This window comes from Salvelinus namaycush, unplaced genomic scaffold (genome assembly GCF_016432855.1).
Source record: "Salvelinus namaycush isolate Seneca unplaced genomic scaffold, SaNama_1.0 Scaffold368, whole genome shotgun sequence".
Lineage (NCBI taxonomy): Eukaryota > Metazoa > Chordata > Actinopteri > Salmoniformes > Salmonidae > Salvelinus > Salvelinus namaycush.
In genome coordinates this window covers 51,504-110,991 of record NW_024060652.1, presented here as the reverse complement: position 1 = coordinate 110,991, position 59,488 = coordinate 51,504, and the positions used below count along the sequence as shown (strand labels likewise).

The 59,488-nt window shown below is 43.2% G+C and overlaps 1 protein-coding gene across 1 annotated transcript; it reads left to right on the top strand.

The window, feature by feature from the left end:
• Positions 1-18,135: 18,135 nt before the first annotated feature.
• Positions 18,136-55,288, top strand: LOC120040609 (cytochrome P450 2K1-like). The gene is made up of 8 exons (XM_038985695.1): positions 18,136-18,406; positions 24,779-24,941; positions 25,120-25,269; positions 25,369-25,529; positions 25,686-25,865; positions 39,399-39,540; positions 54,155-54,481; positions 54,679-55,288. Exons 1-8 carry the CDS (start codon positions 18,203-18,205, stop codon positions 54,864-54,866), a joined length of 1,515 nt encoding a protein of 504 aa, XP_038841623.1. The 5' UTR covers positions 18,136-18,202; the 3' UTR covers positions 54,867-55,288.
• The last annotated feature ends 4,200 nt before the right edge of the window (positions 55,289-59,488 follow it).

The following is a 59,488-nucleotide window of genomic DNA, read 5'->3' as shown; positions in this document are numbered from 1 at the left end:
TGACACAAGGATAAGTGAGTAATTCAAGATTCTTCCAGTAGACCAGGAGGAACCATTCAAGTACGATGGATAACGCCCTACTACAACAATTGATCACGGCACAGCATACAACCATAGAACTCCTGCAACAACAGCTGAGCCGGCGAGAAGAACCTAGAGTTAAGCCAAGAGCGGCTGCTCACGCCATCTTACCTCGTCTCTCCAAGGAGGATGATATTGAGGCCTTCCTCATGACCTTCGAAAGGACGGCCACCTTGGAAGAGTGGCCGCCCACAGAATGGGCGAGCGCATTAGCCCCTCTTTTGACCGGGGTGGCTCAGGAAGCCTATTTTGACCTGGATGCCCGCGAAGCTGCAGACTATGGGCGACTAAAAACCGAGATCCTATCCCGGTACCAGCTGACTGCCAGAGATAGGGCCGTAAAGTTCCATCAATGGACCTACACAGCTGACAAACCCGTCCGTGCCCAGATTTTTGCATTAATACGACTGACGAAACAGTGGCTAGAACCTGAAAAGGGAGTAGGACAGGTGATAGAGACTCTTGTAGTGGACAAGATATTGAGGGAATTACCCAGTGACTTAAAAAGGGTTGTGGGGCAAGCCAACCCGTTGTCAGCCGACGACATAGCACAGGCGGTGGAAACATATCGGTCTACAGGGGAGTTGTTAAAAAGTGACAAGGAGGAACGGAAGGATTCTTCCAATCCCGTACCACGACTCACCCCGGCGCGTCCGCCACCGAAACGTCCAAACCCCCTCCGGAGGTGGGAGAAGTCATCCCCCACACAGCAGGGTCGGTGTTATAAATGTCAGTCTCCCAACCATTATGCCCCACAATGTCCTAGCAAGGACGAGCCCATGGTCACAGAGTCATCACTGCCCACCTCCACACATCTCGGTTTGAGGGGGCAGGATCAACACTGTTGGTTAGCAGAAATAGCTCCAGCCCCAGAGATTCCAGTTCGAGTCGAAGGACAAGATGTGGTAGCCATTCTCGACTCGGGAAGTATGGTTACGTTAGTAGAGGAGCGGCTGGTGACCTCCGCAACACTGCTACCAGACAAAGTAGCCGTATCCTGTATCCATGGAGACACCCACTATTACCCCACTGTGAATCTGCCGATTCTCACTCCAAAAGGAAGGTGTACAGTTAGGGCAGGGAAAGTGCCCCAGCTGAAGGTACCATTATTGATCGGGAGAGACTGTCCCCTATATAAGGATCTTCGGCAGATGACGTTATGCATGGAAAGAAGGGGGACAGGAAAGAAGAGAAAATCCAAGCCCGAGGTAGTAGTCCTACAAGGAGACGTAGCTACGTCCTCGTCCTCTGCAGCAGAGGAAGAAATAGCAATCCAACCTTTACGACAGATATTCCAGGAAACCACCGATGAAGACACCTGTGAAGGGTTATACACTACACAGGAAGGAAGGAGCAACCAGGCGCTAAGGGATATATTTGAAGCTCCATCCGAGGAGGGAACCTGGAAGGGGTTCTCATCGGTCACCCCTGAGGGGGATGGGGAACATCCTCCACATCCCTCTACCGAGGTTGATCTGCCCCAGGAATTAAAGGGACAGTTCGGCACCTCGCAGCATAGAGACCCAGACCTAAGGGAGGCCATGAGGAAGGTGAAGGTGATCGACGGGAGGAACGTCGACGGATCAGGTGAGCCCCCTCTTCCTTACTATGCAATCAGGCGGGGTCTCTTATACTGGGTCGTACGACGAAGGGGGGGAAACCAGGAATTACTAATGGTGCCTAGACCATACAGGGATACAGTTCTACAGTTAGCCCATTCCCACGTCCTAGGAGGACACCTGGCACGAGACAAGACTATTGACAGAATCATGCAGAGATTCACCCGGGATGTGGCCAGGTATTGTAGGACGTGTGATCAATGTCAACGTACAGCTCCACGGCCACACCTGCGTAACCCTTTGATTCCTCTCCCCATCATAGAGACTCCCTTTGAACGCATAGCTATGGACCTCGTAGGACCCCTCCCAAAATCCGCCAGAGGACACGAGTACATCCTAGTGGTCATAGATTACGCTACCAAGTTCCCGGAGGCCATACCCCTGCGTAACACGTCGTCAAAGGGAATTGCCAAGGAATTATTCATGATGTTCTCTCGGGTGGGCCTCCCCAAGACGATCTTAACTGATCAGGGAACCCCATTCATGTCGCGGTTGATGAAGGACTTGTGTCGGTTGTATCAGGTTCAACAGATACGTACAAGCATATTCCACCCTCAAACAGACGGGTTGTGTGAACGCTTGAACAAAACGATTAAAAGCATGTTGAGAAGAGTGGTGTCCCGAGACGGGAAAAACTGGGACATGCTTTTCCCACACTTAATGTTTGCCCTGCGAGAAGTACCCCAAGCATCCACTGGATTCTCTCCGTTTGAATTGCTCTATGGCAGACCCTGTCGAGGGATCCTCGACTTAGCCAAGGAGACCTGGGAGACCCAACCATGCCCCTTTCGATCCACAATAGAACATATTACCCTGATGAGAGACCGCCTGTCAGCAGTGTGGCCCATAGTCAAGGAGCATATGGAGAAGGCACAAAGGACCCAAGGCCGGGCCTATGATAAGTCCGCGACCCCCCGTGAGTTCACCGTGGGAGAGAAAGTGATGGTGCTCGTGCCCACGGCCGAACATCGCTTGCTGGCACAGTGGAGGGGACCCTACGAGGTAATGAAAAGGGTCTCACCGGTCAATTACCTCATCAAGCAACCTGATAGAAGGAAGAAGGTCCAACTCTATCACATAAACCTGTTGAAGCCGTACCATGGAAGAGAGGAGGAGGTGGCTTTGATGGCCCTGGAGGGAAAAGGAAAAGAGGAGGCTCTACCACCGGTGCGCCGTGGTCAAACTCTCCTGCCGGAGCAGTCAAGACAGCTAGACAAGCTGATTATGAACTTCGGTCGAATATTCTCTCCATTCCCAGGACAAACAGATGTCCTGTTCCACCATATCCACACTGAACCTGGCAAGAAGGTGCATATCCGCCCTTACAGGATTCCTGAGGCTCGCCGAGTCATCGCTAAGAACGAGGTAAGGGAGATGTTGAGAATGGGTGTGATCGAGCCATCGACGAGTGAGTGGTCCAGTCCCATAGTCCTGGTCCCCAAATCCGATGGTAGTATGAGACTCTGCAACGATTTTAGGGCCGTGAATGCCATCTCTACATTCGATGCGTATCCCATGCCCCGCGTGGATGAACTCTTGGAGCGCTTAGGAAAGGCCAAGTTCATCACCACCCTGGATTTGACGAAGGGATATTGGCAAGTGCCGGTGGCTCCGGAGGATCGCCCAAAGACTGCCTTCGCCACACCAGAGGGGCTTTTCCAGTATGTGAGGATGCCCTTCGGACTGCATGGTGCCGCTGCAACTTTCCAACGCCTCAAGGATGCCATTCTACGGCCCCATCAAGAGTATGCAGCGGCGTACATAGACGATGTGGTTATCCACAGCGAGGACTGGGATAGTCACCTCCTGCGATTACGGACGGTGCTCGTGAGTTTGGAAGCCACAGGGTTGACGGCCAATCCAAATAAATGCTGCCTGGGTCTGTCCGAAGCGGAATACCTGGGGTACACCGTGGGGAATGGGAAAATACTTCCACAGGCAGAGAAGACCAGGGCAATTCGGGACTGGCCGCGACCCCGGACCAAGCGGGACGTTCGGGCCTTCTTAGGGATAACGGGATATTATCGCCGTTTTATCCCGGGATATGCAACCATTGCCAATCCCCTCACAAACCTCATCAAGAAAAACTTGCCAAACCAGGTATAGTGGAAAGACGAGACGGAAGAGGCCTTTCAATCGCTAAAAGATGGCCTGTGTTCTGATCCCGTCCTACAGGCTCCGGACTTCTCACAAGAGTTCATTGTGCAGGTCGACGCCTCGGATACGGGGCTCGGGGCCGTACTAGCTCAGGGTAAAGGCGAAGCAGAGAAGCCGATTCTCTTCATAAGTAGGAAGCTCAGCGATCGGGAACAGAGGTATGCTACCGTAGAGAAAGAGGCCTTAGCCATTAAGTGGGCCCTCGATTATCTCCGGTACTACCTACTGGGTCGGAGGTTTGCTTTAGTTACGGACCATGCGCCCCTCACGTGGATGGCTGGTAAGAGAAACAATAACAACAGAATAGCCAGATGGTTTTTGTCTTTACAACCGTTCTCTTTCCATGTCATCCACAGGGCCGGATCGAGGAACGGGAATGCAGACGCGCTGTCCCGACGCGACCAAGACGGTGCGTCTGGCGCCCGACCCTCCGGTTCGGTCCTGAGGGGGAAGGTATGTGGAAGGACCACCAGAGGGCAGGCTGGGCTCACGGATGGTAGCCCAACAAGGCATGGGAGACAAGGTAACCAGAGGCAATTAAGCACAGCTGACACTACTAATGAGATATTCTCCTTCCCCTATAAGAGAGAGTATGGAACCAGCAGAAGGAGGAACTAGCTCTGGAAGATGGCCACCGAGACAGAGGAGCTATCTAGGAAGAACCATTAAGACGGTGACAATGCCGTGACTTTTTGTTGTAGTTTAAAGACAATCGTATTGTGTTCCTGTTTTGCTCTGGAGAAGAAGATATATGTTTTTTTTCCTTTGGAGAGTTTCATTGATTATTTTGGAGTGTTTGTGTTGACCAAATGCCCTCAATATAGAACTTTGTTCAATCAAGAAAACCTACTCCTGACTCGTTTGTTCCACCTTCCCGCTTTAGAGTGACGCCCAATTACTTGGTCCGCTCACAATACACTGACTGTATTTACAGGCATGGCGGTTAGGGCCAATGAGACTTCACTCCTTACAGGCTGCGCATCAATTCAGTCCACTCTGTTTTTACTCTACTTTCTCAGTAGAGAATGACAGTCTTGGTGCAATCAATACCACTAGGAAATAAAACACTAGTTAGACTGAGATGTTTCTAACCAAAACATCAAGCTCCATTTGGAAAATACATGAGTCAACCATAGAGTTGGATAGAGGGCTCTTTGCCATAATGGCTTGCCACAAAGCCTGTTTTAGCATGGGCAATGACATTGAGGACATTCACCCTTTTGAAGTAGTCATGTGGGTGGGACTTGCTATGGGTTAGGAGGGACCACAGAATTCTATCCAGATCAGCAGGAGGGATCAGCCAACTAATTATACTACTGAGCAAACATTCCATAACTGCAGGTAGCAGTAAATCACCAACCTTGGCTTTATGCCTGTTCAGACACACTCCAGATGGCAGTATTTAAAAATAAAAAAATGTGAACCTTTATTTTACTAGGCAAGTCAGTTAAGAACACATTCTTATTTACAATGTCGGCCTATAGGGGAACAGTGGGTTAACTGCCTTGTTCAGGAGCAGAATGACATTTTTACCTGGTCAGCTCGGGCATTCGTTCCAACAACCATTCATTTACTGGCCCAATGCTCTAACCACTAGGCTACCTGCTGCCCCTTACAGTTTCTTACTGACTGTCAATAAACGTTTTAATTAAAATGACTACTTTAAAATAGTAAATCCTCAATGGCACTGCCCATGCTAAAACAGGTTTTGTAGCATGTGAGCCGTCTATCAAGTCTATGGAGCCAACTGAATCAGAGTACAACTTCCTGTTTCTTTTGCAAGTACCATTTTCTTGGTCCTAGAGTCATGAAATGTTCAGAGTACATCAAGGGGAGTTACTGTTTTCAATAAATGTACAACAATTTGGCAAAACTTGTTAAGAGATTTATCAGGCATGATAATATTCTATATTTCCATGTAGTAATAGTTATATACATGCAATAATAGTATACAGTGCCCTCCATAATTATTAGGACAGTGAAGCATGTTTTCCTTCTTTTGGCTCTATTCTTTTGGCTCAAAAGTTTGGATTTTAAATCAATTACTATGAGGTTAAAGTGCAGACTTAGGGTATTTTTATTAATATCAGGTGAACCATTTAGAAATTACAGCACTTTTTGTACCCATTTTAGGGGACCAAAAGTATTGCGAGAAATTCACTTGTGTAGTTAAAAAGTCAAATATTTGGTCCCATATTCATAGCACACAATGACTACATCAAACTTGTGACTAAATACTTGTTGGCTGCATTTGCTGTTTGTTTTGGTTGTTTCAGATTATGGTGTGCCCAATAGTGAATAATGTATTATGTCACTTTTATTGTAAATAAGAATAGAATATGTTTCTCAACACTTCTACATTAATTGTGGATGCTACCATGATAACGGATAGTCCTGGAGTATAGAGCCATAAGAAGAAAAAATGCTTCATTGTCCCAATAATTACAGAGGGCGCTGTACAAGAAATGTATACAAGCAGATGTTTGCATAAAGTGTTCTGCATATTCTATATGTGTATATCCTGATAGATGTACAACATATTCCCCTGGCTGGGTCCATGGATTAAGGACCGGACACGTCTGAAGAAGAATTATGCCGATATTAAAGTGGATGTTAGAGCTAGCGAGAGGCTTGAAAGGGGACCCTGAATCCTCAGATGTGTAGAGGCTACAGGAAGGTTACAGGAAGTCGTCAGCCCTTGGTAGAGGACAAGAAGAACCTGCCCAACACTGATGCAGTGATCCATGAGACCCAGAGCCTGGCTAACATTGTACCCATGGCCATCCCTCACCACCAGCCGGGATGTCACCTTCCAGGAATACTTAATCAAAAAGGTCAGATACCTGGCTGTCCAAATCAGATTTTTTAAATAATTTTGCCTGAAATGATTGCAATCCACTCCTTTTTGAGTGTGCACTTCATTTATTAAACAAAGTTTCATTACTTTTACTCTGAATATAAGTGTCCTATGCTTCACTCTCACTGCAGGGGACGTCTGTGATTCCTTTATTGATGTCCATCCTACAGGACAATAGCGAATGGGAGAGCCCTCACTCCTTTAACCCCCCCCCCCCCCACTTTCTGGATGAGCAGTGACGATTCGTCAACAGGGATGCCTTCATGGCCCTTTCTGCAGGTATATCAACTTCATCATTTAGCAAATAATTTCATTTCAAGTAGTAGAGAGATTGTGGTAGCTTCTTGGACAGACTTCATGCTATTTCCTATTTCCTTGGTCTCTCTCGCATGTCGGGGAGGGTCTGGGCAGGATGGAGCTCTTCCTCTTCACCTCCCTCCTGCCTTAGTTTCTCTCCTCCTCCTGGAGTAACAGAGGATGATCTGGACCTCACACCATTACTGGGGTTCACCCTCAATCCTTCACCTCACCAGCTGTGTGCTGTGAGCCGGGTCTGAGATGAGTCTGGACCAATGTACAGTATATTACACACTGCTTAGAACAACTTCTCTACTTTAGCCAAACAAAGGGCTATGCTGAATTTAAAAACAAAATGGTGTTGTGAATGATCTGTAAGTCACTGGAAAAAAGCATCTGCTAAATGACATTATTGTATACTGAAGAAATACCTTGCTAGGTACAGTAAATGTGTTTGTACTTTTTTCATCGCAACACCGGCGAGGAAGACGAATCAGATGTTTAAGTCAATTATAGAGAACAAAACATTTCCTACTAATATTTTTTAAATCCTAACAAATAAAATGTGAGTATCTTAAAGCGTGTATATTTGTGATAGTGGATTTTCCAGTAGTGATATCAGTGTAACAGGTTTGTCCAGTTAGGGTAAGGAGGACCAATAGAAGCACTCAACCTTTATTTATGTAGGGACCTTTAGACTGCATAAAACACATCCAAGACCTTTTACACAGAGACACAGAGACTGGTGTTATCAGCTGTAAATGTTGTCAAAGGGCCAACCTGAAGCACAGGTTATTGAACCAAGCTAAAGATCATTCTCTCTCTTCCTGTGTTTGGTTTAGATGTGTTTGTTAACAATTAATGAATTAAAATAAAATGTATCTAGTATTGAACTGAACTGGTGCAACTGAATTCCTGGAAAAGCAAACTGAGCCAAGACTTAACACTAACAAAAACAAAATAGGAATGAAAAAAGATTACAATGGAATTTAAAATAAATAAAGTGGTTAAAATTTGCCTGGGCATCAGAGGCCCATGTTGTCCAACGGTGGGGAGATGATAACTAATGTTTGGAAACTGTTGTCTGCCTCTGAGTAACTTGCCTGTCCAACCCAAATCTAAGAGCCTGTGTGTAGTTTGAATCAGAGCTATCTGTTGTCTTTGGTACACACTTATAGGGTGGTGTAGGAGGAACCCTGTGACATCAGAAACAAACATATCCTAGCTATTGCATAATCCCCCCCATCAGTTTGTTCCTCATTTGTATTTATTATGGATCCCCACTACTCTTCTAGGGGTCCAGCAAAATTAAGGCAGCAATTCTATTCTTATTTTAAAAGTTAGGTTTAAATAAAGAGTGCATCATCTCTCCAGATAATAGGTATTGAAAAAGAGCGCCACCATGTGGTGGTTTCCGAAAGGGGTGCCGGTTTTGATTATAGGTACAACTGTCCCGGTTAGAGAACGCTAATGACCAGTAGGAGACAGGGATACAATCCACACTTTATTACCACACTGAACAGACAGGGGCACACACACACAGCGACAGGAAGAGGACTGATGGAATGGTGAACTGTGGTTTTATGGTATTCAGCCACAAACACCACAATGATGTTAGAGAAAGTCCAGAGTGAAGAATAGTGTCCATGGGTGAGGTCCATAGGTGAGGCCCTCTGTTGATGCAACCAGAAGGTTTATAAACCAGCTGTTGACTCCTGAAGCTGCAGAAAGAGACTGAGGAGCTCATAGACAGTGTTGGGGGTTCTCCTAGCGCAGGTGTGCACCTAATTGGATGACCCCAGTCCTTTGACTTGTTCATGAGAGTTAGACAAGGCAACCATAGCAACCTGTCCTAGAAACAGAGTTGTGAACGGATGGTTTACAACCAATAGGGGGAACGGAGCGTACTGCAGCAGGTAGAGAATCCCAAAGTTTGTCTCTTGTCCCAGGACCAGAGATGGTTTGAGTTATTATACATGATTTTACAGGTATAGTGATCATCATAAACCAATGGTCCCCGTTATCAGACCATACTATAATTTAGTCAAAGATCTGCAGGACATGTGCTGTTTAGGCTTGGCAATATTATTCTGTTTTTCAGACTGCCTAGCTCCTCCCCTGAGGCTGTCCACTTATCTATACAAGGTGAGGCTTCATGGACAGGCAGATGGACGAGCAGGAAGTTCTTACAGAGTTATTGTTTTGTGTGAACACAACTCGTCTCTCTTTTTAGCCCAGTGTAAGGTATAAGAGTTGAGTTTGAAGATGTCTCTTATAGAAGATCTTCTCCAGACATCGAGCATGGGGACTGCTGGGGGTTCTACTGTTTCTACTGGTCCTCTACCTCTTCTTCTCTGCTTCCATCTCTGAGGCCTGCTTGGTAACATGCTCCAGCTGAATCTCAAGTGGCTCTACCAGACTCTCTGTGGGGTGAGATCAATAAATCAAATGTTTGCTTGCTTGAACTGTTCAATTTCAAGTACCTCCTTTCTAGGTATTGACAGATTTACAGTATGTACACTCAGTCATTCATTTCTGGGAGGTAACACAATAAATCAAGTACTAAACTTGCCTGTCAAACATTGACCTCAGATGTTCATCCAGTCATATTTGATGAGGCATTTGGCTCTGAAATGAAAGGATTGTATCTGTCTCAATAAAGCTGTCCCTTCACATCATTTCATGTTCTACAGCTGTCCAAGAAATATGTCTCAGTGTTCACAGTTCCCCTTGGACCCAGAAAAGTGGTTGTTCTGGCCGGATATAAGCCGGTCAAGCAGGCACTGGTAAACTATGCAGAGCCGTTTGGGGACAGGGACATCACTCCTGTGCTCGGTGAACTAAACAAAGAGCACAGTAATGGCAGATAACTGGTGCACAAACCAACTACGTTGCACTTGACAATGGACCGTTAAACAGGCATAATTGGTGCTATACTGTGAACACCACCCTGAATATCTGACAAATATGTTATTCTCTCCTGACTAGGGTTGCAAAGCTACCTGTAAATTACCAAAGTTACCAGAATCTTCAGTAATTTTGGTAATAAACAAGTAATCTATGGCAATCTATGGTAACTTTGGCAATTTATACTTAAATATATATATATTTTATATATTAATATAGAATATTATTTTTTCACATCTGTGTCCATATGGTACACAGATATGAAACATGAATCCCCAAGTTTCTACTGGATAGTGTAACGTCTACTTCCAACTCACACCCTCAAACACCTAGATCCCCCGAACGCAGCTCACTCTCCAGATCCCAATCACCTGTTCACACACCTGTATGTCATTATCACACTATTTAGTTCAGTTCTTTACATCCCATCACTGTGAGGTATTGTTTGTTTTGTGACACATGTTGTGTGCAGTGTGTCCTGTAAATTACTCCTCCCATGTATGATAGATTTTGCCTGCCTCACTAACGATACTTTTTTGCCTATTCCCTGCCTGTACTTTAGCCGATCGGATTTCCTGTTATCTACCTATTGCCTGATCTCCCGGACTATGTTACTAGCCTTTTCCCTGCCTGTGTTGTTGCACTTTTGGACCCCCTGTGTATGACCTTCTGCCTGCCCCTGGACCCAGCTACCTGCCTCATCCTGTGATCCTTTGATATAAACACCTGCGGTGCCCTGCGCTTGAAACCAGCTCTCTGTCTCCCCTCGTGTTCATTACAGATAGGCTTTTAATTAAGCTTTTCTAGTCTATTTAATGAAAAAAGCATCTCATTGGCATTATTTTCAATTATTTCTGCAACTCTTCCAACTATTGAGTTTTTTACAACTGCCACCAGTTTGGTGCCATAACATTTGACATAGTAAAATAAATAAAAGTGTGTAAAAATAAATCTAAAGTATATTTCATACTGAAACCCTCATAGTGAATAACATTAGTATTTAATAAGTTGATGGTCACAGGTAAAACATTTGACACAACCAAGCCAATGTATGGCAGCCGGTTTGAATACTCTGATCTGAGGCATGATGGATTGAGCCAATGAGACCATCCAACTTGGATGCTCTTTTCCAATACAGGTATTCTACTGTGCTTATGATGATGATTACTTTGAGAACAATGACAGGCTGGTCACACTATGCTAAATTTACGTAGAAATGCTTGCTTACGAGCCCTTTTCATTGATGCAGAGTTTAATAAGAATAGAACAGTAACACAAGAATGGATCTACAGTATTTCCTCCATAGAGATCCTGTTAGTATTCTAATTCTTTGAACACCTCCTGGCGTTTTGCCCACTATCACATTCTAACTATAGAATTAGAACAGGTATTATATGTCCATGATTCCAACAGTTCAACCAAGTGTTTTGATCTAAATCGCAAGGCAAATCACTATTGCAATATTTTGTAAAAATAAGGCCTAGATTTTTCACCTATATAGTGCAGCACTATGTGGCAGTGTGGGAATGATCTCAAATGAGATCAACTTCTGGTTGAAGTTTAATTGAACAGTATAAAATAATCCAAATGGAAAAGCCCCACTGAAATCAATGTGAATGTATGTGGCCACAACTTATACAGCAAATGTAGAACTTTTAATATAATAATAAATTATAGTATATATTTTGGCCATATCGCCCAGCCCTAGGTTGTTGATATGATCTATAAGATTGTTTTATCTGGCTAATGTTTTCAGGTTTCTAACATTCAGTAAGTAAAATTATAGAATGGACTTCAGCACACTATGCCTGCTTTTAGCTGGCTAATGTTTTCTTTCCAAAGGACTTCATGACTCAAGCATTGCATTTGTTAATAAATGTTGAAGTTGCAAATACATAGTGTTCCATTTGCTACAGTTTTACAAATAAATGTTTGTTGACAGAAGAGACCTCTGACACATTTTATCCACTAACATGACTTGTGTTCTTCTACCTAAAAGTAAACTGACTTCAGGTTGTCTTTATCAGTATCTATAGACACTGGCGTAACATAGTGTCTGTGGACCACACTCCCAAGGTCGGAGTTCGCCCCCCCCCCCCCCACCTCCCTTAGATAAAAATAATAGAATGTGTCAGCCAGACAGCTGACATGTCCGAATACCCATACTTGCATTCTAAATATACTGAACAAAAATATCAACGCAACATGTAAAGTGTTGGTCCCATGTTTCATGAGCTGAAATAAAAGATGCTGGAAATGTTCCATATGCAGAAAAAGCTTATTTTTCTCAATCTGTTTAAATCCCTGTTGGTGAGGATTTCTCTTTTGCCAAGATAATCCATCCACCTGACAGGTGTGGCATATCAAGAAGCTGATTAAACAGCTTGATCATTACACAGGTGCACCTTCTGCTGGGGACAATAAAAGACCACTCTAAAATGTGCAGTTTTTGTTACACAACACAATGCACAGATGCCTGAGGCTTCTGCGATGGTGTTCAAATGTAGGCTAAGTAGTTTTTCTCCTTAAAATGATCACACGTATTGCAGCGTAGTCTACATCTTTGAAAACAGAAGTCTTTGGGGCCAAAGTGGATTTTTGTTTTCCACTGAAACTGTTTCTTGTTCTCTTGGTCTTTGTTAGAGCTTTAAACTAAATAGTAAACCATCTTCTGATTCCTGAATGTGTTGGCACCGGGGACTCTGGATGTGGCTGCGTTATTGATGTCATGTTAATCAGGCCTTTGAATCTGAACGGATTGTTTTAGTTTTGTAGTCAAGGCTACCTATTTAATTCATGTATCAAGCCTTAGCACTCATTCTGATCTTGTTCCCAATCTTCAGTTTATTATCTTGCTGTCCAGCGGTACTGCATTTGAGATGCACACGACTGTCCACGTTTTTCTGTGCAATAGCCTTTTTGATTTGAAAAGTTTTAGTGTGTGTGTACTAAGCTATGTGATTTAATGAACAGTATATACACTATATATACTAAAATATGTGGACACCTCTTCAAATTAGTGGATTCGGCTATTTCAATCACACCCGTTGCTTACAGGGGTATAAAATCGAGAACACAGCCATGCAATCTCCATAGACAACCATTGGCAGTAGAATGGCTGAAGAGCTCAGTGACTGTAAACGTGGCACCGTCATAGGATGCCATCTTTACAACAAGTCAGTTCGTTCAATTTCTGCCCTGCCAGACCTGCCCTGGTCAACGTTAAGTGCTGTTATTGTGAAGGGGAAACGCCTAGGAGCAACAACGTCTCAGCCGCAAAGTGGTAGGCCACACAAGCTCACAGAATGGGACCGCTGAGTGCTGAAGCGCATAGCGTATAAAAAGTCTCTGTCCTCAGTTGCAACACTCACTACCGAGTTCCACACTGCCTCTGGAAGCAACGTCAGCACAACAACTGGAGCTTCATGAAATGGGTTTCCATGACCGAGCAGCCTAAGATCACAATGCGCAATGCCAAGGGTAGAGAGGTGTAAAGTTCGCCGCCATTGGACCGGAGCAGTGGAAACGCGTTATCTGGATTGATGAATCACGTTTCACCCTCTGGCAGTCCGACGGATGAATCTGGGTATGGCGGATGCCAGGAAAACACTACCTATCCCAATGCATAGTGCCAACTGTAAAGCTTGGTGGAGGAGGAATAATGGTCTGGGGCTGTTTTTGATGGTTCAGTCTAGGCTCCTCAGTTCCAGTGAAGGCAAATCTTAACACTACAGCATTCTAGACAATTATGTGCTTCCAACTTTGTGGCAAAAGTTGGGGAAGGCTCTGTCATGTTTCAGCATGACAATTCCCCCGTGTCTTCAGTCCTTTTTAGATGGACTATATTGTCTACTACGGTATAGGTCGAATGTGATAGCCTGTCTATAACCAGCCTGCGTAGGCCTTTAACTCCATTCCTATTCCATTCAAAGTTTTTAAAGAAATGAATCAACTTGGAAATTAGTTATCAGGCTGGTTAATGCGATTCATGTCTGTTGAAAATGGAAAAATCCTCCGGCATTCGGCCCCACCCCACCTACTCAGCCAATTAGGAGCCACTACTGCGTTGCGGCCGTGCAATACTTTTTACTAAACAGTACGTGATAAAAAGTATGCGACGATGAGTAAATAGTATGCCGTTTAAGTATGTAGTACGCTAGTATGGGTATTCGGACACCGCCAGCCACTCAAAGTATATAATAATACCTATCACTGTCCATGGTTCTGAAATTGCGATATGTCTATAAATGCTATCAAAAAATGTTTCTCAAGCAATCCAAGTTGGGGCAGTTGGACATTTGAAAGTTGGTTTCGTTTTATTATCTTAAATCGTTTAAACTCAAACTGGCTCGATGGCTACGTGTGCAGCCAGATGTAAGTTTCAGCACAAACATTGATAGCTAGTCTACATTTCCTCAACCAAGATCAACCCCTCACAACACAAACTGTAGATAATAAAACTCGTCTTGCTAAGAAACAGTTGGCCATGTCGAAACCCAGCCAATGCACATGCAAGTAGCGCATTAGCTGTGCATTGCAGTGAGTGTACACATGCTAGCTACCGAGTTATCTAAAACAACACAGGAGGCAGACACGTTGCTGCTTGATCATCCAGAACAAATTCCAGCCCTATCTTTATGATGCATTAATTCAGTACACACTCTTCAGTCAATGCAATTTCCCTCATGCCATTTTAATCCAAATTTGCGCTGACTGATCAACAGTCTCATGTTACTTTTCAGTGTTTCCCCAGAAATCTGAACCCAGGAAGCAGCAATTGTTCAAAAAATTTATATTCCAGACATTGACGTTGGGTTCATTTTACGTTCTGAAAGATGAAAAATATGTATTTTCCAGACTGTAAAAAAGTAATCTTTTGATACTGTTTGAATCCTGAGTAACCTGCAAACATTGTTTGAATTACAATAGACATAGAGACTGAAGTGGGTCAACTGTTGGCTGGAAAACGTTGGTAGAGCATGGGTGGAGTAGGTATTTTGGTGATTGTGAATTTCCTTTTTGGGCTTCAAACCAATGCCTACTTCTCACTTAAAACATGTTTGTTTTTAATATAGTATATAAATATAGTACTCAATCTAACCCACTATAACCACTCCACACCTCTACACCACCCCAAAATAGGTAGTTACAGGTTTTGGTTTTTCCATTTATGTTTTGAGGTTGGACTTCAGCATGTAGGGCGCACCAATTGGTGTCACCTCGTTAGTCAGTATGTGTTACACCTGTGTTGGTTGCTATGCTCTTAGTAGGAAGGTATTTCACCTGTGCGGCCAAGGTGCAATTTAAGACTGGTTGTTATTTAAGAGTGCTCCAGTTGTCTTGAGAGATGTGGAGGGTTAACACCTTTAGTTGACATTCCGTAGTTGATTTCTAGAAAAACATTATTTTTGTCTGATTTCCCTGACTTTTCTGGTTTGCTTCCTGTCCTTAAGCGTAACCAGAGGCAAGGAGTTAAAACTATGGAGTATCCACAGATGTGGGAGGGGTCTTATATTGTCATATTTCCCAGCATGCTTTGTTGCAGGTAGATAAAAAAAAAAAAGTTTGTTTCATTGTCTGTGCTTTCGCATGTTTGTACCAGTCTAAAGTTTGGACACCTACTCATTCCAGGGTTTTTCTTTATTTGTACTGTTTTCTACATTGTAGAATAATACTGATGACATCAAAACTATGAAATAACACATGGAATCATGTAGTAACCAAAAAAGTGTTAAACAAATCAAAATATATTTTATATTCTTCAAAGAAGCCACACTTTGCCTTGATAACAACAGATTTGCACACTCTTGGCAGTCTCTCAACCAGCCTTAGAATTTCAATTAACAGGTGTGACATGTTAAGGAAAGAATTTAAACAAAATTACTTTTAATGCATTTTATCAGTTGTGTTGTGACAAGGTAGGGGTGGTATACAGAAGATAGCCCTATTTGGTAAAAGAACAAGTCCATAGGAAAGCAAGACCCAGTTACCTCTGTTGCAGACGATAAGTTAATTAGTTACCAGCCTAAGAAATTGCAGCCCAAATAAATGCTTCACAGAGTTCAAGTAACAGACACATCACAACATCAACTGTTCAGAGGAGACTGTGTGAATCAGGCCTTCATGGCTGAATTGCTGCAAAGAAACCACTACTAAAGGACACCAATAATAAGAAGAGACTTTATTCGTCCAAGAAATACAAGCAAAGGAAAATCAGCCAACAAGTGCTCAGCATCTGTGGGAACTCCTTCAAGACAGTTGGAAAAGCATTCCAGGTGAAGCTGTTTGAGAGAATGCCAAGAGTGTGCAAAGCTGTCATCAAGGCAAAGGGTGGCTACTATGAAGAATCTAAAATCTAAAATATATTTTGATTTGTATAACACTTTTTTGGTTACGACACAATTCCATGTGTTTTTTCATAGTTTTGATAGGTGTCCAAACTTTTGACTGGTACTGTACATTGATTGTTTTTTATCGTATGCTACACAATGATATGTAACATACATTTTCCTAAATTAACCTAATCTGTAAGTGGTTGGATTTATTGCAACCTTTACTGAGAAGGCTGACATGCATTCGGAATGTAAATTGTGGGAAATGTAAAAATGCTGGAAATGATTTCTCTTAAATGGATACCAATAGAGATTGGATTTCACAACCAAGCCACCATAATACGACACATTAAGAAATATGTAAATTAGATTTTACAACTGAAATGGTACCATATAAACCCTAAAATAGTGTTGTTTGACTAAATATAAGTTGAATTAACTGTTGTGATTATACTGTGAGTAAACATTACTCTAAATAATAAACTTTAGAATACTGAACAACAAAGTAACAGAGATATTTTCAATTAATAGTGTACAGAGTGAAATACAATGACGCAGAGTTAAATATCAACAATAAATTGAGCATATACAGTTGAAGTCGGAAGTTTACATACACCTTAGCCAAATACATTTAAACTCAGTTTTTCACAATTCCTGACATTAAATCCTTGTAAATATTTCCTGTCTTCGGTTAGTTAGGATCACCACTTTATTTTAAGAATGTGAAATGTCAGAATTATAGTAGAGAGCATGATTTATTTCAGCTTTTATTTCTTTCATCACATTCCCAGTGGGTCAGAAGTTTACATACACTCAATTAGTTTTTGGTAGCATTGCCTTTAAATTGTTTAACTTGGGTCAAACGTTTCGGGTAGCCTTCCACAAGCTTCCCACAATAAGTTGGGTGAATTATGGCCCATTCCTCCTGACAGAGCTGGTGTAACTGAGTCAGGTTTATTTTGCCCACAAATTTTCTATAGGATTGAGGTCAGGGCTTTGTGATGGCCACTCCAATACCTTGACTTTGTTGTCCTTAAGCCATTTTGACAACTTTGGAAGTATGCTTGGGGTCATTGTCCATTTGGAAGACCCATTTGCGACCAAGCTTTAAATTCCTGACTGATGTCTTGAGATGTTGCTTCAATATATCCACAATATTCTTTCCTCATGATGCCATCTATTTTGTGAAGTGTACCAGTCCCTCCTGCAGCAAAGCACCCCCACAACATGATGCTGCCACCCCCGTGCTTCACGTTTGGGATGGTGTTCTTCGGCTTGCAAGCCTCCCCCTTTTTCCTCCAAACATTACGATGGTCATTATGGCCAAACAGTTCTATTTTTGTTTCATCAGACCAGAGGACTTTTCTCCAAAAAGTACAATCTTTGTCCCCATGTGCAGTTGCAAACCGTAGTCTGGCTTTTAAGTGGTGGTTTTGGAGCAGTGGCTTCTTTCTTGCTGAGCGGTCGATCAGGTTATGTCTATGTCGGCACAGCACTGTGATCTATCAATCCACTGGGCACACACACTGGTTGAATCAACGTTGTTCCCACGTCATTTATATGTATACACCCCACTAAAGTGTCAAATGTGAAAGTCCCCAAAATGTGTGCATTTGAGAAAAAAGATTGGAAATATGTATCTAATAGTTGCTAAATGACATTCAAAAGATAGTGGTTAACACAGTCAAACCTCAAAGGTCTGTAAATGTTTCTTTTTACACTTGCCTTCAATTGTATCTAGTGGTGATCAAGGTCTAATAAAAACTATGGGAAATCCTCATAGGACGAGTAACCTTCGCATAGATAAGAGCACATTTTTTCCCAGAATGTTTAGCCCCTCCCCTGAGGCTGTTCCATGCTCTATAAAAGGTGAGCCTCCATTGGCAGGCAGATCAATGAGCTGGAAGTAGTCACTATTTTTAACCCTGTGTAGGTATAAGAGCTGTTTGAAAATGTCTCTTATAGAAGTTCTTCTCCAGACATCAAGTACGGTGACACTGCTGGGGGCTCTGCTGTTTCTGCTGGCTCTTTACTGCCTCTCCTCTGATTCCAACTCTGAGGAACAGGGGAAGGCGCCTCCAGGACCCAGGCCTCTGCCCCTGCTTGGTAACATGCTCCAGCTGGATCTCAAGAGGCCCTACCGCACCCTCTGTAAGGTGAGAGCAAGTCCTGACATTAAACTATGTTATGGTTGTTGATATGATCTGTGACATTGTTTTACCTGCTTAAATATTTTCAAAATGTTTATTTTAGCAGGTTTAAAACTTCCAGTTAGTTTCAATAGGCATGTATTTTCAAAGCAACATATTAATATATGTTGAATACATAGTGTTTCAACCAGTTAGCAATAGTTTGTCAACACAGGAGCCCTCTAAAAAAATATATATTTTGATGTGGCCATACTTACCACACTCGCTCTGAGTTTATGAATGTTTTCAGAGAATGTTCCTCCGTTAATGTTCCATTTCAGTTTTTTTAAATGCCAAGTGTTATCAAATAATACAGGTGAAATGACCAATGTGTATTCACTCACATAATAGAGGCATTTGACTTGAAAATCGTATCGGTCATAAATGCTTAAAGGGATAGTTTTTGTGAGGGGTAAAAACACAATCTTAATAGTTTTCTTGTCACAGACCAAACAACTCACCAAAATAGCTCACACATACTTCAATCCAACTTATATTGCAAGGATATCACTCCAGAAGATGTGTCAACATAGAATTATACTTTATTTGTTACAGAACTGCTTCCAACAACCTGTAGTTCAAGTTTTTATATTTACATTTCATGCATTGTTTACTTCACAGGGCTTTTCGTAGCAACTGCATTTTTTAAAGTCACACACTGATCTCCACAGTCTGTGTTTGGTTAATTTATTTTGAATAACTTCTAGATACTTTGAGAGCTTAGTTAAAGGCACAATCTGCAGTTCAGCTGTAGAACCTTTTGTGGAGCTGGGTACCCATGTCAAATATTTTCAGTATCCTGAGAGGGAAAAGGTGTTGTCATGTTCTCTTCACTAAAATCTGCGTCCAGTTCGAGGTGAGTAATCGCTGTTCTGATATACTGAAGCTCCTTTCGGTCATAAAGAGACAGTAGCAGGAACATTATGTACAAAATTACCAACAATGCGAAAAAACAAACATTGTCTCTAATGAAAGTATCTGGGGCAGGCACTCTCGAAAATCCCATCTGCCGCTTGTAAAAACAAATATTTTGTCTGTGTCGCCACACAGCCACACTTAATTCTGTCTAGGCAAGTCAGTTGAATACCTACCAGTATTTAAGAACACATTCTTATTTACAATGACGGCCTGCACTGGACAAACCCGGACGACATTGGACCAATTGTGCGCTGCCCTATGGGACTCCCAATCACAGATGGTTGTGATACAGCCTGGATACATCAATAAATAATGGAGACGCTGGGAAACGACTCGGAGGGGATTTAAACTGCATTCTAATGTTGACTGCTTAGAGAAAACAATATCAAGTGAAGTGCTTTATGCATGCTCAGTTCTTGGGTCTCGGCTGCCCAAGTGGAAATTAAATGGAAGTTTTGGAACTCCCTCGCGTGGTTCTTTTTAATGGAAATCCTCAATGAAACTGACATTAAATATGGAGAATGATACATTTGCCTCTGTTGGCCATCAAGTAGCCTATTCATGTATATGCCATTGTAGGCTACCATTTTGATACAATAAATATGTGGAAATGACGATATCACTGGGGTCATTACAAATCAATGTGTGCCACTTGTGAAGCCTATCTGGTCATGGAAAACCATTTTCATAGAAAAATTGCCCGTAGGCGTGTGACGATGGTGACAGGTGTGAGGGATAATGAGCAGCCTGATGACCTAGAGGCCAGAGAGGGAGCACACTTGACACTGCATCTTGTCTAGGCTACTGTAGACTATCGGAAATGATGTAGGCCCATCATAGGCTACCTGCCTTTATCTAAGCAAACCATGGCAAAATTGAATTACAACCATAAACCCAGATTTTAGTCTGTAGCCTATGCCTACTGAAATGACAAGTCAATCTCGCAAATGGGTCGTTTAGCGGTTTGTAGTCTTAACATTTGGCACATAGTAACAGCACAATGGCCAGAAAATAGCCTAACATTTTTTTAATGTTAATCCAAGTATTTCTTGCTTAGAGATTTCAAGATCCTCTGGCCAACTTTCATCACTCAAACTCTCCTGTCAGATTTATCCATAGTTATGCACATGCGCAAAGGGGATTTATTTCCAATTCTAAACCTGGTTCGAGCCTTGACTACTGATTGGCTGAACGCTGTGGTATATCAGACCATGTAGCACGGGTATGACAATATTACTTTTTACTGTTCTAATTACGTTGGTAACCAGTTTATAATAGCAATAAGGCACCCTGGGGGTTTGTGGTATATGGCCAATATACCATGGCTAACGGCTGTATCCAGGCACTCCGCATGCATAAGAGCAGGGAGACAAATCCAGCTTTGGCCTCCTACTTGTCAGGCCTCTCACACTGGGCAGATAGGGGTCCTGGGATGGACAGCTCGCACAAATTCCAAACATACGGCGCTGGATCAAGGGTGGATCAAGTGTGACCTCGTTGAAGAGGAGATCCAGGAGCCAATCTATGTAGCCTGTAATGTTCTTTTTGTGAACAACTTTTTATTGAGTTTATTTATTTTTCAGAGGGTTACAGATAAAAAATAAATGCATATAAAGATGGTCACCCCCCCCCCCCCCCCCCCCCCCCCCTAATATTAAGCACATTGCTTATCTTTACAACAGGAGTACAGACTACCTGGCTGGCATTCATGGGAAAAGCGCTCTCAGTGCATAGATGAAATGTATTTATTCTGCTGCCCCTTGTTTTGGAGACAGGTGTATGATAATGGTCCATTCTAAATCAAAACAAATTTCTCACATATTATTTAGTATATCTAAAGACAATATTAAATCAAGAATAGTCTGATAGGTGACAATATTAGCCTATCACTTGTGAGTTATGTATTATCACTTGTGAATGATGCCCAGCATAAGAAACAGCTTTTTTGTGCGACTTTTTCAAATCATAGTTGTACACCTCATGTAGCCGAGCCCATAGGCCTATATGTTTTGTATCACATAAATTTTAAGCACATTAATCCTCTTTACAATGGGTGTAGAGCCTAACTGGCATACATAAGCAGCGCGTAAGTTTGGGGAAGATCATTTTCTCAAAATAAATGCTAATTTATAGTAAAAGCATTACATGCATAATCGCATTTGCGGTCACTTTTGATAATGTTGTGTTCCCGCTAATGGAACATTTCCGCTTATAGCCTGCTGCCATGTGCGCATTTTTTATTTCACTTTTATTTAACCAGGTAGGCCAGTTGAGAACAGGTTCTCATTTACAACTGCGACCTGGCCAAGATAAAGCAAAGCAGTGCGACAAAAAAACAACAGAGTTACACATCGGATAAAAAAAGTACAGTCAATAATACAATAGAAAAATCTATATACAGTGTGTGCAAATGGAGTAAGGAGGTAAGGCAATAAATAGGCCATAGTAGCGAAGCAATTACAATTTAGCAAATTAACACTGAAGTGATAGATATGCAGATGATGATGTGCAAGTAGAACAGTTACTGGTGTGCAAAAAAGTAAATTAAAATAATGTGGAGATGAGGTAGGTAGTTGGGTGGGCTATTTACAGATGGGCTATGTACAGCTGCAGCGATCGGTAAGCTGCTCAGATAGCTGATGTTTAAAGTTAGTGAGGGAGATAAGTCCCCAACTTCAGCGATAATTATTATTATTTTAAAAAATATATATATTTTTTGCAATTCGTTCCAGTCATTGGAAGCAGAGAACTAGAAGGAAAGGCGACCAAAGTGGGTGTTGGCTTTGGGGATGACCAGTGAGATATACCTGCTGGCACGTGTTACGGGTGGGTGTTGTTATGGTGACCAGTGAGCTGAGATAAGGCAGAGCTTTACCTAGCAAAGACTTATAGATGACCTGGAGCCAGTGGGTCTGGCGACAAATATGTAGCGAGTGCCAGCGACGAGAGCATACAGGTCGCAGTGGTGGGTGCTATATGGGGCTTTGGTGACAAAACGGATGGCACTGTGATAGACTGCATCCAGTTTGCTGAGTAGAGTGTTGGAGGCTATTTTGTAAATGACATCTCCGAAGTCAAGGATCGGTAGAATAGTCAGTTTTATGTTTGGCAGCGTGAGTGAAGGAGGAACAGCAGTGCTGTGCTTATAATGTGAAGAAATAGCCTAATGGTTTAACATTTCAAGGTAAACGTTCTGATCTGTTGCGTCAGCCACATTGCTTAAAAAAAATGTTTTGTTAGTGGTTGTATTAATTTGGGATCTATTGCATCCCACAACTGTCCAGAATATATATTTCTCGCATAGAATAGGTTGACTTTTGTACTATGGGGGAGAGTAGATTGACATAGGCTAGTACTTTTGCCATTCCTTAGGCCTACTTATCTTGTTGGCTGACGAAAAGTAAATGTGGACAGTTCTTCCAACATCTAGCCTGTGAGAAAGACCCGATCACGTGATGGAGAGCATGTAGCACTCAGAAGGGCTCAACAAAGGCATGGATTTTTTAGGTGCATTACGGCCACAAAGGGGATGCTGCTGTGAAATTCAAGGCATTATCAAGTGCTTGTCAAATTGTGAATGAGAGCCTAATGAAGTGTGTACAAAGCAGAGCTCATGCCTTTCAAGCACCTTTTTTCAAATCATCAATCTCATCATGCAGCCTTAGTGTATTAAACATCAAAACCTATTGCCCAACGTTTTGTAGAACAACTAAAGAACATCTAAATTAAGCATATAGGAGTACCTATTTCTTTGTTAACCGCTCAACACAGAATATCCACGTGTGTGCACTACCTCAAATCGTTTGGAGAAAATATTTATATTCAGCTTTGTTCAGTTATATTCTTCATACTATAACATATTATAAAATAATGCCTTGGAATTCTAAGCAAATCTTGTCTGCTAAATGAACTAGCGCAGCCCACAGCCATATGGCATAGCCATAACAGGGCCTAACATAAGGACGACTCAGAGTATGCTATTCTGTTCTTCTGAAATAGACTACATTTCCTTCATATCATGCTTCTTTAGACCTGTCTAATGGATTTATTGTGAAGGTGTAGGCTATATTACATGGATTTATTAGACTTTTTAAAATGTAGATGTTCCAAAGTTCTGCATCAGTGGCTTATAGGTTGTGTGGAAGCCAGGAGATGTTAAATGTGTTTATGTAAATTAACGGTCCATTACCATGAGACCTACATTTACTTGTGTGACAATCACCGGCTGTAGCCTACTCTATATAATTGATACCACATGCGCACCTGATCTCGCAGTATTGGCTACTGAACTGAAGCAGCAACAATGACAGTGACACTTGCTACGTTTTGCATAGTCCTATAGGTTAGTCTACCTTTTTAGGAGAACAATTTGCAGGCAGAGACAAATGGGTAATGATACTTATTGAAAATTAAAAGGCGCAACGCTCGCTCACCATAGTAGCCTAATCTATGGTCACCATAGTAGCCTAACCTATGGTCACCATAGTAACCTAACCTATGTGCACATTGTGCCTTTTCAATGACATTGTTTTTAAATGTTGTGTCCCCCTCACTACTTAAACCAAAGTTGCACTCCTGACTATGCTCCTTTTGTGGACATTATTTCTTCATGTCAGCTGTATGTTGGCAGTTCTCAGTCTCAATGCAGGGGGCTTAGTCTATATGGTTTTTGTTCTTCCATCCCTATCAGGTGTGTTACAGAAAATATACAGTTCACAAGTCAAGAGTTACAGCAACCGCATCAGACTACATTATGGACAGCACTTGAAAGATCCACTGTCAATGATGGTACAGCATCTGTCTTCAGGAGTAGCATCCTGACAAGACCATTGAATGTTCTCCCCAATTGATAAAGCAACTTCGCTCGAAATGTGCACTGCACTCCTGTGACATGATTGTAACTTTCGGTGCAGCCAATGCTGTTGGATGTCTTCATCATTTGGAAATCAGTGTAGTTAAATGAACACTGACATGTGGAATTCTGGTAAGTAGCTTGCTAGCTAAAAGCCACAACGCAGGTGAAAAGGGGTTAGTTACCAGTTTAGTTCTGCCAAGTTCCGCTTAAGTTATGTTACGGTTTGTAAACAAAACCGTATGATGCGTACATGTGATGATGGTTTTAAGGTGTTACATATTTAAATTACTTAAGATTATAAGACTCTACCATTGGTGTATAACATCTCCGGCTTTACGTGACATGGCATAAAGCCAGAAGTAATGCCTGCCTCATGAATCCAAGTGTTTGACATGGGGGGAAGGGACTAGTAGCTTTATGACCAACTTTGTCAATGTACCAGCTACAGGTCAACCTACTATGAACTAGTTACATCCAAATATCATCCAATTTGACCAACCACATGATTTTCACTGTCCGGGACCTTTAATAAACCATGCATTTAAGTCTTATTTTATGTTTTACAGCTGTCCAAGAAATATGGGTCTGTTTTCACGGTTCACTTTGGACCCACAAAAGTGGTGATCCTGGCAGGGTACAAGACGGTCAAGCAGGCGCTGGTCAACCATGCAGAGGAGTTTGGGGACAGGGGCATGCTTCCTGTGTTCTATGACTTCACCAATGGACATGGTAATGTAGGATATGTGAAACATGTAATCCGATTAACTGTTGCATTCTAGACAATATTCTGCCAAGCAAGCATATTTGGTGCTGTAACAACAGACCCACATATTTGACAAATTTGTTATTTTCTCCTTACATGATTAATTCCTGACACCTGAACAATATTACTTTTCAATACTGGTAGGTATTCTGTTTGGCAATGGCGAATCATGGAAAGAGATGAGGCGCTTTGCCTTGGCGAACCTTAGAGACTTTGGGATGGGCAAGAAAGTGATTGAAGAGAAAATCTTAGAGGAATCTCTCTACCTGATTGAAGTGTTTGAAAATCACAAGGGTAAGAATTTGTAGTTCTGATTTGAAAACCAAAAAACAGGTTACATAACTTTTTCCCCCTTAGGTTTGCTAATTCAATTTCTGATGTCCTTTGTAACAGGTAAAGCATTTGACACAACCCAGCCATTGAATTATGCTGTCTCCAACATAATCTCCAACATTGTGTACGGCAGCAGGTTTGAATACTCTGACCCCAAGTTCAAAGCCACTGTAAAACGAGCCAATGAGAACCTCCGAATAGGTGGCTTTGTTTCAATACAGGTACATTATGTTTAATTTGTTTCTCACTCAGAGAATAATGGCAAACTGGTCACACTTGACTAAACCAGGAAAATTGATTAATTATTCAAATGTGTACTGGGCTACTGGAATAATAGAGGGTAATTCATGCTTAACTTTTTGTTTACTGGGAGATAGTTGTACAACATGTTCCCCTGGCTGGGCCCTTGGCTGAAAAGCAGGAAGCTTTTGTTGAAGAATATTGAGAACAACAAGAAGGAGATGAGGGAGCTGGTGAGGGGGCTGAAGGAGACTCTCAACCCTCAGATGTGTAGAGGCTTTGTGGACTCGTTCCTTGTCCGAAAGCAGACCCTGGAGGTATGAAATCTCACTACAGTTAAAAATCATCTCAATTAAAAACAAGATAACTCATGTAAAATATACTGTGTTGGTAAAATGGATACAGGTTCAGAACTTTTGTGAAACAGCACAGTTAGAAATATATGGCAAATAGAAAATAATAGTGAAGACATCAAAACTATGAAATAACACATATGGAATCATGTAGTAACCAAAAGTGTTAAACAAATCAAAATATATTTTATATTTGAGATTCTTCAAAAAGCCACTCTTTACCTTTGATGACAGCTTTGCACACTCTAGGCATTTTCTCAACCAGCTTCTGTCACACACTGATCTTTCACCTGTCTTTCTGATCTTTCACCTGATCTTTCACCCCCACTCCAGGTGTCGCCCATCTTCCCTAATATCCCCTGTGTATTTATACCTGTGTTCTGTTTGTCTATTGCCAGTTTGTTTTATTCATTCATACCTACCAGAGTTTTCCCCCTTGCTCCTGTCCTACCTATAGTGTCTGTTTTCTAGTTTTCCCGGTTTTGACCTTTCTGCCTGCCCTGACCCTGCCCTGATTACACGGGTTGTCTGAGAGGCAGCCTACTACGGCGGTAACCCCACAGCCCCTCAGTAACTCAGCTGGGAGTAGCGCCGTCTCATTCTGCCACTCCACCTTCTCAGGACCACCTCCGGAACGCTTTTAATGAAGAGCCAAGCACCTGTCGGGCGTCTCTAGCTCAGTGTGCCCTCATTTTCCAGCTTCAGCCCTCCTTCCCCTCGGACCGCTCCAAGATAGCCTACCTCATCACGCTGTTGTCCGGGAGGGCTCTCACCTGGGCTACTGCTGTATGGGAACAACAGCTGGCCATATGCGCTAGTCTGGAGGGGTTCATGGGAGAAGTGAAGAAGGTTTTTGATTCCCCATTTCCCGGGAGAGAGGCTGCCCTTAAGTTAATTCAGCTTCGGCATGGCTCCCACAGTGTGGCAGATTATGCGGTGGATTTTGGCAGCGGAGAGTACTTGGAACCAGGAAGCGCTGTTCGATATGTTCCTGCACGGCGTCTCGGAGGAGGTCTAGGACGAGCTAGCTGCTCGGGAGTTACCTACAGATCTCGATTCCCTCATCGCTTTGACCATCCGAATCGATGGGTGATTACGGGAACGACGGAGGAAGAGAGAATTTGAGCCTCCGAGTCATCCTGGAAGTCCCTGACGGTCTCGTTGCCGAGAGAACCCGAGGCTTACCGACCTACCCTGGGAGTTGCCGAAGACGGCCGCTTCCTGAGCCTAGGCAACTAGGCAGAGCTGGGCTTACCTTGCTCGCACCCCTTTTCATGCCGTTCTGCTGTGGGGAGACCAGTCCAAATCTTTGCGGGTCCTCATTGACTCTGGGGCCGATGAGAGCTTTTTGGACGCTATCCTGGCTTCCGAGCTGAACATCCCCACTCAGCCCCTCTCCAAAACCATGGATGTTAGAGTGCTGGACGGGTGTTCTATAGGCCAGGTCACACATAATACCATTCCCATCCACCTACAGGTGACGGAATCACAGCAACAAGATGCAAATTCTGCTCATCAAGTCTCCTCAGATTCCCATAGTTTTGGGATTCTCCTGGCTCCAGCGACACAATCCCCTCATCAACAGGTCTACTGGTGCCATCATGGGCTGGAGTCCGTTCTGCCATGCACATTGCCTGAAGTCAGCGCAACCTTCCCTGGGACGTCTTCCTGGGGGCTCGGAAGGTGCCCCGGACCTCTCCACCATTCCCGCGGAGTACCAGGACCTCCGGGAGGTGTTCAGCAAGGCCCGGGCCACTTTGCTTCCGCCACACCGACCCTATGCCTGTGGGATTGACCTTCTCCCGAGCGCCACGCCGCCCCGGGGACGGCTGTACTCTGTTGGGACCGGAGACCAAGGCTATGGAGACTTTGGGGACTCCCTAGCTACAGTATTCATCTGTCCCGCTTCCTCTCCCACCGGCGCATGGTTCTTCTTCGTGGAGAAAAAGGAAAAGATGAAGGAATGCGCCCATGCATTGACTACTGGAGACTCAATGCCATTACTGTGAAGAACAGTTACCTGCTACTACTCATTTCCTCGGCCTTCGAGCCCCTCCAGCAGGCCACTGTTTTTTCAAGCTGGATCTACGGAATGCTTACCACCTGGTGCGGGTACGAGAGGGGGACGAGTGGAAGACCACCTTCAAAACGGCCAGCGGCGACTGAGTGTTCCAGGCACTGGTAAATTATGTTCTCAGCGACATGTTGAACCGGTTTGTCTTCGTCTACATTGATGACATCCTCGTCTTCTCCCGCTCCACCCAAGAACACGTGCTACACGTCAGACAGGTTCTTCAGCGCATAGTGGAGAATCAGCTGTTTGTGAATGCGGAAAAGTGTGAGTTCCATCGCTCCATCATCCCCTTTCTGGGTTACATCATCGCTGCTGGGAGTGTCCAGATGGATCCCGGGAAGGTGAGAGCGATGGTGGATTGGCCTCAGCCTACGTCCAGGGTGCAGCTGCAATGTTTCCTGTTTCCAGCTGCAATGAGTCTTACCTTCAAACATGATAGCTTCACCTGGAATGCTTTTCCAACAGTCTTGGAGGTCCCACATATGCTGAGCACTCGTTAGCTGCTTTTCCTTAACTCTGCGGTCCGACTCATCCCAAACCATCTCAATTTGGTTGAGGCTGGGTGACTGTGGAGGCCAGGTCATCTGATGCAGCACTCCATCACTCTCCTTCTTGGTAAAATAGCCCTTACACAGCCTGGAGGTGTGCTGGGTCATTGTCCTGTTGAAAAACAAATGATAGTCCCACTAAGTCCAAACCAAATGGGATGGCATATCGCTGCAGAATGCTGTGGAAGCCATGCTGATTAAGTGTGCCTTGAATTCGAAATAAATCAGTGTCACCAGCAAAGTACACCCACACCATAACACCTTCTGCTCCATGCTTTACAGTGGGAAATACACATGTGGAGATCATCCGTTCACCCACACGTGTCTCACAAAGACACGGTGGTTGGTACCAAAAATCTACAATTTGGACTCCAGACCAAAGGACAAATTTCCACCTTTCTTGCTTCTGTTTCTTGGCCCAAACAAGTCTTCTTATTGGTGTCCTTTAGTAGTGGTTTCTTTGCAGCAATTCGACCATGAAGGCCTCATTCACACAGTCACATCTCAACATTAACTGTTCAGAGGAATCTGCTACTTGAACTCTGACATATTTATTTGGGCTGCAATATCTGAGGCTAGTAACTCTAATGAACTTATCCTCTGCAGTAGAGGTAACTCTGGGTCTTCCATTCCTGTGGCGGTTCTCATGAGAGCCAGTTTCATCATAACGCTTGATGTTTTTGCGACTGCACTGAAATTTTCCGTATTGACTGACCTTCATGTCTTAAAGTAATGATGAACTGTAGTTTCTTTGCTTTTTTGAGCTGTTCCTTCCATAATATGGACTTGGTCTTTTACCAAATAGGGCTATCTTCTGTATACCCCCCTACCTTGTCACAACACAATTGATTGACTCAAATGCATTAAGAAGGAAATAAATTCCACAAATGAACTTTTTAAGAAGGCACACCTGTTAATTGAAATGCATTCCAGGTGACTACCTCCATGAAGCTGGTTGAGAAAATGCCAAGAGTATGCAAAGCTGTCATCCAGGCAAAGGGTGGCTCTTTGAAGAATCTCAAATATAAAATATATTTTGATTTGTTTAACACTTTTTTTGGTTACTACATGATTTCATGTGTTATTTCATCGTTTTGATGTCTTAACTATTAAAATAGTAAAAATTATGAAAAACCCTTGAATGAGTATGTGTTGTAAAACTTTTGTGTGTGTGTGTGTATATATATATATATATATATATATATATATATATATATATATATATATATATATATATACACTGCTCAAAAAAATAAAGGGAACACTTAAACAACACAATGTAACTCCAAGTCAATCACACTTCTGTGAAATCAAACTGTCCACTTAGGAAGCAACACTGATTGACAATAAATTTCACATGCTGTTGTGCAAATGGAATAGACAACAGGTGGAAATTATAGGCAATTAGCAAGACACCCCCAATAAAGGAGTAGTTCTGCAGGTGGTGACCACAGACCACTTCTCAGTTCCTATGCTTCCTGGCTGATGTTTTGGTCACTTTTGAATGCTGGCGGTGCTTTCACGCTAGTGGTAGCATGAGACGGAGTCTACAACCCACACAAGTGGCTCAGGTAGTGCAGCTCATCCAGGATGGCACATCAATGCGAGCTGTGGCAAGAAGGTTTGCTGTGTCTGTCAGCGTAGTGTCCAGAGCATGGAGGCGCTACCAGGAGACAGGCCAGTACATCAGGAGACGTGGAGGAGGCCGTAGGAGGGCAACAACCCAGCAGCAGGACCGCTACCTCCGCCTTTGTGCAAGGAGGAGCACTGCCAGAGCCCTGCAAAATGACATCCAGCAGGCCACAAATGTGCATGTGTCTGCTCAAACGGTCAGAAACAGACTCCATGAGGGTGGTATGAGGGCCCGACGTCCACAGGTGGGGGTTGTGCTTACAGCCCAACACCGTGCAGGACGTTTGGCATTTGCCAGAGAACACCAAGATTGGCAAATTCGCCACTGGCGCCCTGTGCTCTTCACAGATGAAAGCAGGTTCACACTGAGCACATGAGCACATGTGACAGACGTGACAGAGTCTGGAGACGCCGTGGAGAACGTTCTGCTGCCTGCAACATCCTCCAGCATGACCGGTTTGGCGGTGGGTCAGTCATGTGCTCGCCAGAGGTAGCCTGACTGCCATTAGGTACCGAGATGAGATCCTCAGACCCCTTGTGAGACCATATGCTGGTGCGGTTGGCCCTGGGTTACTCCTAATGCAAGACAATGCTAGACCTCATGTTGCTGGAGTGTGTCAGCAGTTCCTGCAAGAGGAAGGCATTGATGCTATGGACTGGCCTGCCCGTTCCCCAGACCTGAATCCAATTGAGCACATCTGGGACATCATGTCTCGCTCCATCCAACAACGCCACGTTGCACCACAGACTGTCCAGGAGTTGGCGGATGCTTTAGTCCAGGTCTGGGAGGAGATCCCTCAGGAGACCATCCGCCACCTTATCAAGAGCATGCCCAGGCGTTGTAGGGAGGTCATACAGGCATGTGGAGGCCACACACACTACTGAGCCTCATTTTGACTTGTTTTAAGGACATTACATCAAAGTTGGATCAGCCTGTAGTGTGGTTTTCCACTTTAATTTTGAGTGTGACTCCAAATCCAGACCTCCATGGGTTGATAAATTTGATTTCCATTGATAATTTTTGTGTGATTTTGTTGTCAGCACATTCAACTATGTAAAGAAAAAAGTATTTAATAAGAATATTTCATTCATTCAGATCTAGGATGTGTTATTTTAGTGTTCCCTTTTATTTTTTTGAGCAGTGTATATATATACGTACATATACACACACACAGTTGAAGTTCAGAAGTTTACATACACTTTAGCAAAATACATTTAAACTCAGTTTTTCACAATTCCTGACATTTAATCCTAGTAAAAATTCCCTGTCGTAGGTTAGTTAGGATCACCACTTTATTTTAAGAATGTGAAATGTCAGAATTATAGTAGAGAGAATGATTTATTACAACTTTTATTTCTTTCATCACGTTCCCAGTGGGTCAGAAGTTTACATACTCAATTAGTATTTGGTAGCGTTGCCTTTAAATTGTTTAACTTGGGTCCAACGTTTCACTTAGCCTTCCACAAGCGCCCCACAATAAGTTGGGTGAATTATGGCCCATTCCTCCTGACAGAGCTGGTGTAACTGAGTCAGGTTTTTAGGCCTCGTTGCACGCACATGCTTTTCAGTTCTGCACACAAATGTTCTTTGGGATTGAGGTCAGGGCTTTGTGATGGCCACTCCAATTCCTTGACTTTGTTGTCCTTGAGCCATTTTGACAACTTTGGAAGTATGCTTGGGATCATTGTCCATTTGGAAGACTCATTTGCAACCAAGCTTTAACTTCTAACTAATGTCTTGATGTTGCTTCAATATATCCACATAATTTTCCTCCCTCATGATGCCATCTATTTTGTGAAGTGCATCAGTCCCTCCTGCAGCAAAGCACCCCCACAACATGCTGCCACCCACGTGCTTCATGGTTGGGATGGTGTTCTTCGACTTACAAGCCTCTCCCTTTTTCCTCCAAACATAACGATGGTCATTATGGTCAAACAGTTCTATTTTTATTTCATCAGACCAGGGGACATTTCTCCAAAAAGTACAATGTTTGTCCCCATGTGCAGTTGCAAACCGTAGTCTGGCTTTTTTTATGGCAGTTTTGGAGCAGTGGCTTCTTCCTTGCTGACCGGATTTTCAGGTTATAGCGATGTAGGAAACGTTTTACTGTGGATATAGATACTTTTGTACCCGTTTCCTCCAGCATATTCACAAGGTCCTTTGCTGTTGTTCTGGGATTGATTTGCACAAGTACGTTCATCTCTAGGACACAGAACGCGTCTCCTTCCTGAGCAGAATGACAGCTGTGTGGTCCCATGGTGTTTATACTTGCGCACTATTGTTTGTACAGATGAACGTGGTACCTTCAGGCGTTTGGAAATTGCTCCCAAGGATGAACCAGACTTGTGGAGGTCTACAATTTTTTTCTGAGGTCTTGGCTGATTTCTCTTGATTTTCCCATGATGTCAAGCAAAGAGGCACTGAGTTCGAAGGTAGGCCTTGAAATACATCCACAAATGCACCTCCAATTAACTCAAATGATCTCAATTAGCTTATCAGAAGCTTCTAGAGCCAAAACATAATTTTCTGGAATTTTCCAAGCTGTATTAAGGAACAGTCAACTTAGTGTATGTAAACTTCTGACCCACTGGAATTGTGATAGTGAATTCTAAGTTAAATAATCTGTCTGTAAACAATTGTTGGGAAAATTACTTGTGTCATGCACAAAGTAGATGTCCTAACCGACTTGCCAAAACTATAGTTTGTTAACAAGGAATTTGTGGAGAGGTAGAAAACGAGTTTGAATGACTTCAACTTAAGTTTATGTAAACCTCCGACTTCAACTATATATATATACAGTGGGGAGAACAAGTATTTGATACACTGCCGATTTTGCAGGTTTTCCTACTTACAAAGCAGGTAGAGGTCTGTAATTTTTTATCATAGGTACACTTTAACTGTGAAATGGAATCTAAAACAAAAATCCAGAAAATCACAATGTATGATTTTTAAGTAATTAATTTGCATTTTATTGCATGACATAAGTATTTGAACACCTATCAACCAGTAAGAATTCCGGCTCTCACAGACCTGTTCGTTTTTCTTTAAGAAGCCCTCCTGTTCTCCACTCATTACCTGTATTAACTGCACCTGTTTGAACTTGTTACCTGTATAAAAGACACCTGTCCACACACTCAATCAGGGATAAAATTGTAGACCTGCACAAGGCTGGGATGGGCTACAGGACAATAGGCAAGCAGCTTGGTGAGAAGGCAACAACTGTTGGCGCAATTATTAGAAAATGGAAGAAGTTCGAGATGACGGTCTGGGGCTCCATGCAAGATCTCACCTCGTGGGGCATCAATGATCATGAGGAAGGTGAGGGTTCAGCCCAGAACTACACGGCAGGACCTGGTCAATGACCTAAAGAGAGCTGGGACCACAGTCTCAAAGAAAACCATGGATTAAAATCCTGCAGCGCACGCAAGGTCCCCCTGCTCAAGCCAGCGCATGTCCAGGCCTCTCTGAAGTTTGCCAATGACCATCTGGATGATCCAGAGGAGGAATGGGAGAAGGTTGTGTGGTCTGATGAGACAAAAATAGAGCTTTTTGGTCTAAACTCCACTCGCCGTGTTTGGAGGAAGGATGAGTACAACCCCAAGAACACCATCCCAACCGTGAAGCATGGAGGTGGAAACATCATTCTTTGGGGATGCTTTTCTGCAAAGGGGACAGGACGACTGCACCGTATTGAGGGGAGGATGGATGGGGCCATGTATCGCGAGATCTTGGCCAACAACCTCCTTCCCTCAGTAAGAGCATTGAAGATGGGTCGTGGCTGGGTCTTCCAGCATGACAACGACCCAAAACACACAGCCAGGGCAACTAAGGAGTGGCTCCGTAAGAAGCATCTCAAGGTCCTGGAGTGCCCTAGCCAGTTTCCAGACCTGAACCCAATAGAAAATCTTTGGAGGGAGCTGGAAGTCCGTATTGCCCAGCGACAGCCCCGAAACCTGAAGGATCTGGAGAAGGTCTGTATGGAGGAGTGGGCCAAAATCCCTGCTGCAGTGTGTGCAAACCTGGTCAAGAACTACAGGAAACGTATGATCTCTGTAATTGCAAACAAAGGTATCAAATACTTATGTCATGCAATAAAATGCAAATTAATACAATGTGATTTTCTGGATTTTTGTTTTAGATTCCGTCTCTCACAGTTGAAGTGTACCTATGATAAAAATTACAGACCTCTACATGCTTTGTAAGTAGGAAAACCTGCAAAATCGGCAGTGTTTCAAATACTTGTTCTCCCCACTGTATGTATGTATATACACACACACACACACACACACACACACACACACACACACACACACACACACACACACACACACACACACACACACACACACACACACACACACATCTCAATCAGTGCATTCGGAAAGTATTCCCCTTTTATCACATTTTGTGACGTTACAGCCTTATTCTAAAATGGATTACATGTATTTTTTCCCCTGATCAATCTACACACAATACCCCACAATGACAAAGCGAAAACAGGTTTTTATTAGAAATGCATGTGTTATGGCTTAGATCCCGCTAACGGGATCGACTTGACAACAGCCAGTGAAAGTGCAGGGCGCAAAATTCAAAAAGATCTCATTCATTCAAATTCCTCAAACATACAAGTATTTTACACCATTTTAAAGATACACTTGTTGTAAATCCAGCCACAGTGTCCGATTTCAAAAAGGCTTCACAACGAAAGCACACCAAACGATTATGTTAGGTCAGTACCTAGTCACAGAAAAACACAGCCATTTTTCCAGCCAAAGAGTCACAAAAAGCAGAAATAGAGATGAAGGTCATCAAAGGTTAGTGATTCATTTTATCAGATGACACTCATAGGACTTCATGTTACAAAATACATGTATGTTTTGTTCGATAAATTTCATATTTATATCCAAAAATCTCAGTTTACATTGGCGCGTTACGTTCAGTAATGTTTTGCTTCCAAAACATCCGGTGATTTTGCAGAGAGCCACATCAATTTACAGAAATACTCATCATAAATGTTGATGAAAATACAAGTGTTATGCATGGAACTTTAGATAAACTTCTCCTTAATAAAGCTTTACCGAAAAAGCACACCATGCAATAATCTGAGTACGGCGCTCAGATACAAAAACAAGCCATACAGATATCCGCCATGTTGTGGAGTCAGTAAAAGTCAGAAATAGCGTTATAAATATTCACTTACCTTTGATGATCTTCATCAGAATACACTCCCAGGAATCCCAGTTCCACAATAAATGTTTGTTTTGTTTGCTAAATTCCATCATTTATGTCCAAATACCTCCTTTTTGTTCGCGCCTTGAGTTCACAAATCCAAATTCACGATGCGCAGGTCAGACAAAGTCAAAAAATTCCATTACAGTTCGTAGAAACATGTCAAACGATGTATACAATCAATCTTCAGGATGCTTTTAACATAAATCTTCAATAATGTTTCAACCGGAGAATTCCTTTGTCTTTAGAAAGGCAATGCAGGCAGCTACCTCTCACGGGAGCGCGCCTGAATGAGCTCATGGCACTCTGCCAGACCTGTTACTCAATCAGCTCTCATTCCCCCCTCCTTCACAGTAGAAGCCTTAAACAAGGTTCTAAAGACTGTTGACATCTAGTGGAAGTCTTAGGAAGTGCAATCGGACAAAATTTACACTATCTTGGATAGGCAAAGAGTTGAAAAACTAAAAACCTCAGATTTCCCACTTCTTGGTTGGATTTTTTCTCAGGTTTTTGCCTGCCATATGAGTTCTGTTATACTCACAGACATCATTCAAACAGTTAGAGTGTTTTCTATCCAAATCTACTAATTATATGCATATTCTAGCTTTTGGGCCTGAGTAGCAGGCAGTTTACTTTGGGCACCTTATTCATCCAAACTACTCAATACTGCCACCCAACCATTAACAAATGTGTAAAGATTTAAAAACGATACCTTATTTCCATAATTATTTAGACCCTTACTAAGTCCACCTGTGGTAAATTCAATTGATTTGACATGGTTTGGGAAGGCACACACCTGTCTATATAAGGTCCCACAGCTGAGAGTGCATGTCAGAGGAAAAACCAAGCCATGAGGTCAAAGAAATTGTCCGTAGAGCTCCGAGACAGGATTGTGTCGAGGCACATATCTGGGGAAGGGTACTAAAACATTTCTAAAGCATTGAAGGTTCCCAAGAACACAGTGGGCTCCATCATTCTTAAATGGAATAAGTTTGGAACCACCAAGATTCTTCCTAGAGCTGGCCGCCCAGACAAACTGAGCATTCTGGGGAGAAGGGCCTTGGGAGGTGACCAAGAACCCGATGGGCACTGACGGAGCTCCAGAGTTTCTCTGTGGAGATGGGAGAACCTTCCAGAAGGACGATTATCTTTGCAGCACTCTACCAATCAGGCCTTTATGGTAGAGTGGCCAGATGGAAGCCACTCAATAAGAGGCACGACAGCCCGCTCGGAGTTTGCCAAGAGGCACCTAAAGGACCGTCAGACCATGAGAAACAAGATTCTCTGGTCTGATGAAACCAAGATTGAACTCTTTGGCCTGGATGCCAAGCATCACGTCTGGAGGAAACCTGGCACCATCCCTATGGATAAGCGTGGTGGCAGTATCATGCTGTGGGGATGTTTTTCATCCACAGGGACTGGGGGACTAGTCAGGATCGAGGGAAAGATGAATGGAGCAAAGTACAGAGATATCCTTGACGAAAACCTGCTTCAGAGAGCTCCGGACCGCCGACTCGGGCCCGGATTTGAACCCGATCAAACATCTCTGGAGAGACCTGAAAATAGCTGTGCAGCGACGCTCCCCATCCAACGTGACAGAGCTTGAGAGGATCTGCAGAGAAGAATGGGAGAAACTTCCCAAATACAGGTGTGCCAACCTTGTAGGGGTGAATAGTTAGGCACGCTCAAGTTCCGTTTTTTTTGTCTTAATTCTTGTTTATTTCACGAAAATATTTTGCATCTTCAAAGTGGTAGATGTGTAAATTAATTATACAACCCCCTCCAAAAAATCTATTTTAATCCCAAGTTTTAAGGCAACAAAATAGGAAAAATACCAAGGGGGTGGATACTTTTGCAAGCCACTGTAAATCAAATCAAATCAAAGTTTTTTTTTGTCACGTGCACTGAATACAACAGGTGTAGACCTTACAGTTAAATGCTTACTTACAACCTCCAACCAACAGTGCGATTTCTAAGTAAAAAAAGGTATTAGGTGAACAATAGATAAGTAAAAAAATAAAAAACTGAAATAAAACAACAGTAAAAAAGACAGTGAAAAATAACTGTTGCGAGGCTATATACAGTAGCGAGGCTAGAGGTCCTGGATGGCAGGCAGCTTAGCCCCAGTGATGTACTGAGCAGTACGCATTACCCTCTGTAGTGCCTTGCGTTCGATGGCCGAGCAGTTGCCGTACCAGGCAGTGATACAACCAGTCAGGATGCTCTCGATGTTGCAGCTGTAGAACCTTTTGAGGATCTGAGGACCCATGCCAAATCTTTTTAGTTTCCTGAGGGGGAATAGGCTTTCTCGTGCCCTCTTCACGACTGTCTTGGTGTGTGTGGACCATTCTAGTTTGTTGGTAATGTGGACATCAAGGAACTTGAAGCTCTCAACCTGCTCCACTACAGCCCCGTCGATGAGAATGGGGGCATGCTCGGTCCTCCTTTTCTTGTAGTCCACAATCATCTCCTTAGTCTTGGTTACGTTGAGAGATAGGTTGTTATTCTGGCACTACACGGCCAGGTCTCTGACCTCCTCCCTATAGGCTGTCTTGTTGTTGTCTGTGATCAGGCCTACCACTGTTGTGTCGTCTGCAAACTTAATGATAGTGTTAGAGTCATGCCAGGCCACGCAGTCGTGGGTGAACAGAGCGTACAGGAGGGGACTGAGCACGCACTCCTGAGGGGCTCCAGTGTTAAGGATCAGCGTGGCAGATGTGTTGCTACCTACCCTCACCACCTGGGGGCGGTCCATCAGTAAGTCCAGGATCCAGTTGCAGAGGGAGGTGTTTAGTCCCAGGATCCTTAGCTTAGTGATGATCTTTGAGGGTACTATGGTGTTGAACGCTGAGCTGTAGTCAATGAATAGCATTCTCACGTAGGTGTTCCTTTTGTACAGGTGGGAAAGGGCTACGTGTCTGTAGTCATTTAGGCAGGTTGCCTTAGTGTTCTTGGGCACAGGGACTATGGTGGTCTGCTTGAAACATGTTGGTATTACAGACTCAATCAGGGACATGTTGAAAATGTCAGTGAAGACATCTGCCAGTTGGTCAGCACATGCCCGGAGCACACGTCCTGGTAATCCGTCTGGCCCCGCAGCCTTGTGAATGTTGACCTGTTTAAAGGTCTTACTCACGTCAGCTACGGAGAGCGTGATCACACAGTCGTCCGGAACAGCTGATGCTCTCATGCATGCCTCAGTGTTGCTTGCCTCGAAGCGAGCATAGAAGTGATTTAGCTCATCTGGTAGGCTTGTGGCACTGGGCAGCTCGCGGCTGTGCTTCCCTTTGTCGTCTGTAATAGTTTGCAAGCCAAATAAGACGCTCATCGAAGCCGGTGTAGTACGAATGAATCTCAGCCCTGTAAATGTGATATTTCTGGTTTCTATTTCATTATAAATGTGTAAAAATGTCTAAACCTGTTTTTGCTTTGTCAAGGGATCTGAATACTTTCCGAATGCACTGTACATATTTACAAAAACAATATGGGGGATTGGAAATGATGCTGACATTTACATTGATAGATTGTAGCTTCCATCTGCAATATTAAAGCTGATCTATTCCCCAAAAAATAAAACATTTTAATTCTTTGAAGGAATAACATCTAGGGATTTAGTGTGTATTGAGAAATGCGTAAATGGCCCATGTGATAGAGAATGGAGAAAATATAGGAGATATTGTGTTGAAATGGCATTGGGCCCAGGATGCAGCGGTATACACTGAGTGTCCAAAACACTAGGAACATCTTCCTAATACTGAGTTGCACCCTGGTCTAATCCATGGAAACAGCATTTGTTCCTAATGTTTTGTACACTAAGTGTATGTGTTTTGGAGGCTGCAGCTAAGACTGCTACACCGTGTATGTAAAATGTGTGTAGAAGTTAAATGTAAAAACACATTTTTGAAAGCAAATTTTTGACCTTCGAAAAAGAATGCAAAGACTGCTAGACCATGACTTTTGAGGGGAAAACAAATATTTTCTACCCTTTAAAATGCTTTTTCTGTCTGTATAAGGAATCTGGCAACAAGAACTCTCACTACCATGACAACAACCTGATATCCTCTGTGGCCAACCTGTTTTCTGCTGGTACAGACACCACAGGGACAACCCTACGCTGGGCTTTGATGCTAATGGCCAAGTACCCCCTTATACAGGGTAAGTATCAATGTGCAAACAGACACACGCCTTTGTACAGACATTGCAAGTGATTGTAGTAATGCAAGACAATCAAGGTGTTACTTGCTGTAAACATTTCCAAATTGCCCACTTGAACCACAGACCAGTTTATAGTTTGTTTCAAATGCTTTAACACTGTGAATGAAGCTGTAATCTACATGAATGTAACTAAATGTGTAGAAATGACAATATTTCAACCAGATTTTCTCATTGGGATAACCTACATGTGTAAGGCAGCCAAGTGATATATATATATATATATATATATATATATATATATAATGGAATTGTACTATGGTGTGGTATTTATGTGGCAATAAAGGATACTGTAGCCACAGAGGACAACAGGTTCTTAACTTGGGATGGAGAGCAGTGGCGCAAATACCTGGAAAGATGCATGATTGGAGTAGAATACACAATTATAATATTTATTATTAGAACAGAAAGATAAATAAAAAAACGAGTCCATAAATTGTCTGCAAAAAGTCTTCAGAAAGATTCTCAGAAAATTACACTCGAATTACATCTGTTCGACATCCTTCAATGTCGAACAGATAATGCACTTTCCCCACCCTCCAACTTGACTTCCCCACCCTACAGCTTGGACAGGTGTATATTTTTTGTGTGCAGCTTTTCCGTATTTGCGTATAAGCATTTTTTGGAACATCATTTTAGATTTTCAAGACACGGAACTCAGTGCCATTTTTCATTACACTAAATGCATTTTTAAAATATACACTGACCAAAAATATAAACGCAACAACTTCAAAGATTTTACTGAGGTACAGTTCATATAAGGAAATAAGTCAATTGAATTAAATTCATTAGGGCCTAATCTATGGGTTCCACATGACTGGGAATACAGATATGCATCTGTTGGTCAGAGAGACCTTTAAAAAAAAGGTAGGGGTGTGGATCAGAAAACCAGTCAGTATCTGGTAAGACCACCATTTCCCTCATGCAGTGCGACACTTCTCCTTCGCATAGAGTTGATCAGGCTGTTGATTGTGGCCTGTGGAATGTTGTCCCACTTCTCTTCAATGGCTGTGCGAAGTTGCTGGATATTGGCGGGAACTGGAACACGCTGTCATACACATCGATCCAGAGCATCCCAAACATGCTCAAAGTGTGACATGTCTGGTGAGTATGCAGGTCATGGAAGAAGTGGGACATTTTCAGCTTCCAGGAATTGTGTACAGATCCTTGCGACATGGGGCCGTGCATTGTCATGCTTAAACATGAGGCGATGGCGGCAGATGAATGGCACGACAATGTTTTCAGGATCTCGTCATGGTATCTCTGTGCATTCAAATTGCCATCAAGAAAATGCAATTGTGTTCGTTGTCCGTTGCTTATACCTGTCCATACCATTGCCCCATGGTGGCGGTGGGGTTCTCTGTTCACAATGTTGACATCAGCAAACTGCTCACCCACACGACGCCCACACTGTCTGCCATCTGACCGGTACAGTTGAAACTGGGATTCACCCGTGAAGAGCACACTTCTCCAGGATATAAGTGGCTATCGAAGGTGAGCATTTGGATTTTTGTTCAGTTTAGTTGCCTTCTCCAAACAGCCAATATATTAATTCAAATCAAATCAAATTTTATTGGTCACATACACGTGTTTAGCAGATGTTATTGCGGGTGTAGCGAAATGCTTGTTCTTCTAGCTCCGACAGTGCAGTAATATCTAACAAGTGATATCTAACAGTTTCACAACATACATTTGAAATCAGAAGTTTACATACACTTAGGTTGGAGTCATTAAAACTCGTTTTTCAACGACTCCACAAATGTCTTGTTAACAAACTATAGTTTTGGCAAGTCGGTTAGGACATCTACTTTGTGCATGACACAAGTAATTTGTCCAACAATTGTTTACAGACAGATAATTTCACTTATATTTCACTGTATCACAATTCCAGTGGGTCAAAAGTTTACATACACTAAGTTGACCGTGCCTTTAAACAGCTTGGAAAATTCCAGAAAATTATGTCATGGCTTTAGAAGCTTCTGGTAGACTAATTGAAATAATTTGAGTAAAATAGAATGTGCATTTGTGGATGTATTTCAAGGCCTACCTTCAAACGCAGTGCCTCTTTGCTTGTCATCATGGGAAAATCAAAAGAAATCAGCCAAGACATCAGAATTGTTTTTGTAGACCACAAGTCTGGTTCATCCTTGAGAGCAATTTCCAAATGCCCGAAGGTACCACGTTCATCTGTATGCAAGTTTAAACACCATGGGACCACTCAGCCGTCATACCGCTCAGGGAGGAGACGCGTTCTGTCTCCTAGAGTTGAACGTACTTTTGGTGTGAAAAGTGCAAATCAATCCCAGAACAACAGCAAAGGACCTTGTGAAGATGCTGGAGGAAACAGGTACCAAAGTATCTATATCCACAGTAAAACAAGTCCTATATCGACATAACCTGAAAGGCCGCTCAGCAAGAAAGAAGCCACTGCTCCAAAACCGCCATAAATAAGCCAGACTACGGTTTGCAACTGTACATGGGGACAAAGATCGTACTTTTTGGAGAAATGTCCTGTGGTCTGATGAAACAAAAATAGAACTGTTTGGCCATAATGATCATCATTATGTTTGGAGGAAAAGGGGGGAGGCTTGCAAGAAGAACACCATCCCAACCGTGAAGCACGGGGGTGGCAGCATCATGTTGTGGGGGTACTTTGTTGCAGGAGGGTCTGATGTACTTCACAAAATAGATGGCATCATGAGGCAGGAAAACGTGGATATATTGAAGAAACATCTCAAGACATCAATCAGGAAGTTAAAGCTTGGTCGCAAATGGGTCTTCCAAATGGACAATGACCCCAAGCACACTTCCAAAGTTGTGGCAAAATGGCTTAAGGACAACAAAGTCAAAGTATTGGAGTGGCCATCACAAAGCCATGACCTCAACCCTATAGAAAATCTTTGGGCAGAACTGAAAAAGTATTTGCAAGCAAGGAGTCCTACAAACCTGACTCAGTTACATCAGCTCTGTCAGGAGGAATGGGCCAAAATTCACCCAACTTATTTTGGGAAGCTTGCGGAAGGCTACCCGAAACATTTGACACAAATTAAACAATTTACAGGCAATGCTACCAAATGCTAATTGAGTGTATGTAAACTAATTACCCACTGGGAATGTGATGAAAGAAATTAATGCTGAAATAAATAATTCTCTCTACTATTATTCTGACATTTCACATTCTTAAAATAAAGTGGTGATCCTAACTTACCTAAAACAGGATTTTTACTAGGATTAAATGTCAGGAATTGTGAAAAACTATGTTTTAAATGTATTTGGCTACGGTGTATGTAAACTTCCAACTTCAACTGTGTACCCAAATACACACACATCTAAGTAAGGAATGGATTAAGAATATATACATACATGTCAGAGCGGCATTGGACTAAGATACATTGGCATAGTAAAGAATACAGTATATACATATGAGATGGGTGATGCAATATGTAAACACAAATAAAGTGGATAAGATGCCGTAGAACAGTGTAGAGTACAGCTTATGCATATAAGATGAGTAATGCAAGATACGGAAACATTAAAGTGGCTAGTGTTTAATTTCCTTCAAGTGGCCAGTGATTTCTAATATATGTCTATAGGCAGCAGCCTCTGATGTGCTGGATATGGCTGTTTAACAGTCAGTGGCGTAGTATAGAATACTATACAGTATATACATATGAGATGGGTGATGCAATATGTAAACACAAAGTGGCTAAGATACAGTAGAATAGTGTAGAGTGCAGTTTATGCATATGAGATGAGTAATGCAAGATACGGAAACATAATTAAAGTGGCTAGTTATTTCAAATCTATGTCTATAGGCAGCCGTCTCTGATGTGCTAGTGATGGCTGTTTAGCAGTCTGATGGCCTTGAAATAGAAGCTGTTTTTCCAGTCTCTCGGTCCCAGCTTTGATGCACCTGTACTAACCTCGCCTTTTGGATGATAGCGGGGTGAACAGGCAGTGGCTCGGGTGGTTGATGTCCTTGATGATCTTTTTGGCATTCCTGTGACATCAGGTGCTGTGGGTGTCCAGGAGGGTGGGTAGTTTGCCCCCGGTAATGCGTTGGGCAGACAGCACCACCTCTCTGGAGCGGTTGTGGGCGGTGTAGTTGCCGTTCCAGGCGGTGATACAGCCCGACAGGATGCTCTCAAATTGTGCATCTGTAAAAGTTTGAGGGCTTTAGGTGTTAAGTCAAATTTCTTTAGCCTTCCTGAGGTTGAAGAGGCGCTGTTGCACCTTCTTCACCACACTGTCTGTGTGGGTGGACCATTTCAGTTTGTCAGTGATGTGTATGCCGAGGAACTAAAAACTTTCCACCTTCTCCACTGAGGTCCCATCGATGTGGATAGGGGGTTGCTCCCTCTGCTTTTTCCTGAAGTCCATGATCATCTCCTTAGTTTTGTTGACGTTGAGTGAGAGGTTCTTTTCCTGGCACCACACTCCCAGAGCCCTCACCTCCTCCCTGTAGACTGTCTCATCATTGTTGATAATAAAGCCTACCACTTGGGTCATCTGCAAACTTGATGATTGAGTTGGAGGCGTGCTTGGCCAAGCAGTCATGGGTGAACAGGGAGTACAGGAGAGGGCTGAGCACACACTTTTGTGGGGCCCCAGTGTTGAGGATCAGCGAAGAGGTGTTGTTTTCTACTTTCATCACCTGAGGGCGACCCGTCAGGAAGTCCAGGACCCAGTTGCACAGGGCTGGGTTCAGACCCAGGGCCTCGAGCTTGATGATGAGCTTGGAGGGTACTATGGTGTTGAATGCTGAGCTATAGTCAATGAACAGCCTTTTTACATAGGTATGCCTCTTGTCCAGATGGGTTAGGGCAGTGTGCAGTGTGGTGGCGATTGCATCGTCTGTGGATCTATTGGGGCGGTAAGCAAATTGAAGTGGGTCTAGGGTGGCCGGTAGGGTGGAGGTGATATGATCCTTGACTAGTCTCTCAAAGCACTTCATGATGACAGAGGTGAGTGCTACGCTGCAATAGTCATTTAGTTAAATTACCTTTGTCCCTGTACCTAAGAAAGAGATGGTGGCCATCTTGAAGCATTTGGGAACAACAGACCAGCCAGAATATATCTGTGTATACACCAGCCAGCTGGTCTGTGCATGCTCTGAGGATGCGGCTAGGGATACCATCCGGGCCGGCAGCTTTGCGAGGGTTAACACGCTTAAATGTCTTACTCACATCGGAGAAGGAGAGCCCACAGTCCTTGGTAGTGGGCCGTGTCAGTGGCACTGTATTGTCCTCAAAGCGAGCGAAGGTGTTCAGCCTGTCCGGAAGCAAGACGTCGGTGTCCGCGACGTGGCTGGTTTTCCTTTTATAATCTGTGATTGTCTGTAGACCCTGCCCCATACATCTCGTGTCTGAGCTGTTGAACTGAGACTCAACTTTGTCCCAATACCGACGTATAGTCTGCTTGATTGCTTTGTGGAGGGAATAACTACACTGTTTGTATTCTTCCATTTTCCCAGTCTTGCCCTGGTTAAATGCGGTGGTTCGTGCTTTCAGTTTTGAGCGAATGCTCCCATCTATCCACGGTTTCTGTTTGGGGTCGGTTTTAATAGTCAGTGGGTACAACCTATGCACTTCCTGATAGACACATTTACCAATACGGTGAATGAGTTTATTATTTTCTGAAGCTACTCTGAACATATCTGTTACGGATACAAGTGTTCTGTGTGTATCCTGTGTGTATTTCTTTTCTCTCCTTCTCCCCTACTCACAGGTGACAATAATCATTCCCCAATCAGTCATCAATCAGTCGCTAATCAGAAGACACCTGCTCCTTTTCCCTTACCCAATCACAGTCCCTTTCCCTTGGTTTAAAACCCCTGTCAGTTGTTGTCTCCCCAGCTCAATCTCTTTGTAACATGCCTTCTGTCTGTAGGTCGCTTGTGTGTTTTGCAGCTACATGTCACTTTGTCCCCACCTGTGAGTATTGTTTTGGTTATGGTGTTTGAGTGTTTGTTTGATGGTGGGAAAAGGGGGTAACCAGACAAGTTGCCCTTGGGCTACACTACCCGTAGTTAAACATTGTTAAAAACACTAGTTAGAACTGGGCGGACCACCCCCTGTATTTTTGGTTAGTTAGTTAGCTGTTTGTGAAGTAGGCTAGTCTAGCTTAGGGGTGTTTTTGAATTATTATTCTTTCATTCCTTGGGTCCCGCTCAGCCCCTTTTCCTGCTTCCCCCCCCCATTTACCGTGTGTTTATAAATAAACATTTAGTGTTTGACGGTAATTAAGTTGTCTGTGTTATTTGTTCTCACTGTTACGTTTTCACTACTATAATTTGCATGAGTTGTGTTACGGGTCCCATTACCATCCCCCCCTAGACTGTCGGGCCAAAGGGATTCGTAACATAAGTGGGGGCTCATCCGGGATCTGTCATTACTGACACCCATACCGCTTGTGCAGATTGTTTTAGTGGTCTAGTTCAGTGTTGAACGTTATAGCTAAAGTAGAATTAGTGTTTGCTATTTGTTGGCTCTGTGTAGTAATTAAAAATGGCTACATTTGATTTGAAGTCCTTTTTGGATAACCCTTCGTGGGAGGTTTTTGATAGGTGTCGTAGAGTTGATTTAATGACCTTGGCTGACCATTATTCAGTATTGATTCCACAGAATGTAGTTAAAGCGGAGGTTAAACAATTAGTGTTGAATGTTTTGTTGGAGGAACAGGTGCTTGTATTACCGCTGCCTGAGCCTACTACCCCTGTAGGGGATGTTGCTGCTCCTCTAAGCCCAGTGGTGTCTGAGGGCGAGGCTAAAGCTCCAGCCACATTGCCCCGTTTTGATCCACTCTCCCCACAGTCAACTGGTGATACCAGGAGGGATGGCCGGTCAATACAGTTCCAACTGGAGGCGGAAGAGAGAGCCCAAATTAGGCGAGAGACTCTCCAGTTGGAGATGTGTAAAATTGAGGCAGAACAGCGGCAGATGGAGTTAAAAATGGAGAAGTGTAAAATTGAGGCAGAACAGCGGCAGATGGAGTTAAAAATGGAGATGTGTAAAATTGAGGCAGAAAAAGAACGAGAACAGCGGCAGATGGAGTTAAAAATGCGCCAGATGGAACTGGAGGCAGAGACAGCGAGGCTAGCCTTCGTTCCTGCAGTGACTGTTAGTGAGCCGTCCTCACCAACTAGAGATCCCAACACTTTTGACATTAGTAGGCAGATTGCCTTAGTACCTTTGTTCAGAGAGTCAGAGGTTGACTCCTATTTTTGTGTATTTGAACGTATAGCCGTAGCCTTGAAATGGCCTAAAGAGGTATGGTGCCTATTACTTCAGTGTAAATTAACTGGTAAAGCCCAAGAGGTTTTGTCAGCGCTACCTCTTGAAGACAGTTTAAATTATGAAGTGGTCAAAGCTACTGTTCTTCGCGCCTATGAGCTTGTGCCTGAGGCATACCGACAGAGATTTAGGTCTCATAAGAAGTCTTCTAGTAAGACTTATGTGGAATTTGCTAGAGAGAAGGGAAATCTGTTTGATAAATGGCATGCTGCTAGCAAGGTAACTGATTTTAACTCTCTCCGGGAGTTAATTTTGTTGGAAGAGTTGAAAAATTGCTTACCTGAACGCATTGTAGTGTACCTAAACAAACAGAAAGTAGCCTCCCTGTCAGAAGCGTCTGTGTTGGCAGACGAGTTTGTGTTGACGCACAAGAGTGTGTTTTCGGCTCATACTGAGAGTAGAGTTACAGAATTGCCTACTTATAGCCCTAGTCGGCCAGCAGTATATCAAGCACGCCAGAAAAATGAGCGTCCCTGTTTCTATTGTCATAAGGTGGGACATATGATTAATGATTGCTTCCTGCTAAAACGTAAACAAGGGATGCCTCTTCGTGCCAAGCCACCAACAGGTGTTGGTCTAATTCGTACGGTTGTGAGGTCTGAAACGAAACAGGTGCCTAAGGGTAAATGTATTTTGAAAGACCCAGTTCCCGACCGTAGTTATGAACCGTTCATTTTCGAGGGGTTTGTGTCCCTAGCGAATGACGAAGCGTCTCAGCGTCCGGTTAAAATCCTTAGAGATACTGGTGCGGCGCAGTCGTTTATATTGTCTGATGTGTTGCCCTTATCCGACGATACATACTGTGGTTCCAGTGTGTTAGTTCAGGGTATAGAAATGGGTTTTGTCCCAGTGCCATTGCACTTTGTGAAAGTACACTCTGAGTTAATCAGTGGAATATTCAGAGTGGGGGTACGTCCTGTTGCCAGTAAAAGGTGTGACCTTTATATTGGGTAACGATATTGCCGGAGGAAAGATAGTACCCATATTGGAAGTATTGGATAAAAGTGACCACTCTCTCTCCAATGAGCTGGCACAGAGTTATCCACATGTGTTCCCTGCTTGTGCTGTCACTCGTGCTCAGGCACGACAAGAGAGTGACGTGATAGATTTGTCGAACACTGTTCTGTTCAAAGAGGATGATCAAGAGGATGGGTTGTGTGCTACCTCTGGGAAGCTGATCACCTCTGACAAACAGCCCAGGAAAGAAGCGAAGAATGTTGAACTTATTGCTGATGCAATACAGTTACCAGTCACTCGTGAGCAGCTGGTTGCTAACCAAAAGGTTGACACCAAGCTTGCTAAATGTTTTTCTAGTGTTGTCTCATTGGAAGAGGTAAAGAAGAAAAACGTGGCTTACTTCATTGATGGTAATCTCCTCATGCGTAAATGGACATCCCATGATGACGCGGGCGGAGATTGGAATGCTGTTTACCAAATAGTGATTCCTACAGCCTTTCGACAAAATGTGTTATCCCTTGCTCATGATCACCAGTGGTCCGGTCATTTAGGAATCACAAAAACTTATGATCGGATTCTTCGCCATTTCTTTTGGCCAGGTTTAAAACAAGATGTGGCTCAGTACTGTCGTACATGCCACACATGTCAGATAACAGGAAAACCAAATCAGGTTATTCCTCCCGCTCCTCTTTGTCCAATACCTGTCATAGGTGAACCATTCGAACATGTGGTGGTTGATTGTGTTGGACCGTTACCGAAGACAAAATCGGGTAACCAGTTTCTGTTGACAATTATGTGTATGGCAACAAGATACCCCGAGGCCATTCCTCTGCGAAGGATTACAGCCCCTGTAGTGAGTAAAGCCTTAATTAAATTCTTCACGACATTCGGATTACCTAAGGTGGTACAAAGTGATCAAGGTACCAATTTCCTGTCCAAGCTTTTCAAGCAGGTGTTAAAATCCTTGTCAATTACGCACCGTGTGTCAAGCGCCTATCACCCAGAGTCTCAGGGTGCGCTTGAACGTTGGCATCAGACATTGAAGTCTATGCTACGTAAATATTGTTTGGAATCTGAGAAAGATTGGGATGAGGGAGTTCCTCTAGTTTTGTTTGCTGCTCGTGAAACTGTACAGGAGTCCCTAGGTTTCAGCCCGGCTGAACTAGTGTTTGGTCACACAGTGAGAGGACCAATGAAAGTTCTTAAAGAACAGTTTTTGTCCCAAGAGTTGTGTACAGGAGATGAAAATGTGTTGGACTACGTTAGTCGCTTTCGGGAGCGCCTACACCAAGCCTGTGCTCTTGCAAAGGAAGCTCTGTCTTCCTCCCAAAGGAGCATGAAAAGACACTATGATAAAGAGGCTGTTTCTCGTCCACTACAGCCAGGTGACCAAGTACTGGTGTTATTGCCTGTTCCAGGATCTTCACTGTCAGCTCGTTTCTCTGGTCCTTATTTCATTGAGAAGAAATTAAGTGAAACTGATTATGTGCTTCAAACGCCTGATAGAAAACGCCAATCTCGTGTGTGCCACATTAACATGTTAAAAGCATACCACACCCGACCCATCACCCAAGTGGATAGTTCAAAAACAGAGGAAGGTACGGCTGTCTCCGCTGCTTCTACTGCTATGATAGTGGACTGTCATATTGATAATGTTGAGGGAGATGGATTAGAGTTGCGCAATACTCAGCAGCAGTGCATTAGATTGCCCAACTCAGAAATGCTGTTGTCTATCCAGTCAGGTCTGGTTCATTTAACGGACGGACAGGCCGACGATGTTGTGAGGCTACTACAGAGTTTTCCATGTCTCTTTAATGACGTTCCTACTCGCACAAACGTGTTGGAACATGACATTAATGTTGGAAATGCTACACCTATCAAGCAACACCCCTATCGTATCAACGCTTCCAAAAGGAAGATAATGAGGGATGAAGTGACATATTTGTTGGAGAATGACCTGGCTACGCCAAGTTCAAGCCCTTGGAGTTCTCCTTGCATTCTGGTTCCTAAACCTGATGGTACGTCCAGGTTATGTACGGATTATCGAAAGGTTAATTCTGTCACAATGCCAGATTCATTCCCGTTACCCAGACTGGACGACTGTATCGACACTATTGGAGCTGCTAAGTATGTTACTAAGTTGGACCTCTTAAAAGGTTACTGGCAGGTTCCGTTAACTTCACGTGCTTCGGAGATTTCTGCCTTTGTAACCCCAGACAACTTCCTACAGTACTCAGTCATGGCTTTTGGGATGCGAAATGCACCAGCCACTTTCCAACGACTGGTTAACTCCGTATTAGCTGGAGTACCCAACTGTAGTGCTTATCTTGATGATCTGGTGATTTATTCGTCTGAGTGGTCAGATCATGTTGACTCTCTCAGGGTAGTATGTGAACGGTTGGCAGCTGCTTCGCTAACCCTGAACTTGGCAAAGTGCGAGTTTGGAAAAGCTACTGTTACTTATCTTGGCAAAGAGGTCGGCCATGGACAGGTGCGCCCTGTTGATGCCAAGGTCTTGGCTATAACTGCATTTCCCGCACCTACCACCAGACGACAGCTACGCCGCTTTTTAGGGATGGTTGGCTACTACCGTAGTTTCTGTCAATTTTTCTGCGGTAGTTGCTCCATTGACCGATTTGCTCAGTCCGGCTAAATCATTTGTGTGGTCTCCGGATTGTAAAAGAGCTTTTGAATCTGCGAAAGCCCTCTTGTGTAATACCCCTGTACTTGCTGCTCCGGATTTTGAAAAACCGTTTCAACTTGAGGTAGATGCTAGTGCCAGAGGTGCTGGTGCTGTTCTACTGCAGCAGGACAAGAGTGGAGTGGATCATCCAGTGTGTTATTTTTCTTGGAAGTTTAACAAATGTCAGACAAGTTATGCCACAATAGAACAGGAAGCTCTTGCTTTGTTGTTGGCTCTGCAGTACTTTGAGGTGTACATTGGTTCCAGTGCCCTACCCGTGATTGTATATACGGACCACAACCCCTTAGTGTTTCTCCACCGTATGTACAATCAGAACCAGCGCCTAATGCGTTGGGCCCTGATTGTGCAAAATTATAATTTGGAGATCCGCCACAAAAAGGGTTCAGAAAATGTATTGGCAGATGCTTTGTCACGTGTGTAAAAATAATGATGTTTGTATGTTTTGTAAATGTGTTCGCAATCCCTAGGGTTGCGCTTTTAAGGGTGGGAGTGTTACGGATACAAGTGTTCTGTGTGTATCCTGTGTGTATTTCTTTTCTCTCCTTCTCCCCTACTCACAGGTGACAATAATCATTCCCCAATCAGTCATCAATCAGTCGCTAATCGGAAGACACCTGCTCCTTTTCCCTTACCCAATCACAGTCCCTTTCCCTTGGTTTAAAACCCCTGTCAGTTGTTGTCTCCCCAGCTCAATCTCTTTGTAACATGCCTTCTGTCTGTAGGTCGCTTGTGTGTTTTGCAGCTACATGTCACTTTGTCCCCACCTGTGAGTATTGTTTTGGTTATGGTGTTTGAGTGTTTGTTTGATGGTGGGAAAAGGGGGTAACCAGACAAGTTGCCCTTGGGCTACACTACCCGTAGTTAAACATTGTTAAAAACACTAGTTAGAACTGGGCGGACCACCCCCTGTATTTTTGGTTAGTTAGTTAGCTGTTTGTGAAGTAGGCTAGTCTAGCTTAGGGGTGTTTTTGAATTATTATTCTTTCATTCCTTGGGTCCCGCTCAGCCCCTTTTCCTGCTTCCCCCCCCCATTTACCGTGTGTTTATAAATAAACATTTAGTGTTTGACGGTAATTAAGTTGTCTGTGTTATTTGTTCTCACTGTTACGTTTTCACTACTATAATTTGCATGAGTTGTGTTACGGGTCCCATTACCATCCCCCCTAGACTGTCGGGCCAAAGGGATTCGTAACAATATCCCAGTCTGCGTGATCAAAATAATCTGGAAGCGTGAATACCGATTGAATAGTCCTTACCACGGGTGCTTCCTGTTTGAGTTTCTGCCTATACGAAGAGAGGAGCAAGATGGAATCATGATCCGATTTGCCGAATGGAGTTCGGGGGAGGTTCTTATATGCATTCCGGAAGGTAGTGTAACAGTGGTAGAGAGTTTTAGCCGTGCAAGTACATAGAGTTGATAGACTTTCGGGAGCCTTTTCTTCAAGTTTGCTTTGTTAAAATCCACAGCTACAAAAAATGCAGCCCCAGGATATGTGGTTTCCAGTTTGCATAAAGTCCATTGAAATTCTTTCAGGGCCGTCGTGGTATTGGCTTGAGTGGGGGATATAGATGGATGTGGCTATTATTGATGTAAATTCCCTCGGGAGATAGTACGGTCGGCATTTGATTGTGAGATATTCTAGTTTGGGTGAACAGAAGGACTTCAGTTCCTGTATGTTATCACAGTTACACCATAAGTCGTTAGTCATAAAACATATACCTCCACCCTTCTGCTTCCCTGAGAGATGTTTATTCCTGTCGGCACGATGCTTTGAGAACCCAACTGGCTTTATGGAGTCAGACAGAATATCTTGAGAGCCATCTTTCTGTGAAGCAGAGTATATTACAATCCCTGGTGTCTCTCTGAAAATCCACTCTCGCCTTGAGCTTGTCAACTTTATTATCTAGCGATTGGACATTAACGAGTAAAATACTCTGGAGCGGTGGGTGGTGTGCACGCTTCCTAAGTCGGACCAGAAGACCGCCCCGAGTACCTCTCCTCCACCGTGCGTTGTTTTGGGTCAGCCTCTGGAATAAGTTCAACTGCTCTGGGGAGAGCAAACAAAGGATCTGCTCCAGGTCGTAATCCTGGTCGTGATGCTGGTAGTTCTGGTGAGTTACTGCCGCTATAATATCCAATAGTTCTTCCCGGCTGTATGTAATGGCACAAAACAATTTTAGAGCTTATTCTGTAAAAAAATAGTACATAAACAAACAAAATACTGCAGTTTCCTAAGAGCTAGTTGCGATGCTGCCTTCTCTGTCGGCGCCATCAAAACTGAAGATACCCTAAAAATGCAAATACATCCATCAAAATAACAAGACTACCTGCAAAACCTGGGATCCGCGTGGCCAAAACAATCCCCTTTTATGCACAACAGTATGTAATTTCTCATTGTTTTCACATTAAATGCAAATGATAAGCACTGTTAGGCAAAATACTAGACACAACTCTCTACACAGGACACAAACCTATTGTGTACAGAATGTCAAACTAAACTAAATTAATATCACAGTAAATAAAAGGTACTCCCATATCTTTTACCATTAACATGTAAACTCTCTTTGTACAGTGACTGGTTTTACAATACTAAAATCACAATTGCCCTTTCAACACCTCTTCTCTTTGATTTATCTTCAATGCATTGTAAACATTTACATCGTTACAATATACAGCACCGGACACTTTTGCAATTCTAAACAGTATCAATTTAGGTTTAGTGAAATTCTTCCTGCTTTAGTATTAGATGCTAATTCAGAGAACAAGAATACAGCTGTCTATGAAATAGTTGATTACAATCTCGTACCATTTACTCTATTTAATAGAAAAATCTATTTTATTGATGGTCATAGTATCACACCTACTCCTGCTCTCTCCCTCCAGCACTCGACATTGCCGGTCTACTATCCACCAGTCCTGGCCACCCACATTGCACACACCTGGCAACCATCATTACGCACAGCTGCTCCCATCGTTAAGCTCACCTGGACTTCATCACCACCCTGATTACTCTCCCGTCTAATAGCCCTCACCAACCTCAGTCATCAGGCAGAATTGGTTCTGTTTTCATGTCCTGATGCGTCTCTTGTTTTGTACTTGCGATGGTCGTTATTATTAAACTCACCATCTGCACCTGCTTCCTGACTCAACGTTACAGACAGTTAGTATTTGTTGAGCCATTATGTGATGAATGGTGAGATGACCTTGTCATTCTATGACAAATGATACTGTTTGCGTGGGCTGCGTTATCCCTGTTTTGAGGCAAGTGTTCAAGCAATTGAGAAACTAACAGTTTTGTTGGACATGATTTATACAATTTACTTTGTCTTGTGTAGCTGTTGTCTACTGTTTTGCAAAAAGATTCTTGTGTACAAGCGGGACTACTGTTTTACAAAAAGGTGTTATGCATTAAGTGAGAACATTGAACTGTGCAGAAAAGGTGACTGTTTTGGTACGTAGGTTAATAAAGGTATCGTTCACTTGGAGCCCAGTTTAAGTTATCAAGCCATCTTGTAAAAATTATAAAATGTCCAGGGTAAAGATTATTAAGATGACATTTTCTCTGAGGGTAGTAACTTTGGTCCTACCTCCTTTCTGTTTCAGACCGGGTCCAGGAGGAGATCAGCAGGGTTATAGGAAGTCGTCAGCCCTTAGCAGAGGACAGGAAGAACCTGCCCTACACTGATGCAGTGATCCATGAGACCCAGAGACTGGCCAACGTTTTACCCATGGCCATCCCTCACACCACCAGCAGAGACATCACCTTCCAGGGATATTTCATCAAGAAGGGGACGCTTGTGTTTCCTCTACTGACGTCTGTCCTACAAGACGGAAGCGAATGGGAGAGCCCACACACCTTTAACCCTGCCCACTTTCTGGATGAGGAAGGTCGATTCACCAAGAGGGATGCCTTCATGCCCTTCTCTGCAGGTGAGTTCCACTGTTTCTGTATCCATTCTGACTGGGTAAGTGAATCCTTCTATGGTACTATAAAATTAAGAGTTTGGGGAATTGCTTTGAACCAGGGAGAGTTTATGATATAAAATGTGTGTACAATTTGTCAACTATAGGAAATCTATGTAGACCTAATTGTTATAGGTTGTCTCCCTCATTTGATCTTCTTCCAGGTATTAGGGTGTGTCTGGGGGAGGGTCTGGCCAGGATGGAGCTCTTCCTCTTCTTCACCTCCCTCCTGCAGCGCTTTCATTTCTCTCCTCCTCCTGGAGTAACAGAGGATGATCTGGACCTCACACCGGCCGTGGGGTTCACCCTCAACCCTTCACCTCACCAGCTGTGTGCTGTGAGCCGGGTCTGAGATGAGTCTGGGCCTAATGTAAATTATACATGACTTATTATACATGAACAAATGCTCCACTTTAGACAAACATGCTGAAACAGCTTACCTCACCGGCTGTGCTGTGAGCCAGGTCTGAGATGAAACCAGTCCCTCAATGGTTTTGGTTGAATTTGATTGCTCTACATTCCGACAATGTAATTGATTGATACAAAGCACTGCAATTATGTATGTACAGAATGCTTGTTGTTTTTGCTTGCTGTCCTGCCTTGTCTGGGACTGGACAGCTGTTGCCAAGCTTAGCAAAGTCAATTAGTATTCTAGCTAATGTTATCAGTAGTTGACACTAATATATACAGTGGGGAGAACAAGTATTTGACACACTGCCGCTTTTGCAGGTTTTCCTACTTACAAAGCATGTAGAGGTCTGTCATTTTTATCATAGGTACACTTCAACTGTGAGAGACGGAATCTAAAACAAAAATCCAGAAAATCACATTGTATGATTTTCAAGTAATTAATTAGCATTTTATTGCATGACATAAGTATTTGATACATCAGAAAAGCAGAACTTAATATTTGGTACAGAAACCTTTGTTTGCAATTACAGAGATCATACGTTTCCTGTAGTTCTTGACCAGGTTTGCACACACTGCAGCAGGGATTTTGGCCCACTCCTGCAAACAGACCTCCAGATCCTTCAGGTTTCGGGGCTGTCGCTGGGCAATATGGACTTTCAGCTCCCTCCAAAGATGTTCTATTGGGTTCAGGTCTGGAGACCGGCTAGGCCACTCCAGGACCTTGAGATGCTTCTTACGGAGCCACTCCTTAGTTGCCCTGGCTGTGTGTTTCGGGTCGTTGTCATGCTGGAAGACCCAGTCACGACCCATCTTCAATGCTCTTACTGAGGGAAGGAGGTTGTTGGCCAAGATCTCGCGATACATGGCCCCATCCATCCTCGCCTCAATACGGTGCAGTCGTCCTGTCTCCTTTGCAGAAAAGCATCCCCAAAGAATGATGTTTCCACCTCCATGCTTCACGGTTGGGATGGTGTTCTTGGGGTTGTACTCATCCTTCCTCCAAACACGGCGAGTGGAGTTTAGACCAAAAAGCTCTATTTGTGTCTCATCAGACCACACGACCTTCTCCCATTCCTCCTCTGGATCATCCAGATGGTCATTGGCAAACTTCAGACGGGCCTGGACATGCTCTGGCTTGAGCAGGGGGGACCTTGCGTGCGCTGCAGGATTTTAATCCATGACGGCGTAGTGTGTTACTAATGGTTTTCTTTGAGACTGTGGTCCCAGCTCTCTTCAGGTCATTGACCAGGTCCTGCCGTGTAGTTTTGGGCTGATCCCTCACCTTCCTCATGATCATTGATACCCCACGAGGTGAGATCTTGCATGGAGCCCCAGACCGAGGGTGATTGACCGTCATCTTAAACTTCTTCCATTTTCTAATAATTGTGCCAACAGTTGTTGCCTTCTCACCAAGCTGCTTGCCTATTGTCCTGTAGCCCATCCCAGCCTTGTGCAGGTCTACAATTTTATCCCTGATGTCCTTACACAAATCTCTGGTCTTGGCCATTGTGGAGAGGTTGGAGTCTGTTTGAGTGTGTGGACAGGTGTCTTTTATACAGGTAACAAGTTCAAACAGGTGCAGTTAATACAGGTAATGAGTGGAGAACAGGAGGGCTTCTTAAAGAAAAACTAACAGGTCTGTGAGAGCCGGAATTCTTACTGGTTGGTAGGTGATCAAATACTTATGTCATGCAATAAAATGCAAATTAATTACCTAAAAATCATACAGATTTTTGTTTTAGATTCCATCTCTCACAGTTGAAGTGTACCTATGATAAAAATGACAGACCTCTACATGCTTTGTAAGTAGGTTAAACCTGCAAAATCGGCAGTGTATCAAATACTTGTTCTCCCCACTGTATACCCTTGTGGCTATGTTTTTATATGACTAGCAAGCATACTTAGCCAGATCTGCTAGCTAGAACAAATAACTACCACTAACTAGCTAGTTCCAGCAGGAGTGGAAGTTCAGCTGCCTACTTTCCCTCCATTAGTGGTTCCAGTTGTTGAAGGAGACTTGAAACCAAAAGACAGCATTTACACAGGAAACCCACATCTGATCTTTCTCCACTGTTTAGTCTTTTGACCTACCAGATCAGCTCTTTTGCCTACAATTGGACAAAAGACCAGAATTGGGCTGCTTGTGTGAAAGCAGCCAAAAGGTCTCACTAAAAGTTGTTTAAAAACTGTTCGCTAGTTTAAGCTACTCCTTGTCCATTGACCTTAGCTAGTGGTTAGCTTGAGCCACATTAGCTGCTAGTGACTATTTACATATACAGTGAGGGGGGAAAGTATTTGATCCCCTGCTGATTTTCTACGTTTGCCCACTGAAAAAGAAATGATCAGTCTATAATTTTAATGGTAGATTTATTTGAACAGTGAGACGATAACCACAAAAGAATCCAGAAAAACGTATGCCAAAAATGTTATAAATTGTCTATGGTCTACTCCAGAAGTTTGGATTTTAAATCGAACAATCACTATAGTGCAGACTGTCAGCCTTTAATTTGAGGGTATTTGTATTAATATCAGGTGAACCGTTTAGAAATTACAGCACTTTTTGTACCCATTTTAGGGTATCAAAAGTATTTTGACAAATTCACATGTGTAGTAAAAAGTGAAATATTTGGTCCCATATTCATAGCACACAATGACTACATCAAGCTTGTGACTAAACACTTGCTGGATGCATTTGCTGTTTGTTTTGGTTGTGTTTCAGATTATGTTGTGCCCAATAGATGTAAGGACTGGGTGTCGGAGTGCGAAGGCGCAGGAAGACAGAGGATACAATGATCACGTTCATTTAATGAACCACTGACAAACAACGGCCACCCCACTTGACACTGGGAGCTCCCAATAAACTGCCCCAGACACGGGGAACGAAAACAGTTCAGAAAATGCACACTAACACAAACACGTAACGTCAGACTAACAAACACCAAGCTTACAATAAAACAATCCCGCACAAAGAAACGGGCGGGCCGGCTGACAGATAAAGCCCAACTAATTACAAACAAACACAAAACAGGTGTAACCAATGAACACATAAGGAGGGGGAGGAAAAAGATCAGTGGTAGCTAATAGGCCGGTGACGCCGAGCGCCACCCGAACGGGAAGGAGAGCCTGCCTCGGTCGGAGTCGTGACAATAGAAATGAATAGTAAATGTATTGTGTCATTTTGGAGTCACTTTTATTGTAAATAAGAATAGAATATGTTTCTCAACACTTCTACATTAATTGTGGATGCTACCATGATAACGGATAGTCCTGGAGTATAGAGCCATAAGAAGAAAAAATGCTTCATTGTCCCAATAATTACAGAGGGCACTGTATAAGAAATGTATACAAGCAGATGTTTGCATAAAGTGTTCTGCATATTCTATATGTGTATATCCTGATAGATGTACAACATGTTCCCCTGGCTGGGTCCATGGATTAAGGACCGGACACGTCTGAAGAAGAATTATGCCGATATGAAGGTGGATGTTAGAGCTAGCGAGAGGCTTGAAGGGGACCCTGAACCCTCAGATGTGTAGAGGCTTTGTGGACTCATTCCTAATACAGAGGCAGAGCCTAGAGGTACTGCAGGATATTAAGTTTATGCTGAATCTGAGTCTTGCATCAAATTGTCGCCCACCCGAACGTATGTTACAGGGGTTAAGATAAATTCCCGGGCTGCGCTGCACGTGTAAAATGGAGCCGAAAGGGTTTCAGGAGTATTTCCCCCATGTGGATCTGCCTTCACATTTACCGCGATCGTTGTCGATACCCCGAGACAATTGTTCTGTCTATATCTAGATAATTAAATAGCAAATTTTAACACACCATCACAGCTTACTGTGAAATAGACACATTACTTGTTCGGGAATTTGTAACGGGCACTTTTTAATGTGAATTACACGATTTTCTTCATAATGCATTTTGTGTGTATCAAACGATGTAACGTGAAAAAGTCAAGGGGTCTGAATACTTTCCTAATACACTTTATATCATGTTCTGCTATTTGCTCATAGTATCCTATTCATTCCAAAATATGTTAAAAACAATGCCTGGGAAATGTTTTTGTTATTTACAAACTCATGCAAATCACATTAGCCTACGTTAGCTCAACCGTCCTGCGGGGTGGACACCGATCCTGTAGAGGAGGCCATCAATGCTCTCTGTCTTAAACTGTAGGGGACATCTGTGATTCCTCTATTGATGTCGGTCCTGCACGACGAAAGCGAATGGGAGAGCCCACCCACTTTCTGGATGAGCAGGGATGATTTGTCAAGAGGGATGCATTCATACCCTTCTCTGCAGGTATATTTAAAAATGAGCTGTCACAACAAAAATAAGAAGATTGAATACGGCCTGTGTGGCATTGGTAGTAGTCATATACATCAATTCTAGTCACAATTTACTAGAAAGTGTCAACACAATAACTTTAGACATAAGGTCAGTATTTTAATATTCAGTCTAAAAAGAGAAAGTCTGAGATGTACTTGTGATGTCTCTGCTTTCCTTGACAAATTTGAAGGTTGGGTTTAGATTTCAAGTAATGCCCACTAACACACACATGAT

Excerpts from the sequence above, each read along its gene's own strand:
- LOC120040609 (XM_038985695.1), top strand. The coding sequence starts at position 18,203 with ATGTCTCTTATAGAAGTTCTTCTCCAGACATCAAGTACGGTGACACTG. Across the intron at positions 24,942-25,119 it reads TGACTTCACCAATGGACATG|GTATTCTGTTTGGCAATGGC; the intron begins GTAATGTAGGAT and ends CAATACTGGTAG. Across the intron at positions 54,482-54,678 it reads CTTCATGCCCTTCTCTGCAG|GTATTAGGGTGTGTCTGGGG; the intron begins GTGAGTTCCACT and ends ATCTTCTTCCAG.